Source organism: Henckelia pumila, chromosome 2 (genome assembly GCF_033568475.1).
Source record: "Henckelia pumila isolate YLH828 chromosome 2, ASM3356847v2, whole genome shotgun sequence".
Taxonomy (NCBI): Eukaryota; Viridiplantae; Streptophyta; class Magnoliopsida; order Lamiales; family Gesneriaceae; genus Henckelia; species Henckelia pumila.
Window position 1 is genome coordinate 103852257 of NC_133121.1, and position 71441 is coordinate 103923697.

General features: G+C 33.2%; 9 protein-coding genes across 9 annotated transcripts; 5 read left to right on the forward strand and 4 right to left on the reverse strand.

The window, feature by feature from the left end:
• Positions 1–4629: 4629 nt before the first annotated feature.
• Positions 4630–10621, forward strand: LOC140878063 (WEB family protein At2g40480-like). The gene is made up of 9 exons (XM_073281663.1): positions 4630–5004; positions 5644–6824; positions 8123–8344; positions 8490–8648; positions 9303–9390; positions 9487–9573; positions 9818–9862; positions 9951–10048; positions 10269–10621. Exons 1-9 carry the CDS (start codon positions 4834–4836, stop codon positions 10312–10314), a joined length of 2097 nt encoding a protein of 698 aa, XP_073137764.1. The 5' UTR covers positions 4630–4833; the 3' UTR covers positions 10315–10621.
• Positions 10622–17166: 6545 nt separating this feature from the next.
• On the forward strand, positions 17167–22818 carry LOC140882864 (uncharacterized). Its single transcript, XM_073289090.1, has 11 exons — positions 17167–17283; positions 17396–17521; positions 17889–17957; positions 18074–18178; positions 19788–19842; positions 20267–20340; positions 20641–20724; positions 20802–20942; positions 21902–21967; positions 22162–22271; positions 22487–22818. The coding sequence occupies exons 1-11, from the start codon at positions 17191–17193 to the stop codon at positions 22653–22655; spliced, it is 1092 nt and encodes a 363-aa protein (XP_073145191.1). The 5' UTR covers positions 17167–17190; the 3' UTR covers positions 22656–22818.
• Positions 22819–23452: 634 nt separating this feature from the next.
• Positions 23453–24852, reverse strand: LOC140880709 (uncharacterized). Its single transcript, XM_073285384.1, has 3 exons — positions 24070–24852; positions 23866–23929; positions 23453–23785 (listed from the first exon to the last, which is right to left on the reverse strand). Exons 1-3 carry the CDS (start codon positions 24376–24378, stop codon positions 23616–23618), a joined length of 543 nt encoding a protein of 180 aa, XP_073141485.1. The 5' UTR covers positions 24379–24852; the 3' UTR covers positions 23453–23615.
• A 141-nt stretch (positions 24853–24993) lies between these two features.
• Positions 24994–27473, reverse strand: LOC140880708 (superoxide dismutase [Mn], mitochondrial). The gene is made up of 6 exons (XM_073285383.1): positions 27074–27473; positions 26624–26670; positions 26405–26530; positions 26213–26269; positions 25678–25755; positions 24994–25292 (listed from the first exon to the last, which is right to left on the reverse strand). Exons 1-6 carry the CDS (start codon positions 27345–27347, stop codon positions 25200–25202), a joined length of 675 nt encoding a protein of 224 aa, XP_073141484.1. The 5' UTR covers positions 27348–27473; the 3' UTR covers positions 24994–25199.
• An 831-nt stretch (positions 27474–28304) lies between these two features.
• On the reverse strand, positions 28305–31336 carry LOC140879763 (uncharacterized). Its single transcript, XM_073283652.1, has 7 exons — positions 31139–31336; positions 30726–30774; positions 30552–30654; positions 30346–30441; positions 30164–30238; positions 29307–29376; positions 28305–28547 (listed from the first exon to the last, which is right to left on the reverse strand). Exons 1-7 carry the CDS (start codon positions 31304–31306, stop codon positions 28473–28475), a joined length of 636 nt encoding a protein of 211 aa, XP_073139753.1. The 5' UTR covers positions 31307–31336; the 3' UTR covers positions 28305–28472.
• A 1492-nt stretch (positions 31337–32828) lies between these two features.
• On the reverse strand, positions 32829–34251 carry LOC140879762 (expansin-A4). Its single transcript, XM_073283651.1, has 3 exons — positions 33975–34251; positions 33567–33879; positions 32829–33480 (listed from the first exon to the last, which is right to left on the reverse strand). Exons 1-3 carry the CDS (start codon positions 34117–34119, stop codon positions 33177–33179), a joined length of 762 nt encoding a protein of 253 aa, XP_073139752.1. The 5' UTR covers positions 34120–34251; the 3' UTR covers positions 32829–33176.
• A 4959-nt stretch (positions 34252–39210) lies between these two features.
• Positions 39211–40387, forward strand: LOC140884198 (uncharacterized). Its single transcript, XM_073290877.1, has one exon. It carries the CDS (start codon positions 39559–39561, stop codon positions 40276–40278), a length of 720 nt encoding a protein of 239 aa, XP_073146978.1. The 5' UTR covers positions 39211–39558; the 3' UTR covers positions 40279–40387.
• A 21562-nt stretch (positions 40388–61949) lies between these two features.
• LOC140878064 (B3 domain-containing protein Os02g0598200-like) lies at positions 61950–62922 on the forward strand. Its single transcript, XM_073281665.1, has 2 exons — positions 61950–62081; positions 62530–62922. Exons 1-2 carry the CDS (start codon positions 61950–61952, stop codon positions 62920–62922), a joined length of 525 nt encoding a protein of 174 aa, XP_073137766.1.
• Positions 62923–66777: 3855 nt separating this feature from the next.
• On the forward strand, positions 66778–69220 carry LOC140878065 (B3 domain-containing protein Os02g0598200-like). The gene is made up of 4 exons (XM_073281666.1): positions 66778–66894; positions 67343–67676; positions 68696–68758; positions 69053–69220. The coding sequence occupies exons 1-4, from the start codon at positions 66778–66780 to the stop codon at positions 69067–69069; spliced, it is 531 nt and encodes a 176-aa protein (XP_073137767.1). The 3' UTR covers positions 69070–69220.
• The last annotated feature ends 2221 nt before the right edge of the window (positions 69221–71441 follow it).

Below are 71441 nucleotides of genomic sequence, written 5' to 3' on the forward strand. Positions count from 1 at the left end.
TTTGTGAGGCCTTTTTACTTAAAATATACTAGCCTTTTGTTGCATGCATTGTGTGCTAAATAATTTATTTTTATACTAAAATTATATTTCAATTAAAATATACTATCAATTAAAATGTTTGTATTATGTATTAAATACAAAAATTGAGGAGAAAAGAAAAGAAATATTTAAATTAAAAAATAAATCATAATGGAGAAAAAATTGCGAAGTGGAGGGAACAATTTTTTTTTTCTTTTTTCAATTTATTGGCATACCAAGATATTAAATGCTCTTACATAATATATATAACGACTTATTATATGCAATGCGTGCTCTATAATTTATTTTTATAATAAAATTATATATCAATTAAAATTTCCAATTAAAATGATTGTATTAAATATTAAATAAAAAAATTGAGATGAAAGAAAATAAATATTTAAATAAATAATAATGGTGAGAAAAAAATTGAAATAGTGGAGGAACAGTTTATTTTTAATTTTTAATTTATTGGCTCATACCAAGAGACCAATAAGGTCTTGTTACTTAATATATACTAGCGTATTTGCACACACGTGTGTGACGGAAAATTTGATATTTTTATTAAAATTGATTTTGGAAAAAAAAATCTAATAAATTTATGGTAACAAAAAATGAATGTTTTTTGGGTTAAATATTAGTCACAAGTCATTGAGAAGTAGTTATATAATTTGAAATTTAAATTAAGGACATACCAAGAGACCAAGTTAGTTTCTCTAAAGTCTTTTCACTTAATAAATATATATATATATATATATATATATATATATATATATATACTAAAATTTTGTTACACGTATTGCGTGCGAGCTGGACACTTTCGATTGGATGTTGATGCTAGCTTTGACGAGGGGACTAATCGGTGTGGGATTGGAGGAGTGGTGAGGGATCAGGAGGGGCAACCTCTGGTGGCATTCGGACAGTCTATTTTGATGTCGGGATCGGTGGTCTTGGGTGAGCTTCTTTCTATCAAAGCTGGTCTAAAGTTAATAAGTGAGAGAGCAATCCAACAAGTACTGGTTTATTCGAATTTATTTTTGACAGTGCAAGCAGTCACAGAGCCAACTGGTGATTTGAGCTATGTGGGTCTTTGTGCGACGACGATTAAAGATTTAATATCAGACCTGAACATTGTTTCCTTATCTCATATTAGGAGATCGGCCAACGATGTGACCCATTTTTTAGCTAAATTTGCATTTCTTTCCCTGCACCTTTTTGTTGGGTGCCTGAGAATTTTCCGAGTTGGCTGGTTAAACTTGCAATCTCTGACATTTCTTGAGTTTAATAAAATTACTGGTTTCTTGTCAAAAAAAAAAAGAAAAAAAATCATAATTGAATGGAAAAAAATTGAGATAGTGAAGGGAACATTTTTTTTTTCAATTTATTGATATACCAAGAGATCATATGCTCTTATATATATAAGTATAAATATATAATATAGACAAATAACAGGTACCTCTGTAATTGACGAATCAATCAGGAGAATTTTCCATTTGACAAATATTGCGACGATCAATAAATGGAATTTTCCTATTGAGAAAACTAATTGTTTTCGAGTAAACAAAAATAATGCAAGTGGCTCTGTTATATTCTTGGAATCTTGAAATTATGTGTATTAGATTTTGCCACTAATTACTGAAATTTCTTTTTAACAAAAAAAAAACTGTATAAAATGGCGATTTCAAGCGATAGTTGGCTACGAATTCTACGAAGATAGCATTTGTTTCCGATGGGAAAGTTTCTGCTGCCATTTGTCGTTGTGATTGTTTTTCTTGCTTTGACTATAGGTATAAACTCGTGATATTGTTCTACTATTAATTTTGTGAGATATATATTTTATTTCAAATTTTTATTAAAATATTATTTTTTTATTGTAAATATATATAAATTTTGAGAAGAAAACATCTCGAAAAACGTATACAAAGATTTGATCCAATATTAAAAATCAAACTATGTGCAGAAAATTTGAGTCAAGCATCCGATACAAGCGTCGTCACGCCCATATGCTCGATTATGATACCCACCAATTATTGTGATGAAAACAAATCTCTATCTTGCTTCTATGATTGCACCCATAGTTCCCTACCTGGTGGTGTGAGGGCAACCCGTTGTGGTCATTATGGCACGAACGAAACATTTTATTATTGCAAATGCTATTTTGTTTGTGAGAAAATTTATTGATATTTAAACTATGTTTTCTTTATTGCATCATCACAATCTTTTTGAGAATTAATTGATAAAGATGAATGAATATATGGCGGTGTTGTGCCAATTTCTTCTTCTCATATATGTATGCAAGGATGAATTTACGAATTTTGATGGGATGATTTAGTGTATTATGGAATTTCAAATAATTAATTGGGACAATACTTGGCTCTTACAAGCCATTTTGAAAACCGGACAGGAGCGGTCGATTCGACCGATTCGACCACGAACGGTCACGAATCCTGTCCGGAGTATGCTAAAAAACCTTTTTTAAGGTTAAATCGTCTTGAACCGGTCAAATTTGATTAAAAACCGGTTGAACCGAGTATTTTAAAATTTATAATTATTAATTAAAAATTAATATATTTGGAGGTGAATGGGCGATCGATTGATGAGCTGCACACATGGAAAAAATTAATTTTCATAGATGATTCTATGTCAACATGATAATTATTAAAGCAAACCAAAATCAATGCTACATTCCCATTTTTAAGTTTTAAGAATTTAATTATTTCTTTTTATCTCTCCTCAAATTTTTTTTTTCCTATATTTAAAATTTTAATTTCATTTTTGGTATGTAGTAGATATAATAATTTGCTTTTAAAATTTTCTAAAATCACTAGTTTAATAGTATTTGAGTTTATTTTGATTTTTTTTAAAAAAAATATATAAATATATTTTATATTTTTATTATATATATATTGTTTATATTTTAAACTCTAGTAAATATATATTTATATTATACATATACATTTAAAATATTAAAATATACCAATTACTGTATCATATTGTTATTTTATATAATATAATTGTATTTTTGGTCGAATCGTTCAGTTAAACTGGTCGAACCATTTTTTATCGGTCCAATTATAAAAATACTGCTTGCAAGCGGAAATGATTGATAGGCCAGCTTTTGTTTCAAAAAAATAACTTAACATTTCATTATTACTAATCATGAAAATTAGTGAGGTTGACTCATCATCAAACGCAAAAAAATCATTAATCAAAATTATTGCTCCTTTGAATCCGTTTCATAACATGTTAATTCCCAACCAAAATGTTTACATGGAAGGAATTTTTTAAAGCTTTTTTTAAAAAATCATTTTCTTGCAAAAAAAAGCGTTAATCAAATGTCACCCAAAAAAAAAAAACGAAAAGAGAAAAAGAATAAGGAAAATTAGCTTCTCCACTTTTACCAAGATAATAATAATAATATCCCTTTCCCTCTTCGTGTCGAAATTAACATTTATAAAATTGTTTCCGAGTTCTGACTTTTTGTCAAAAGAGCACTTTACAAAGTAGGGTTAAAATTAAAATATCCTATTTATATGGATTTGGAAGTAACGTGGAGGTCGGCCTATAAAATGATTTTACTCGAAGTAGTGGCTCAACAACGAAACAGTGCCTAGAACTTGAATTTGTGTTGGAACTTTGGATGGTGGGAGAAATATAATACATTCATAAAATTGCCTTTGTTTGTGTAATACCATCTTTTAAGTTTTAATCCAATTGGTCCTGTAATCACGCAAAAGGTTTGCGCCATCAGTCGTGTCCCTAATAAAGTACTCGCAAAAGCAACTCATTTGGTGTTCCTTTTTGTGCGCCTTCGCTTTATCCATATATATCTTCTTGGTGGGATTGTGGGGATCACTCTGCTTTTTTCCAGCACGAGACTGTACACCAACCTCCTCTTCAAACAACGCAACTCTATTTGAACCATATATGACTCATGCATATTCATGAACTAAGGCTTGAGACGAGTTGCGGAACGGAACGACGACTCATAGTTAAACGATCTAGCTAGGTAACCCGAAACGCCCCATGGGGCTCGAAATTTTCTCAAAACTTTGTATAATTCACTCCACAAAGTAAACACCTTGCCTCCTTTTCCTTTATAAAGCTTAGTCCTTTTCATATTGCTCGTTTGTTCCACATGAATATCAATATATAAACACATACAATTTATCTACATATATAAAAAATGGAAGAAATATTTATCTACAATTTAAATTAGATGTGAGGTTAGGTCTATTATTTAAATTAGATGTGTCAAAATAGGTTAGGTCCGTCGGGTTGGCTTGACTTGACATATAAAATTAGTGAGTTGAGTTGACAATTTTCCAACCTGTCTAAAAGGTGCGCTGCCCCGCCCTGTCTAATGGTGGGTTGTGGGTTGGTCCGTCAAAACCCGTCAATTTACTCGTGAGTTTGTTGGTTTGAACCGTCCCCAGCTTAAAAGATGGGACAACCCGTCTCACTCCGTCTAACGATGGCTTACGACGGATTGTAGATCGACCTATTTGTTTGACATGATCTGCGTGCACATGTCACACACTTGTGTACGCTCTATTTTATCTCTTTATGGCAGCATGAAGTTCTATATACAACTTTATAACACCATTCCACCTTTTTTTTTCATCTTCTTTCTTTTACCCTCCAAACATCATCATTACAGCCACCTTCACACGACCCATTTCTTGAAATTCTGCTACTGACTTTGATAAATATTACAGTTTCCAAACCAAAATGCATAACATTCTGAATCCCAAGATAATTTCACAGTACTGAAACTTAGAGGCCTAGCTTCTTTTAGAAAGCTTTTCCCAAGTTATGGAGGAAACTTCGGAATCAGCAGCTGTGACAGAAACGAAAAAGATTGTGAGCCCACGTGTGGAGATTGACACTTCGCCGCCGTTCGAGTCGGTGAAGGAGGCGGTCAACCGGTTCGGCGGCAGCGGCCCGTGGATACCTAATCATCTTCTTCGTTTGGCTGCTGATCGTGTTAGTAATTAATCAAATACATTTTACAATTTTTTTTTATCGTTCCTATATTGTTTGTTTTATTTAAATTAGACGAAATAATTACTTTACTTAATATAATTTTTTTTGATAATTTATTTAGAAATTATCATCAGTTTGTAATATAATAGTATGGTATAATGTATGATTAATTATAAAGTTTCATCATTCAATTATTTTGTTTTGCTTTTTAAACACTTATTATGTCTAAAGATTATAAGTTTATTAATTTTGAATGAATTCTAAGAAGTTTTTAAAATATTTATCATGAATTTAACCAAAATGTGATTTAATTAAGGAACAATTATAATTTTGATCTATTTTATGTTTTCATATTTCAGTTTAATTCTGCATGTTCCCATTTTTGTTAATTTCTGTCGTTTTTCTTCGAAAATTAATGCTTACGTGATACTATGCACGTCCACTCCATATCTACACTGCGTCATTGATGTCATCAACGCTATATCTGAAAAAAATTAAAATTGTCAAAAAATTAAAGATAACGAACTAAAACAAAAATCTGAAAAATATAAAAAAGCGAAATCATAAAGCGACGAACATTCGGTACCAAAACAACAATTTTCCTCTTTAATTAAATATTTGCCGTGGTTGGAATTGCAGCAAGATTCAGAGGACTTTGATGTGCATAAAATCGAGGAACAAGCAGCGCAGCTGGAGAGAGATCTGATAATCAAAGAAGAAGAAACACTCGATGTCTTAAAACAACTCGAAGCAGCGAAAAGATTCGTCCAAGGTTTCAAACTGAATTTCATGCCTGAATTCTCTTCGTTTTTCGCCAGCCCAAATCTGAATCTGGCAAGTAATATGATCCATTATTCAAACGAAAATCTAAGTACTCTGTCTCCTGATCACCGCTCAACTGGTTCCATGTTCTTGGAGTTGGATCGAGCCAAACTCAACCTAAACAAAACATCTATCGATCTTGCTCTGATTCAAGAATCTGTGGAGTCTTTGAACAAGAAAATGAGGAAAGACAAGAGAAGGGTTAAATTAATCCAGGCACCCGATTCGAAAGGAGCCATGTTTAGCAGAAACACGATGGAGAATCACACAAATGCTGCTGTACTGGTAGTGGAACCGAAGCGGGTCGACTTCGAAACAGAGCAGTTCAAGAAAATGACAGAAGCTTCGAGGTATGAAGTCATGAAGGCGATGGCGGAGATAGAACGTACCAAGAACAGCATAAAAATGGCGGAGATGAGGCTAAATGCAGCCAAGAAAATGGAGGAAGCTGCTAAAGCGATTGAGGCCATTGCAATCTATGAAAAAAGCACTGAGATTAATTCGTCTGATCATGGCGCATTGGATCGCAGTAATGGGATCACCCTTTCGTGTGAAGAGCACCGTTTGCTTACGCGAAAAGCGCAACAAGTTGATGATCATGAGGATGCATGCAAGACCAAGTTCATTGATTCAAACACAATTCCGGTATCGGAGAAATTTGAGGAAACGAAGCAAGGAAAGCGTTACTCGAAGTTCAAGTTCAGGAATTCACGTAATTCGGGTCATGGGGAGACACGAGTTGGGCACGAGAATGGGTCGAATGGAACTACTTCTATGGGTGACATATTAGGTAGGAGAGTGATGTTGCATGATAAAATAATTGTAGGAAGCGAGCATGCTTCTTTGAGCCAGATGTTGCGGGAGCAAAGTCGAGTCATTTTGCATCCAGGCGAATCCACGGGAGACGGGAAGGTCGAAACGTCGTTCGTCGTTCAAAGGAAGAAGTTTGGGTTCATCCAAGTGCCACTCTCCATTAAGAAAACCAAGAAGAGAACTCAGCCAGCTTGAATGTGCATGTATGTATGTGATTCATATTCCATTATCAGTATTGCATGGTTTTAGTGATTTGTTTCTGATTAAGGATTGGTGTTTTTGGCTTGTCCAGTTGTTTTACTCCGTACGCATCGAAAAACAGCGATTATCAATTTTACGAGTTAAATCACAACTAGTTCAATAACAATGAAGTGATGAAGAAAAGTAAACCTAATCATAAAGTGTGTAAAATTGTACAAAATCTAATTAACAAGCACCTACAAATTTATTTGAAAACTGTGCTATTTGATTTGACAATTGACAGGATAAAAGGCAAAACATTTTTGATGATAAATTAAGCAACTGATTTGGCCCTCTTTATCATAATAATTCCTTTGTTTGGCCCCAATTCATATTACATCATCCTCTCTTTTCAAGTCCACTCCTTAAGAATCCCCAAAACACCCCCCTTCGCCACATTGGATTCGTACTCAATGGAAGGCCATTTTAGACATTTAGCTTGCGTCATTTGTTCAGAAGCCAACAGCAGCTAGACACGCGTCTGTCCAAATCATTCCCACGACTTTACGTTATCACAGATGAAATGCGCTTTTCATTCCTTAAAGTTACCGCGGGAAAATCTCTTTTTTTTTAAAAAAAAAAAAAAACTTTCTTGAAAGGTTCTTGATTTAATTAACTATCATCTATGTTCAAAATATAAATCTTGATTTTTTTTTGGTGTTATTTACAACAATCATGATTAAATACTAGTTTCATATTGAATTATAATTTTTAATGTATCTCTTGCCAAGTATAACTCCAAGCTAAAAATTGCACCGTAAGTATCCTCTTTGGGTTCATGTTATTAGTTATATTATGGCCAAGTTATTTCTCAACTCTATCCAGTATCCAGAGATAACCTAAATATATTTTTGCTTGCTATTTTAGTTAAGTTAGATATGGTAAAAAAAAAAAAAAATACTCTTAACGATTCGTTGGATCAATTTTATCATACTAAACTTATATTAGATCGGACTCATGCAAAAATATTATTTTTTATTGTACTTGAGTTAGGTCGACCAGTCTCACATATCCCATAATCTACTCTTTATAAAATTGGATATAATGAAATGGTAATTTCTAAGTGATAAGTTAAAAATTTTTATACAGTTTTTAATTTTTGAAAATAGCGATTATATATAATTTCATGTCGTACTTTAGTCGTGAAAATTACATAAAATTTAATGAATTCATTTATTATCTTTAAATCATAATTTTTTTAATACCAAAGTTCCAACACACAAACATGTCTTAGTGAATAACCTACGCTGTGGCGCACGGTAGCATCCTTCCCCGCGGAAACCAATTTCATCCCGCCTATAATTAAATTATATTTACCTTCTTCCCAAAAATGGGGCGCCATTTATGAAGAAGAAATTAAAGCTACAGGATCTTTGAAACTGTACTTTTCAACTTCAATGGCGCACCCCAGAAAAAGGATATATGGGATTCGCCGTGGCGCAGACGGCAGCGCTTTCCAAAAGTGGTTGGTTTTCTTTTTTTTTTTCAGTATTTCTCCTAACCTTTAAAAATTAAATTTGACGGTGATTTTTCAATATTTAAAGCGTTGATTTGAATGTATTTGTGCATGGAGAAAGTTTACGTGTGTGGAAATATGATGTAACTCGCAGCGAAAATTGTGGGCTTTCTGTTGCTATTGCCTTGGCTGACATGCATGACTGTGGAATCGAGAAAAATGTGCCCAAGAAACTGAAAAGTCGCTGTGAGGATGGAGATTTTATGGGGCAGAGGATTCAAGATCAACCCAGATCAGCTTTTCATTTTTTCATGTATGTTTTTACATCGATATGTGCCATCTTGTTGCGTTAATTTGATTCCTGTTTTCACTTGTGAGAATAACATTCTGAGCTCGAACTGTTGTGTGATTGTATTTAGGGCGATTGTTGATGGTAACGAATGATGTAATATGTAGAAAGAAAAAAGAAACTTTCAGAAATTGAACTTTTTTTTATATAAAAAAAATAGAGACTATAAGAAAAATTGCTATTATTTTCACTTGCCTAGACTTTTCCTGTTCGCTTTCTTGATTTGTGATTCCTAAGTTGAAACTAAGTTGTAAAATTTCCATCACATTGTGATTGACTAATATTGTCAGGTTCAACATATGAAACTTTGAAATACTCTTGCCCAAGTGCCTCTCGAAAGGCCCCCGTGAGCCTATTTCGCCCTTTTCGATCAAATTCTTGTGTTTGCCCCTGATTTCTGAAACTGTTCGTGCGCACCTTTCTGTGATAATTCTTGTTTACTGATGGACCCATAGTCATGGATAGATAATTCATAGAAATGTGATGGCTTAACACTGTATTGGAGATAAATTTAATTCAGATACAAGGGTGGCTATTACGTTGTACATCGTAACATCGGTTCATTTATCCTTCTCAATTGGCCTCATTGTTAGCTTGCATGGTTAAAACTATATATAGGGATGAATTTATGAAAGATTTTGAGGATGGAAACAAAGTTGAAATACATGAGAAAGGATATGAGAAATGGACAAATATGACAAAAAAGGTACTAGATTTGTGCGCATGTCCTTTTGGTACATCAAATTTTAGTCATACATGACAAATAGTATATTTGATCACATCTGATTTGTTGGTTTTGCAGGAGAGGCAACCTTTTGTTCTTGTGGCTGATAAACTAAACTCGGATTATGTCAAACTTTTGATCAAGGAGGAAAGCGAGATACAAGTGGTAGTGTATCGATTTTAATCGTGTCTTCTAACATCATGATTATACTTTGAATAATGGGAAAAATTCTATTGTGGTGGATGCAAGATATTTTCATGTATAATTTTTTATGACAGACAGTATGTGAGGATCAGGAAGTTGCATTTTCCTAATAAAATAATAAACAGTTAAGAATTGAAAAGGGGGCACTTTATTTTTTATTAAGGTCATAGTATGATTTGTGCTTTTGTCATTCTCATTTATGTAGGTGGATGATGAAGCGGATTCAGCTGAGGTTGGCAAATTTGATCCGGTCAGATCATTTTTCCTCCATTCTTGTCTTAACTTCGTCTCTAATTTTATTACGTCTATTGATCAAAGGTTTTTTTGTTTGATTATAGAACTACATGAACCATGAGATGTACTATGACTCTGATAGCTCTGGAGGGTCAGGATCGATACCATCCGAGACATATGGGAGCTTTGATTCGGAAGATCTGTATGCCTCTTTTCCTACCCTTTCTTTCGCATTTCTATTCACAACAAACTTGAGGTAGTCGACTATATAATGATCATGCTTGCTTACTATCCTTGTCATGTGATAAAGCATGATCTAGGCTGGATGGATTGGTCAAAGCTGTAATGTATAAGAATTTCATGAAATTCAAATGATTGCAAATGCCAATTTTAATGTGGAGACCTTCCCTCTCATGAACCAGGTTTCAAGCGCGACCTTGGCTAACTCAGCCTGAAACTATGGGCTAGAAAGTTGGCTGTTGCCAATAAACTGGAGGCAAGTCATTTTGGCTATGGTAAATAACTTTCACGCTCCGCGTCGATCCGTTTTCCATTATGTTGGAAGAATTTCATAGGGTTTTTGCCAGTTGTATAGGATCCAGCTCTGGATTTGATTGCGTGATGTTGGGATTCTTGTTTGTTTTTGGGATGTAAAATTGTGGTTTTCTTTCGGTCTTACTATGTCTCGATGTGTTCGAGTGTTGGCCAAAAATGGCAGTACATAATGTTAGACATGTAAAAACCTATTGCCTTATGAAAATATATATGAATTTCAAGATTTCCACAAGGCTGTAGCTGTAGTGCTGTACCATGCTTCCCACTAAATTAGATTGCTAATTTACTTTGAATGTTATTTTCAAGAATGCGTTACATACCAATTATAAATTTCCATCTCATATTAATTCGAAACATACGAATTTCTCGTTTATGAGAAGCCAAAATTGTAATCAAATCTTCAGAAGCTAGTGCAAGTTATATGTACATATATTTTTGGAGAAAAGTGAAATTAAATTTTGAGTATATACCCGTGAATATTAGGTGTATATGGAGACAAATTTACCAATTCTGACTTGAATTCTACGGAACTCTAAAGTAAGGAGTATGCCCACGTGGTTCAAATTACGACGTTAATTTATGACTATAAAAGGAATTTAACATAACAAATAGAGAATAATATTATATTATATACGGGATTTTTGCATTCGAACCCCATGTGAAAGTTCTAATTATCGTAAAACCCCTGTGATAAATCAATTGGCTTAATGCTCCTCGTGATTTTAAAACTTTGGCACACGGCCCCCTTCAACTGGTGGTGTGAGTACACGCGTTGTACATGCAAATTTTTATTGATTTTTGGTACTTTTTGTACATGGTCTAACTTAATTGCCCTTTATTATTCTCTCTTTTTTTTTTATTGTTTTCTCTTTATTTCACAAGTCGTTGGGTTTGTTTGGCTGTATCAGAGGGGATAATAATTGAAGGCAGCAGCAATGGAATCTCAATCTCAAAGCCGATGCAGAAAATCCATGAAGCCCAACTTGGATTTAAGGTATCCGAACACACCAACTTGTTTCTGCAAGATTTTGGCCAATATTAGGGTTGTGGTTTCTGAAAAAAAAATATCAAAAAGAACGTTGTATTACTGTTGTGCGAAGAATCATTGCGAATTTTTTCGTTAGTGTAAACCCCAAAGCTATAGCTTGCTACCAAATGGAGGTGAAGGTGAATCATTTGGTGATATATGTGTAAGTTACAGTAGCTACGATGGTGTTGAGAGGCAACATGAAGAAGCAGAAGTTCTGTCCAAGGTGCAAGCGACCAAGAACGATTCACTTTCCACTATAATTGCTTCACTTTCCACTGGATATGTTCATGTTAGTTGGGTTGCTGCGATTTTCTTCCTCTTGGTGCTCATCGTTCTCTTGGTCAAGTGAAGCGTATATTGTATTTGAATGGTGTTTGTACTTTTTTAGTTTCTGTCAACTTGAATTAGGCAAATGAATGTAATGTAGTTAATTCCTGCCATATTTTGTTGTTATGAATGAAAAAAGTTTGATTGTGGTAATCAATATTTTGTATTTTCTTTGTTAAGGTTAGCTTAATGTGGATTTGGAAATAAGATTGCAATAAACATTGTATGATCATAATAAAATGGTAACAACACAAAATGACACCAAATATAACAATCTGGATAATGGATCAAAATGATAGTCTGCAATTCATAAAGTACCAAAACATACACCAAAAACTCAAAATACAAAAAATTGCATCATGTTTGTTCAATCTCATCTTAAAAAACTAGCAACATATCCAAGACATATATAAAAAAACTAACCAGAATTCTTTCATTCCAAAAACTCTACTACCAATTATTCCAGACAAACAGGAGCATATCCACCTCTGAATTTTTCATCTTAAAGCACTTGCACTTGAGCTTGCATTTTTTCCTCCAATATGAGCTGTTGCACTAGATCTTGCACTTCTTCCTTGTGTTGAACCATGGATAGTGGCAGTTGCAGCTGCTTTAGAGATACCTTCTCCAGTTGCAGCGGCTCTTGCTCTAGCTCTTGAACTTGCACTAGCACTGGCACTGACACTAGCACTAGCACTGACACTTCCATGTAGATTGACCATTGCACTGTATTGAGTATTGACTCCTCTTCTTACCCTTGAATGACAATTTGATGCTCTGGTTGAAGATGCTTGAGGAAAGCTTTCAGCTTCCTGTGTTTCCTGCCATAAATTTTAAAAATTATATACATAAATACATGAACACAAGATCTATTGACAGATACCTGAGGATTTATATTTGGAACTTGACTTGCTGGCCTCCTTGGTGACTGTCTTGGTGCTGTAGATGACTGTGTTTCTGGGCCTTCAGTTTTTTGTCCAGCAACTCCCTATAATTGAAAGTTTGGTCAAAATGTTTGAGAAACATTGTATTGGAATATCTGAATCGATTGTTACCTTGCACATTTTTTATTTTGGATGAACTGGATTTTTACAAGTTGCTCTGTTGTGTCCAAGCGCCAATCACTTTGAACAAGTATGAGTGAGTTCCTTTCTTGTAGATATGCTACTGCCACCCTCATCTGCTTCTCTTCTTCTCATTCTTTGAGGCCTTCCTTTCTTTCTCTTATATATTGGTGCATTCAATGGTTCACCTTGTGTTTTGCACCAATCAGCTTGTCCAGGCACGACATGAATCATGTGTGAATAAATCCTCAAATATTCACTCTTCCTATAATATTTATCAACAAAATTTTCCAATTTCTATCTATTTTCACCGATGGCAGTTCATGCATGAGCGCAAGGATACCCACAAAGCTGGAACATACCATATGTAGATGTCTTCTTGTTCAAATCAACCACATATTGACTAAGTACACCTTGAGAAGACAAGCACTGGATTTGGAATTCATTTTCCCCACAGTATATTGCAAAAAAATTTCTGGAGAATTTTTTATTCTTATTGATCCTTCTCATTATATTAGGACAAATCTCACCAATATATCTCTCTATTCCAATTTTCTTATGTTGAATCCTCTTCATCATTTTATTCCTTATGCACTCCAACATTGTTATTATTGGTTTGTCCCCAGCCTCCAAGATCGAGCTATTGAATGATTCACACAAATTGTTCACTACTATATCTGACAAACAAACAGTAGGAAATGACTTTTAGCCCAATGAATCGGTGGAATATTTTGGAGCCACTCGCTGTCTCATAACTAGCATTTATCTTTGGATCAATTTCAAAAATCTTCTTCATGTGAACATCAAACTCATTTTTATTTGCGGTAGTACCAGCTTTCCAAAACAGACCCTTCAATTCTACTCCCCTGTATTTTTTTTTTGAAGTTTTGATACATGTGTCGTAAGCAATACCTATGCTGAGAATTAGGCACCAAATCCTTCAAAGCCTCAATAAGACCCTTTTTTCTATCTGAGATAAAAGTCCATATATTCTCTCCCAAACCTCCTATGTCTTCTAGCAACTCACTTAGAAACCAAGTCCAGTTTTCTCGGTTCTCTACTTGTACTATAGCCAATGCAATAGGAACCATGTTGTCATTACCATCCCTACCAACAACAGCTAATATCTGTCCACCATGTACTGTTTTCAGAAAGCAACCATCAAGTCCAATAATAGGCCTACACCCTGACAAAAAACATCCTTTCATTGCTTGCAAACTGTAATACAACTTATCAAAGGTTGGTGGCTCAAAGTCTTCTCTCTTCCTAATTATAATTTTACTGCCTGGATTATATTTCAACACTGTCTCGCAATAATCTCTAAGTAGCTGGTACTGGACACCATCAATCTCTCTTATCTTCTGAAGAGCAGCCTTCTTTGCCCTTAAAACTTTCCAATAACCAACTTCTACTGCACATTTTCTCAATATTATATTCTGTAGTTGATCGATCTTGATATCTGGATTATCTCTTACAATATTTTCAATTCTTCTGCCCAAGTACTTGTAGTTAGCAAATCTGTTGGTATGAGTTCTTGCACAAGTGTGAGCTCCTTTGATTGTTTTGATTTGGAATGTTGGACCACCTTGAACCAGTGAAGCATGAATCCTCCAATCACAACCGTGTTTACAAACACCGGTTATCCTAGTTTTCTCATTATTTTTCAACACCAACTCATAACCCATTCTAACCATGCAATCTCTAAAAACCTCCCTGAACGCTGTTGCATTCTTGAATTTCATACCAACCACAAGTTTGAAATCCTTCATATTCTGCCCCTCTTTATAAGTTGGATGCTTAGGGCCATCATTATCAGATCCATCAAGACTAATGAGGTCATCTTCCTCACCATCATCACTTGCCCAGTTAGCTGCACTATTTGAATCTTCATTCCTCTTTCTCTTCTCACAAACTTTGCTCTTACCTTTATTGTCTTTCCTAATCATACTCTCTCTCATCCCTTCTCCTACAACACCTTCTTCAGCAAAAATATCCTCTTCATCACTCCCAAGAACACCTTTCAACATTTCATCTGTTGAATCATCATCGGAACTTGACTTCTCAACTCCAACTGAATAGTTTTCATCTGAAAAATCATCAAATTCACTGCCATCACTAATCCCTTCATGAATGTCATTGTAGTGATCATCAAAGTTACGTGGCTGTTGATTGGAAGCATTGTCTCCAACATTTTCAGTAGGATTTGGTTCAGATTCAGACAAATTAGGACCAGAGCAATAAAAAGTCTCATAGACTTGCGTATTATCAGCAAGGGATTCATCATCTAAGCTAGCATTCTCAGTAGGTTTAGGGCTAGCTACAGATTCCTTGTGATATTCAATATAACCTACTGATTTTGAGTGTATAAACTCCACTGCATCAACAACATTTCCATCTGGGTCCAAAACCATATCAGGCAATGGCATTGTCTTCTCAATCCAAATAGTTACCAATTCTAATTCCTTATACCAGTCATATATATCACTGACCTCTTTATCCCCCATAATTTCTACCAGACCCTGTTCTATTACCCACCCAGGAATCCTATAATAAAATCGAACATTCAACTTGTTGCCACCACAGAGCTTATAAAGAGCAAATAAATCCTTCATATTAAACCTATCAAAGTTCACTATCTTAAACTGGTGTTTTATTCCCCCCAACATAAGAAATTCTCGGATGAACACCTTCGAATTTTTTCTTGAACACACCTCCATACCAAACGTCAAAATCGATTGCTAAATCCATGATACTAGAAAGAAGAGCATAAGTACCTGCACCTATCGATGTCTCAATTTCTCTTCAAAACTCCGCTGGTTCAAAATTAGGGTTCGCGGTCAGAGAATCGCCAGTCCTTACGTCTGTATGTTCCTTCAAGATTTTTGTTGAATACGACAACGTATTATTTGTTTATATATGAGGGTATAACAGACATTTGCTAATTGAATTTAATTAAAATAGAGAAAGGGGCACGTGTGCCAAAGTTTTAAAATCACGAGGAGCATTAAGCCAATTGATTTATCACATGGGGTTTTACGATAATTAAAACTTTCACAGGGGGTTCGAATGCAATTATCCCTATTATATACTATTATATAAAAGTTGAGACTCATTTAAAAACTACTTTGGGTGTGTTTGATGACACCAACATAAATTTACAAATTTAACCCCCAAACATGCATTGTACTTCATATAGAATATTGGGTAAAATGGTAAAAATGTAGTTACATTTCTCACTCTTACTATCAAAAACCACTTCATTACCCACTATTTTTGTCTTGCTAAAATTAAGGATTCATTCCAATCAATTTCATTGTATTTCTTTAATATCGACATATTATTTGCAAAATATTAAAATTTCATATTTATTATAATTTTAATTAGACATTAAATTATTTATGTACACACATAGCGTGTACATCGGTTGCTAGTATTATTAATAAATTTGGTTATATCATATATATTTGAATGTGATCCATTAGGGCCATTGAAGGGCCAGTTAATAAAAAAGGGCCCAACAAAAAAGGAAGCCCAGGCCGCAATGTAATAAATAATAATATATTAATATAGATAAAAATTATTTTGATACATGAACTATTGATAAAATGTCAAATTGATACATAAACTATTAAAAATGGTTTAATTGGTATATAATTAAACTCAAAAGTCAATTTTTCCCTTTACTTAAATTGTTTTTAAATTGAATATTGCTATTAAATTTATTAATTAAACTACATACATAATTTTTTCTTTTAAATTATTATATTAATTACAATTATAAATATAAATTCATATTTACTAATTACTATACTATAAAAGTAATATTATATATCATTATACAAAAAAATATTCAACGTAAAATTTATAGATTATAAATGAAAGACACATACATATATATAATTTTTAATTTGATTAATATAAATAATAATATTATAACATAGATAGACAAAAAAAAATATATCTTTTATTATATATTATTTTTAAATATATAATTTATCAATTGTTATATATATGTGTATGTGCATATTTGTATTAATTAATATTTAAAATATTTCGAATAACGATCTCTTTTCTATAATATAAAATTTAAATAAATATAAATTTATGTTTATAATTGTATTAATAAAATAATTTTTAAAAATAAATTGTGTATCTATTTTAATTTAGCAAAAATATTAGAATTTAAAATAATGTCGGTGAAGAATAAAATTAAGTTTATAAATTGATTATGTATAAATTAAATCATTTTTAATAATTCATATACCAATTCGATATTTTATAATTAATTCTTCTATCAAAATGAATTTTACTATGTTAATATATATCTCCTTTTGAACACGACTCTCGCATAGCTCGTGTCTGGTGAAAATGGAGAATGCTCTGAGCTTTGCAAGTTCCCCTCTTCCTCCTCTCTCTCCGACGCCGTTTCACCCTCGTTTCCCAGCTAAACTCAGATTATTGGTTCTCTTCTGCCCATCATTTTTTCTTGTTAATATTAATATCATTCTCTGGTTTTTGTTTTTAAACAAGTTTATTTATCGCCTTATCAACTCTTCAAAATCTTCCTGAACAGAGATTGAACCGCTCAAACTCAGAGCATGGAAATCGTGCTATGTTTGCAAGAAACGCTTTCGGGTCGGATGAAAATGGGTCGCTCAATGGTTTTTCGAGCATGCCCAACAAAATTTTTATGGATGAGGTGCTTGTTTCTTTACCCATTTTCCCTGTTATTTTTTCTATGTTTATTTATTTTTCTCCATGCTTAGTTTGTGTCAATTATAGTTTATTGCTCTTCTTTTGGTGATTTTTGGTGGGTTTTTATTCTTGCCTCTATAGAACCAGTGTTTAGTGAGTTTGGATAACTGGCTTTGTTTTGAAAAGAATTTAGCTTGTTTAAGGTATCGCAACGCTGACCACTTGATGTTTTCAGGCTCATTCAATTACAGTACTGTACTTTATGTCATATTTTTTGATTCAAGGGTATATAATCCCTAAATTTGTGTTTTGAGGAAGAAATATCAATCCATATCGCCGTGGAAATGAAGTTTTTTTTTAATATTTAGTAGGTCATTGGAGCTGAATATGGGGAAGGATTTGAAACATTTAGACCTGAAGGGCCACTTAAAGTCGATGTGGTAAGCTTTAAACCGAAAAAGAAAGTGATTATCAATATGATATGCCGCATATTTATGTTGGATGTCTTGTAGCTGATATTTGTTTACTGTTTTTTTTTTGTTTGCTGCCATCCAAGGATTTCTTGAATGATAGAATGCAAGAAGGCTTTCTGCAAAGGATCCGATACGCCATGAAACCTGATGAAGCCTATGGTCTTATATTCTCTTGGGATAATGTTGTGGTAAAGTTTCATGTTTATCACGTGGTCAAAAGTTCTTTCACTAGCTCTATCGGTTTTATTCTCTTCTTAATACCTCTGATGGAAATTTGTGGATATTTTATCATGTTCTATGCTCATATGATTAAATAATTGAATATCGTTTTTTTTATAAACAATTCCTGGTAGATAAACAGCCATGGTACCCATTTGGTTCTATGCTGATAGAGAACCTTGATAAATTTAATCACTGATTACATTTGGTTCCACTCTGATATAGAATCTTGATACATTTAATCACTCGTTTTTTTTCCAGAGGGTAAACAGCCACGTTACCCATTTGGTTCTATTCTGATAGAGAATCTCTATACATTTAAAAGTTGTATTTGTAGAAATATAATAAAGAGAGCTCGCATTCTGATACCAGATTTCTTGGTTCAGTTATAAGCCAATAAGACTTATGCCAAGAAACAATGCATGGATGGTTAAAACTGCTATTATTTTCTGGTCGTTTAGATTTCAATCACCGGCTATTTATGTATATAAAATAAATAGACATTGATGTTAATGTTGGAAATTCCTTAAAGTAAACTCGGTCAAATCATTTCTACTTACATCTTAATGTTGATCATATCAGATCTTTTCCAAAACATATTCCTTTATGCCTATCGTTTTTGAGATATAATAATGATAGCAACGATGATTCCAAAAGATATTTAGTATAATTTTGGTTAAAGCAACACTTGAAATTCTTTTATTGGAATATTACACAATTTGTGTTTATTATCTTTTCAATTTAAACTTTAACATGGCTTCATATTTCATAATCATGTGGTTGACTAATCTCTGGTGGGTTAGGGTATCAGGTTGATTTATTTAAGCTCATTTGAGTACTTCTTGTGTCCTAGATGCCACACAAGTTTGTGTTGATAAACTTTCCTTGTGGGTTTCAATATAACAACCGGCCCAAAGTAATCCGTTCAAAAAGGTAATAATCTCGGTGGGAGACTCCGGAAAGTACTGGGTTATTGACAAGAAATCAGCCCTCTTTCTTTATAAGAAGGAATTAATAAATTCAAAAAATGACTAATAGGCCACGACCTTTGTCTTGTGAAAACAGCGCCGGATACTACAACAGTAATTATAGCCCATTGTATGTGGGGAAATATATTCATGGTCTTCACTGCCGATTGCTGAATGATGTCTGTACTGTTTAAATTACTCTTTTACATAAAACTTGGAGGATGTTTAAAGCTTTGCCAAACCCATTATGGATTGCTGGTTTTCACCGATGTTTCACTCCCAGCTGATAATCTCTTTGATTGTTCTTCTAAATTCTCAATTTATCTGAAAATTTTTGCATGTGCCTTTTAAGGAGCTAGTGTTGGCAGCATTTAATACGAGGCTGTACCTGATAGGATGCAACTCCTTTTCCACCATATGACTGTGCCCCTTTGGCATCACAGAAATGAAACCTTAACTTGTAAAAGAAAATAACTAATAGCAGAGGAAAATGGCTGTTAATTCATTAGATAATTGTGTTATCCTTGTGTTGTTCTGATTGCTCAGTGCCCACACAGTTCTTCTGTATCAATTTGATCTGGCCTTCTAATTAAAAAATCTGGTTTTACAGGCAAATACTAGAGCTTTGAAGTTGGATGCCTGGGAAAAACTTGCGTATGAGGAAGGTAAGTTAACTTGTTCTGACAAAAATAATGATACCCTTGTATTTGAGTATTGGTAAGACAATAGTCGAAACCAACTAAGATACTTGTGGATCTGCACTCGCAAAATTTGAGCTAGCAAATTCAATCTAAATTTCTTTCTTTATGATGGAATTCATAAACAAATGAATTGAGAAGTTCCCTCAATGTCCTGGCATCCCAAGGTTTCAAATCAAGGCTCATGGATAAAAAATGTTCTTTGTACTAGAGCAGATAAAATATCTGTATTATTGTTATAGAGACTATTATTTTGTGGCCAATATTTTATATTAGTCACTTGCAAAGATTGACCACCCCTGTCCTGCACTCTGTCGCATAGCCATGAAGCAGAGACTCGTGATACACTTGAGATTCCTCGAAATGTGGTTGATGTATGGTTATTGTGCAGGAAAGGAAATCCCTAGAGATGACAGTGTGCAAAGAGTTTTGCATCATGCAGGTGCTGATCATGTTCTGCGCAAGGTTTGGGAATCCCTTGTTTGCTTAGTGGACTGGATATTGAAGAAGTTTTTTTCAGTTTGTATATGTATATCTAAGGTTTTTATGGATAAAATTATAATAGTATGTTCCACTTTTTGGGATATATCAACATCAAGCTTAACCCCGTATATAAGTTTTACATATTTTACTTTGTAGCTTATGTTTTGATGTCTTTGACATAACCTTCGGTCATCAACATCAAGCTTGAACTTGTATAAGCTTCACACATTTTTACCTTTTACCTTGGTAGCTTATGTTTTGATGTCTTCGTCATAACCTTAGGTTTTGCTTTGGGGGATGGCTGAGGATGATTTGGATAGACTGAAGTCGAGACTTTCGGAGTTGTACTATCACAATCTTGTCGAAGTAAGATTTTTCAGTAAATGTCATGTGAATGTTGTTTTCCTAAGTTGCAGCAACTAATATTGCAATGTTTTCTGTAGCTCTCCGAACCAATAGAAGGGCTAAAAGAGTGGCTAGATGCTATAGCTACATCTCGCATTCCATGTGCTGTTGTATCAAGTCTTGATCGCAAAAACATGGTTGATGCTCTAGACCGAATGGGATTGAAAAAGTTTTTTCAGGTTGCTCTATTTCTCTCTCTCACGCCTACAAAATTGTGGCGTTTGTTAGACACTGAGAGCTTTCTGTTCATTTTCATCTTATGGTATCTATTTTAACAATATATATTTTTGAATAAACTTCTTATTTTGTTCTGCTTTACTTTCCATGATAGTATAATTATGGTTAATTTCTGGTGTATTTCACCTTGGGATTCGTCGCAGCAAGGAGCCCAAGTGTTTTTTTGGGACCCTATCTTGATTCAAAAACTTCAGTGAAGTTTGGACTATTCATCATGCATGTACGATAGTTACTTTTTAAATTTCCAGTGAGGGAATTTCTCACATATGGCCCTGACAATCTCTTCATCCACAAGTCAACCCTCACGTTCTCTGCCTCTTTTGATATAACTTCCACTCTGACCAAACTACATCCTCTAACTCCACATGTATCATGCCTTGTAGAATTGTGCATTATTCTGCTTTTACCTGCTCTTTATGCTTCCAAGTTCAAGGAACAGAAAAAGATGACCTCATGGCCTTTCTTGAATGTGAACTTCCCCTGTTATGCACCAACTTGATTGCTTGAGTCCAGGATTTAACTACCTTTAACTGTTGTCAATACTCTATCCCGGACATATGTTCAGACTCCAATCTATCCTGAAAGGCGTTCTTAATGTGTCTGATGCCCCCGTGTGTGTGAATTTTCCCCTTTGTTTTCAATGAGGGACTTAATCTCATGTATGGGAAATGGTTGTGATTTACATCTACCAATGTATTGTGCAACCGGACTTTACTCGTGCTTGTCATTTGTGGAAATAATGCCTAGTAGAAATCAATTGATGGACAAAAAATATAGTATTGTGTCGCAGGTGTCATCAATTTAATAGAAGGAATGCTTGTGATTTGAAATGCAGTTAACAGGTGTAAACTAACCGAATCTTTATCCGAAGAAAGCTAAATTATCTCTTCTGGAGTTGCAGGCTATTGTTTCCGAGGAAGATGGTATGGAGTCCATTGCACATAGGTTCCTTTCTGCTGCTGTAAAGGTATGTTTGGCACCTACTGTTTGATGCCAATTGAAATGTAGCAGAAAGTTATGCATTCTTGATATGTGCTTCTTGGCATCGGTTCTAGTTCCATTTACCTTGGATCTTGCGTATTCTTCTTCTTCTCCACAGTCCTCACTATTACATTAAACATCCTGGAAATTTTGAAATTATGCTTGAAACTTGTTATGCAGCTTGACCGGAAACCCTCCAAGTGTGTTGTGTTTGAGGATGATCCCAGAGGAATAACTGCAGCTCACAATTGCACGATGATGGCTGTAGCTTTGATTGGTGCTCATCCAGCGTATGTGTTGTGTAAATTAGTTTCAATTTAAGTTAACGCTCGGAGATGCCAACATATGAGTTTCTGTGGATATAGTTTTTGCCACCTTTTCTTTTGTTTGCTTAGATCAGCATTCCCATGAACTTCGAAGATTTCTTCATTTCCCGCATCAAAATCATGCCAATAGATATGTACTCTTGAGACATGAAAACTTGATGTTCTGGAAAAAATTGCAGGTATGATCTGGGGCAGGCGGATTTGGCGGTTGCAAGCTTCAACGAGCTTTCTGTGATTAATCTACGGAGATTGTTTGCTCATATAGGGTCGACTTTCATGGATTTGCAAAAACAGGTGGTAGAAAAAGCTCCTTCAAAGAGAAAGCTTCATATTGACACCATCTTTTGAATTTCTAGCCTCTTTTTTTTCGACTCTGTACATGTGTAATTATGGCCTCCTTTTCTCCCATTTTTCTTTCCTTACATTTCCCTTTTTTATTTTATTTTGTAGAAATATAAACAATGTTGAATATTCTCATCTATTCTCATGCGTTCAATTAATTCTTTTGTCGATGATATAATTTTGCATTTGAATATGAATTATATGATAGAACGACACGATCAACTATAATCACGGTTTCTAAGTTTCCAATTTGGTGCAGTGTCCCGTTTGTAACGTGCGAGGTTGATATAGAGTTGGTTTTCGACAAGTACATTAAATACACCAAATATAAATTTTAAAATTGATTGAAAAAAACAAATGAGACATTTGTTTGTCTTTTTATATTTTCAAAATAAAGAGATGCGGGTTTAAAAGAAAACTAAGAAATTTTTATAAAATAGTTGTCTGAACATTTTCTAAAATTTGAGAAAACTCTTTTAAAAAATAGCATATCCATGTAAAAATGATCTCTGTGGAAACGTCTTGTCTAAACGAAATTTGAGTTTCTATTATATAGCTATGGATGTACGAAAGTTGACAAGTGATGTGGAAAATGCTAAACTTTGATCATCTCCCAATTGGGTATTTTTTTTAATCATAAACATATACTAATTACGTATTTGAATTCCTTATTCACTTGCATTTTTGGATTTGTCAGATTAATTCATACAAATGTCGTTATTTTATTGAAGATTGATATATTTAAGACCTTAAACCCTTAAAGTTAGCATCTCATTTCTCGTCGTCATAAACAAAACCCGGATATGTTAAAAACTTAAAATATGAAATTTCTCTCATCTTATTACACACGCAAGACATCATCAAAAATGCACACATATAGACAAAATCAATTTGCAGATGGTATCGTGTCTATATATCTCTAAATACCATTAAAAAAAACCCTATAACATTTAGATACATGAAATTTCATCCTGAAAAGAGTTTTGTGAAGAAGTTCCCTGAGTTGGATTTGTCCAAGCAAGCAACATGCACATACTTGCCAAATTTATCAACTTGTCTGGCTTCACCTCTAGTGTCTTTCTTGCACACTTTGCATGTCTTGTCCACCCATCCCTCTTCCACATATTTCCCTTCCACTGTTATCAGTCAAAAATTTTCAATTGAAAAGTCTAAAAAAACACACATACAGATGATTCTCTATAATGTGAAAACTTACCCTCTACATATGATTTGAAGAAATCCTTGTATGTTCCACCAATCTTCCTCCTCAGAGCTCCATACTACAACAAACCAAAAATCACTTTAAATTAATGACAATCACAAAAAGAACCCTTTTCAAGAAAAAAATAGCATCTTGAAACTTTAAAGCATAGTAAATGATTAGTTGTTTAATCAAGAAACAAGTGATCTTAGTAGTAACCTGTTCCCTTGACATCTTGTCCCCTGATTTAGTGGCCTTTCTTGCTTCATCAAGCAACTGAGCATCCTTTTCAGATCTCACCTGCGAGAAATCTAAAGCTTCTGTCACACTTTCGAAGAGGTTTTGTTTCCTCTTCCCTGGTTCTTGATTCTCATCAATATTCCCATTTTTGGCGCAAGTTATGGAGACTACTGCAAGCCTTGATTTTCTACCATGACAGTGCTGAAAGTAGCTTTGTGCAGCTGTGTTTGCTGGAGGAAGAAGAAGACCATTTTGTGAAGGCGAAAGGGGAAGAGCTTTCAGTCCCATATTTTTTCCCCTTCTTTTGAATTTTGTGAAATTTCAGAGATTCTTGAAATAACATATGAACAGGTGGGGTTTATATTGGCTATTGTTTTCTGGTCTAAGATTGCACGGCTACCACATACGATGCCTAATGGTTAAGAAGAGAAAACGTGGCCCCTTGGCTGGCTCCTACTAAATATTTCCGAGGCAAACATAAAATTGAATAAGTAACAAAATATCTTACTTTATTATCAACCCTTCAAATACCGCTATACCATATGAGGATTCTAAAATGATTACGATTTGACGACTTCAACTTGGTGTAAATTAATTTTTTAAATTCTAAAATTCACAAAACATAGAATGAGTATTTTTCTTTTCATGGTACAAAATGAACAATGTAGTTCGTGCACTCATCAGGAGATTTCCTTGATCATTCGCTAGCTTTTCGATATATTAAGGATGCGAGTAATCTTGTTAAATTGCTAATTTTCACAAAAAAAGTCTAAGATTTGTCCCCTTGCTCCCGATCCATGTATTCACCAGTATGACAGCAAATTATATGTGCGTGAGTATTTGAGACGATGTTTCTTGAAACAAACGAAAGAATAATGGTTAGCCCTCCCAAACCAGAAACCGTGAGCAATATTATTTTCACTGATTAATAAATTTCAATGACAAAAATACAGGTGATAAATGCTTCACAGACAAATCCTTTTCATGGAAGAGCATTTCCAAGCAAACGAAAAAGAGTTGGTTGTGTGTGACGACACAGATTTTATTTCCTCTCCTTACTGATACATATCTTAAAAACTGTAGCAATCCAAACAACTTCCTAATCATGATCATGGGGACTCTTTATCGTAAACTTCGCTAGCATATTTCCAGTTGATGACTTTCCATATGTTCTTTAGGTAGTCTGGTCTCACGTTTTTGTACTGCACACACATGAAACAAGAAAACAAATTAGTCATGCTAGAACTTTCTATACGATGGTCGATGAGCTCAGAGAAGCAAGGAATTAGTCCAACAGACGATAGCAGAATTAGAATTCATTCACCGCATGAATGTTGAAGACTCGTTCACTTCCATTTTCACTATGAAGCAGCATTAAAAACCTAGTGTTTTCTTTCTAAAACAATATAGGAATCAATATATCATGTCTATCTCACAAAGTCACGGGAAAAAAAGCAATTTAGTGTCTCATTTCACCTTGAGATATGCATCTGCAACAAGCTTGAAAAGACAACTGAATTTTGTGGCTTATAAAGTTGCTGTAGTAAAGCTATTAAAGAAACATGTAAATGTTGGGAGAAGTAATACCTGCAAATAGTATGCATGCTCCCATACATCAATCCCAAGCAGGGGAACCAAACTTGGTCCTTTAGTAACCAGTGGGTCCTGCAACAGAAATTGGATGACATAAAAGGATGTATTACATATGAAAAACATCTGCTTCATCTTTAGAATTTACAAGACAAATATTTAAAAAATCCAACTTAATAATCACATCCACAGTAAAAACCTGATGATGGAACTCTAAATTTTCAAAATCTTCAAAAGTGCTAGGATATCAAATCCCAAACACAACTAAGCTGATTACTGCACATTCAACATCTCGTATCATTATCAGCTTCTGTACCGGAATTAAGCTATCTTCTGATAGGAAGAGATTTTTTTGAAAGGTTGATATCAAACACAATATATAACATGATTTGCTATATTACACACAAAACTGGGATATGATCAAAGAAAAGCAGTATAATATATGGAAAAAATAATCAGTTGCTACATCAATCGTCCCACATGGCCACGTATAAAACTAAGTGTGAAAACAATGCAAATGACCCACACCCACCTGATTTGAAGTGGTTTCAATCACGAGACGCTTCAATTCTTTGTCCGCAGCAAGCCACTGAAAATACATCAATGAAATAAAATCAAGTAAATGAAAACTAACGGGAGATTAATGAAAGCTAAAGGAGGAAAAAAACGTCTATCCCAGAGACCAACATGGTCATGTACTCATATTAATATACAAAACACTCACCACCCATCCAGAACCCTGCAATGCAGCACCTTCCGCATTCATCTTTTGAATTAGAGCTTCCAACGAGCCAAAGTTACTGTCAATAGCAGAGCCTAAAGAACCCTTGGGAGGTTCACCACCACCTTCCTGCAATCAGATTTCAGCATTTAGATAAGATTTTACACATTTTTGAAAGAAGCACAATAATAAACTAAAAATCAACTCAAAGCCCAGACTTACTCGAACAGGTGCAAGGTTCTTCCAGAAGATTGAGTGATTAACGTGACCTATTAAAAAAATAGAGGAGCAGTAAAGAAGGAAATTTAAATCTATATTTAGCAGGAAAATGTATCAAGACCATCTTACTTTTTAAAACAAGGCCACTTTCTCAAAACAACAATTTGAATTTTGAGGGGAAAAAAATATCTTGCTTAGTCTGGGATGCAGCAAATTTTAAATGCCACCGGCATTACGAATTCAATTGCTAGGTTTTCAACATACCTCACTTTTATGTTACGTAGAAAATGGATAATTTTTAGTTCATATAAATTATCCAGGCCTCCAATTCCATTCCACGAAAACAAGACCACAATCATAACAAATACCCGTGGTTCATGCGCCCCACCACAACGAAAATTTTAAGTTTTTTTTTAAAAAAAAAATTACTGAATTTCAACATAAAATCAGTACCTCCGCCATTGAACTTAATGGCACTCTGCAACTTAACTACGGTGGAGGCGGACCCCTTGGAAACGGCGGCATCGAGCTGCTCGAGGGCTTTATTGTAATTCGTGATATAAGTCTGGTGGTGCTTCTGGTGGTGGAGCTGCATGATCTCGCCGCTGATGGCGGGCTCCAGCGCACCATAATCGTAGGACAGATCGGGAAGCGAAAACGTCTGCAGACCGCGAAACCCAAGAGGCGCGCCCCTTGGGGCATATCTGGTAAGGGATCGAAGCGCCATTGCTGACCAGGTGTTTGAAAGAAGTTGTGGACGGGAAATTGGACGAAATGATGCCTTTGAGCTGCAAAGAGAGGGAGCAGATTTTTATATTACAGGCTAATTGGGTTTTTTACATGCGCCGGCGGTTCAGCCGATTGGACTTTCTAGAAATGTAGCACTTCTAGTGGTGTACGTGTTCTTTTTGCGTTTAATTTAAGAATCTAATATAATATATATTAGCACACCAAACACAAAATATATATATTTTAAAATTTGAATTTATTTATAATTTTTTCTTTCATTGGGCCAATTTGATATTAGTAATTAAAAGTTAAGATAATGTGATAGTGGGATGAGGAGGTGAGAAGTTTTAGAATGATTAATTATTTTTTTGGCTCTTAATTATTGAATATGTTGAAAAATAATAAGATAAATTTGAAAATATATTAAAATGACCAAATCTAGTTTTTCTAATAAGTTTATCTATTGAATATATATATATATATATATATATATTGAGAAAATGATAGGATAAATTTGAAAATATATTAAAATGACTAAATCTAATTTCTCTAATAAGTTTATCTATGATTTCAAAAAAAAAAAAAGTTTATCTATTGAATATATATATATATATATATATACACAAACGCACTGAGTCACTGACACACATTAGTAAACATATGCTCACAATATGTGCACATAAATTAAATTTGTATCTAAAATATAGTTTTATATTTGTCCATAACAAGCTTTTATCTGAAATATAATAAAATTTAAGTAGTTTATATTTAATGTTATGTTTTTATATTATGAATTTATTATTATAATTGTATTTAGAAAGAATTACCCTAATTTTAGGGGTAAGGGTATTTTGAAACCAAAAGATAGTTTTTGCATTTGTTTCCACAGTAACTACTCGAGCTATTTTATGTTTTATTACTTTCTATGCAGTTTATGGAGACATCGAACCATTAAAAGTAGTTTTTTAAAATTTTGAATACTTTATGAATCACAAAGAATTCACATGACCTCAATCTTTCAAAATCTTCAAACAACAATTCATTCTCGACTTCACATATATATTAGTATATCATCTTCAAACTGAAGTTGTCCGCTGCAATTCTGAAAAAAATAAGACTTAGTTTAATTCCGGAGCAATTCGTTGGCTTTGTTCAACCAGACATCGTATATTTCATCCGAGAACAGCACAAAGTGAACCTGAAACAGTAGAACAAATTTTATAAGGATTAAGGTAGAATGACAGATAAAAAATGTAACGTATTCAAAAGGATAAACAGTGACAAATTGGAAATTTTAAGCTGCAAATGGAGTTACACCAAAGGTGGCCAAAAAGATATATTGGGATTATGGTGGAAAGTTCAACAATATTTGGTGCATTCAGGATTCGAGGAATGCAGTAGAGATTGCATGAGATATAATCGAAGACATGCTGTGGAAAAATCGTGATGACTACCTTTGAGAATAAGATTATGACTGGATATTTCAGATAATTGGGGCGAATAAAATTAAATTAAATAGAGCACAACAAATAATGAAGGAAATGGGAGTGTGTTATCATCTCACATCGGCTCCGACAGATATCAAGAAGTGACTGATAAATTTCATAATCTTCCTCACCTCAAATGATAGCCTTTTATGTCTTCTCAGACTTGAGGACTATCATATATCTCGTTGAGATTAACAACATAGAAAAAAGCCTAAAGATTAAGTCAACATCTTGATATTGCAACATTTATTCACATTATAGCATGGATAGGATGTTTAACTCGATGTAATTTCAACTCTCAGATTGTTGCCAGTCGACAGGTAGCTTTAACTTGAAACAAATAGAAATCAAAGAGCAATCAATTAATCGCATATCAATTTTATGCTCCGAGTCTACCTTCCGAGGTCTAGGTTTAGATCCCTTCAGGATGCAATATATTATGCCAATTTGATCGTCTAAAAAGAGGTTACCTCTTTGAAGCCATTTGCCAATTCCTTGACTGTAGAGATGGCCACAGTGGCAGCTTCTTCATAAGGATATCTGAAATGAAAGGAGTAAGGACAACAACTTAGCTAGGTGTGTGATTCCAACCTATCCATCAACGATACTAGTTCATTTGTAGTGAAGGGCAAGGCCGCAAGCGACAGAACTCAGAAGTCAGAACAGTGTATACAAGTAAAATCAGAAATTTTCAAAATCACCGAGAAAATTAGTCCGGATTTATACGTAAGCATTAAAAGTATGGGTATGAAAAAATATGGCTTGTACATAAATTGTGATTAAATATAAACCTAATGAGTAACACTCCTGTGAGACGGTCTCATCCGTGAGAAGGGTCAATCCTACCCATATTTATAATAATAAGTAATACTTTTGGCATAAAATGTAATACTTTTTAATGGATAACCCATATAAGAGATCCGTCTAAAAAAATGACCCTTGATACCGTCTCATAGGAGTTTTTGTCAAACCTAATATGCACATTAATGTTACATCATGTAAAAACTTTTCTACCAATCCTAATTTATTTTAAAAAATACTGGATTTGAATTCTCATTTTAAAAGTTTTTACAACAAAAATAAGTTCTAATTAATCTCTCAACACCATTTTGATTTTTCAAAATGAAACATTAGCCAAGCTGTGGGATATGTATAATACATGTTTTTTAAACAAGTAAAATGAGAACTGCATATAATCTCAGCACACAGAAAAAGGGAAAGTTTTCCGAATATGAGTACAAATGCATGTTAGACACATATTATAAGGATTTCTGCTGATAAAGAACTGATTATAGCTTATGAAAAGGTCATGATGCAAGAGAGTTACCCGTACACCCCACATGAAATTGCAGGAAATGCAACAACTTGAATATTGTTCTCTTTAGCAACACGTACACTGTTTCTGTTAACAAGTCCCATGGAAGCAAGGAAAATCACAACTGTTAGACTGTGATAACAAGTGAGACATCATACAAAGAAGACGCGCAGCAACCTGAACTACGTACCAACCTATATGCATTTCTTAAAGAGACTTGTGGATTTTTATCAGTTTCGTATATGGGTCCAACAGTGTGAATAACATGAGAAGCTGGTAACTGAAAGCCTCTGCACATTTCAAATTTTCAGCATCCAGATATTTCATCATATGATTTGATGAGAATAATCAGGCAATATCCAACTTAGTGTACTAAAAAGTTTTAATGAGGACAATATACGGTGTAATCCTTGCTTCGCCTGTTGGGCAGCGGACTCCGCGTCTTACTTCTGGAACATTATAGCATGCTGCTCGTAATTCTGGACCAGCAGCTCGGTGTATGGCTTCAATAAGAGAGATGAAATGAGAAAGCAAGGATCAATCCATTAAATATTAGCACTATTGAATTTATTACCTCCATCGGCACCACCACCTCCAAGCATCCGTTCATTGGCTGGATTGACCTATAGAAATACCAGTTTGCTCAAAACTCAATCTTTTATCAAGCAGACATGGTTAAAATGACAAGGGATCAAGGACTAGTTGCATGTATCATCTTCTACCATAGACGCCACTCAATGAAAAAACAATAACTAAAAATTATATCCAAAATTAAAATATTTCAGTCCAACAACTTCAATATGAATCATAAACTCAAGCAACACTGTGAAAGCATTAATAGGAAGAGATTACAGCTCCAAAATGATATCATTCACTACTAAGGTTGCGCGCTCACAAACGATATTCAATTAAAAACCTAAATCAAATATCAAATCCCTTCGCGTTCGTATAAGAGAAACAAAATTAAACAGAGAAATAGATGATTACAATGGCGTCGGAGGAACCGTCTACCGACCACCGTGTGAGGTCGCCTTTCTGGATTTTGAGAACACTCGACGCTGACAGTTGGAATTCCACTCCGCCGCTCGACATCGTCGGAAACCTAGCCGCGGCTGATATGACTGATAGTGGCCGGAGCAGGGTCTTCAGTACCATTTACGCCTTGAATTGAATTTAGTAACCGACCCGGATTTGATTTTAAAATTTGAAAATGTAAATTAATTAATAATTATAGTATTTTATAATTTTTAATTTAATATCATATCATTGATTAAAACAGAGTAATTTAAAATGAGTGAAATATACCATGAGAAAAACTAACCGTGACCATATATTTATTTAATTTGTAATATAATATAGATAAAATAAAAGTAATCCTGTGAAAAAAAGGTTTTGGTTTTTTTTTTATTTGGCCAGGAAAAAAAATGTTTGATTTGAATATATAAAATAAGTGGAAAAATTATTGTAAACTATCACTCAGTTTGCAATTATAATACCGAAATTCTCATATGGCCTCGATAATCATGTACGGGATTGCAAAAAAATTTCTCTTTTTAATAAAATTTTCTTCAAGATTCTCTTATTCAGTTATTTGATAAACAAACTATTGATTGTATGTTTTTTTTACCAGATATAAATATTCTAAATCCAAATTAGTTATTGATGGGTCCGAGTTTATTAATTTTATTAATTAAATTAACGATGCATAAAACCCAAATCTATTTATTATTGATTTAAGCTCAATTTTATCCAAGTCCGATAAGCGGGTGAGTCTATGCTGGCAGTCGGGCACTGTCCGATTTGCCAGCTTCAAGGGCCCAGATCAATGTGATCTCCCGGATGATCCGGGCCGTTGCTACCCCATCCGGGCACTACCCGGTTGGGATAGCATAAACTCCTCCCCGATAAGCACTCCTAAGCATCCATAAATAGAAGAACATTCTCCTTGTGACGCAGATGACACAAAATTATAGTTTACTGTTCCACACTTGTGAATTTCTGACATACGAAGTTTAAGCTTACGGACCCTTTGCTTAAATATTCCGCTTACAAATTAGTTGGATTTCATATTCCGATTCATGTAGTTTGAGTAGTTGTATTTTTTGGCTACATAAATTATGTAATTCGATCTCTTAATGTTAATATGAGTACGTTTGATAGAATATGCCGATGTTTTACAAAAACAAATTATTTTCATTGTGGTTTTATAATAAAATGATACGATGTATATACAAGTTGTGATATTATACAAACAAAAATAATTTTCCTTATCATAAGGACATACAGGTTAATGTTAAATAACTAAAAACAGTAAAATTAATCCAAAAACAAGAATTGCCAGCCTAGAATTCCATAATAAAAATTAGAACAAAGAAATTGAAAGGAGAATAAGCGAAAAGTTTTTATTTCTTTCTGCGGAAATTGGGTCTACTCTCCTAATTCTCACCGGCCTTCTGTTTGCTTAAAAATACTACTGGAGACATCCATGTCCACGAAAATAAATAACAAGCCGCCCCTCGTTCCAAGTTGAGGGATTACATGAACATCTAATCGATGTTCATGTGTTTATTTCTCGCCGATGCAACTCACCTGATCATCGAAGGTTTACCTAATACACATTGATGAAATTTAACGGAATTGTCATAAATAAATAAATAACAAGCCTAGGAGGAAACAAAAAAAATTATATTATTTCAATCAAATATAATTAAACAGTCCCAACTCAGTTTGGCTGAATCAGGGCATAATTACATACGCAAACTTACTTTATAGTACATGAGAAATTTCTCCATGGCTTCCACCAATACTAGCCACCAGTTTCAATAACTTGTTTCTTGAAAAACAAAACCCCCCAAAAAAAAAATATATATCCCTAAACCTTAATTCTCATACACCCATTGGGCCTAAGCGGGTGCTATCCAGGCCACCACAGCTCTCCAATTTATAGGCAAGCTTTTGATCATATACCAAATATATATATATAATAATCATACATATATATAAGTTTATATATATAAAGAATGAATCAGAATTGGCCGCCTTCGTATGTTTGGCCGAAGCCCCAGTTGGATGGCGCCGCATCGTTGCTAATGAGGGTCCGGCCATCGCTGGTGGTGATTTGGAACGAGAGGCTCTGTCCGTTGAGGTACGAGTTGCTCTGCCAGTTTTGTCCCCAGTTTCTCGACATGGGTTGCCATCCTGTCTTGGAACCTTTGATCGACACGCTCCGAACGTCGCCGGCGCCCGCCACGTTCGTCACCAGCACCAGGTTGAAGAAAGAGTGCCCGTTTATGGTGAACCTTATTCCTCCCTTCTTCACACATGGCACTCTGTATTTCAAATCAATATATATTAGTTAAAAAAGAAAAGCCGAGGAGAAAGTGCTTGTTAAAAGTTCTGACTAAATTTGAGTTACCTTCGGTAAGAAACTGGGACGATTCCAGCTCGGTAGACTCCGATTTGCAAGTAAGCGGGCTCGGCCAGATCGAAATGTTGGCGGGGGGGATTGCACCATCCGCCGTTGTCGTTGGGCAGAGAAGGGTTGGGGGGGCAGAAATTGGTGGCGGTGACGGTGATGGTTCCCGGGACGCACGACCTTCTGTCGCCTGCGCATGTCAGCTGGTAGCACGACCCGCAGCTCAAGCCATTGTTGAACAAGGCAGTGCTTAATGCTGCAGTGTTTGTGCCATAGCCTTGGCTGTACAAATTGCCATATCCACAAGCACCTCCTGCGTATATATATTATAAAGTGCGTCAAATTATAAATTGTCTAGCTAGTACTCTTTTCAAGAAAATAATCGATCGAGCCCAAAAAGTGACTTACCCATTGTGCCGGATGCGTCGCCTCCACCGTAGAAAGTGGCATGAGCATCTTCCCACCCTCCAAAAATATCACCATAAGTCCCACGCATGAATAAGCCCAAAAATGAGAAGATTATCAGACAAACCATTGGAATATTTGCAGCCATTGATCAGCAACCAATTTATAATGTAATGTATCGTTTTATATATTATTCAAGAAACAGAGAGGAAGAGAGAAATGGAGAAAAAGTGGTATATGTTTGCTTGAGTACTTGTGAGAGCTTAGTACACAATTACTTGGAACATGAGGGCTCTATTTATATAGAGAAACTTTCAAGAAATCGTAAATTTGAGGAGACAACGACTCATGTTATTCATATTAAATATTTTTTTTTATCTCTTACATATTATTCCACATATATTCGTAGATAAATTAAATGACAATAATCGGGGATTGGGAATAGGGGATATCGGGCAGGCAATTAATGTGGCGAGGTGGAAATTGACAAGTGAGCCGCAGAGCCACAATAACAGTATCAAAATAGTTCGAGTCACATAAAATGCACATGCAATTGTTCCAAAACGAAACTACCATTCGCTAATATCATAGACCCTACATGCACATGCATTTCTTTAACTCTGTTTTTTCTAAAAAAAATTTCACAACTTCTTGATTATGAGTCTTGTTATTTTACCTAAAATATTCCCTATCAGGGTATGTACAAGACCTAAAATATTGGCAGCATTTGATAATACAGGGTTTTATTTTATAATTTTCTTAACCACCGGCAAGGCTTATGGTGTAAAGACTAAAGATTTCGTATAAAAGATCGAATTCCGCGTATAATTTTTGGATTTTTTTCAGGTTCTTCCAATTTTTAATGGATTAGATACTATATGTGATTTGTGTTGCTCCTTCTGAAATTATGCGATCACATTCAAACATGTACACGAGGATCTATAGTATTATATTGCATGTTCGGTTGTGTGATTGACATATTGTCCTAATATAAATGCATGCATGTTCAAGCTATAATTGAAGATTTTTGGATGATTCACAAGTTGACAAGGAAAAAGTGGCAAAAAAAAAAGAGGTTTAGATGAACAAACTCTCTTTTTAGAAAAGGGAAAGAAAATTGAATAATATACGTAGTAATATTCAGAATTTCTTGCATTGCAATTGATTGATGTTTGTTTTGAAGTTCGTGTCACTTGGAAGAATCAAGTTAAATTTGGAAGAATTTAGAGAAAAATTTCTACTATAACTTAGCTAGGCGCACAGTTTAATACGTACATATATGGAGCGAAGCTGAGAAGATTTGGTGGAAATAGTTTTTGAATAATCTGGTCGATCGAAGGGCCTACCATGTTAGGGGCACATGCAAAGGTCCTAACCAAATGCTAACTTGTACCCCTCGCATCATTTTCATGAGTTTAATGCACAAATAAATTATAAACTTTTTTTAAAAAATATATATATATCACAAAGATTTATAGTACTAGCTGTATATGGACAGTACTTAATTAAAAACAATTATATTATATAATACGTACAGCTAGAAATTTAATAAATCATTGTCATCCAACTAAATATCGTAACAAACTAAGTATTTATGTTGAATTAAAAGAAAATGATATGACTGTATACACATATATACCTGAATCCATTGATCCATCTAGCGTAAAAGATCAAATCTTCCAAAGCATTGAGATGGTAACATATATAAGAGAAATCTATTATTCATTGTGTCTCGAGGAGTACCATGAACATATTACATATATATCACCTGAGCAGTCTTTCATCCATCACAAAAAACTTAATTGAGTTAGTTTCTACACATGAGATGGATCATAACGATTAAGATAAGATGGATCATAACGACTTATCTTAATACTTTAATTAAAAACTCATGTTTAATTAGATCACCTTTCGTGAGCCTATAAAATAGTTCCAACAAGTAAAATTAATTACAGTATATCGGAATTCGGAAGAATCAGTGGAACGTGATGATATAAAACATGCATTTATATACAGAACATGTAAATGGAGGTAATGTTATATATATGAAACAAGAAACAGAGAAGTAATTAAATGTGGATGATGGTTTGGATGTAGAAATCATATCAAAAAAAATATAGTTGTGATTGAAATTAATTACATGGAAAGTGACTGAATAAGCAAACCTGAAATAATATCCACAAAAAGGCATGTGGATTCCCTATCCAAATGTTTGGTTGTTTAGGGGCCAAAGGGTGGTGATCTTCATAAGGGTTGTCCAATGGTTCAAATTGTTTAACGAGACAAAGGGCAGTTATATTTTATGAAAATGGACCCTCTCCCACTAACCCAATTCATTCAACAATTTTTTTTTTTTCATTTTCAAGCCTCGTTTTAATGGGATGGTCACAAATTTTGGCCACATAAAAACCCCACACATCAATTTTCTTTGTTCGGGACTCAATTGTTTGCCATGTGCTCTTTTATTGTCATTTGGATGTTAAGGTATTTGATTTGACTATTTTTTTAAGGGTTTTGTTTTATTTTTTATTAAAAAAAATGGTACTTATATTGAATTAAAGACCTTATGGTTGCTCGGTGTTAACGGTTAGGATGTGACTCGATATTTATTATATTCAACACATTGAACAACAAACAAATAAATTTCCTAAACTATAATTATGTACTAACTAATATTAGAGATTATTCTACTATAATTTCTCGGTTTTTTTTGAAAACATATCCCTTCAACTTCCTTAAATTTATTTTACTCAAATTTTTTTATTATTTATTTCAATGAAAGTATTTATATATTCAATGATAAATGCATAGAACTATTGACATATTATATTGGATTTATGGTTTATATATCCTACTATTTTATTGTAATAGAAGCCCAAATCCAAGCTGTCATCAAATTAATTTGGTGAGGCCCGAGTTAAAATTACAAATATATCTTTGAATATATATTTTTTAATTAAAATACATATCTATAATACTATAACGTAATTTCATTGCCCATCTATGATCTATCACCTAAAATTACACACCTAAGTTCTTTTATTTTTTTTATATATATAGTCGTGCGTTCGTGAATAGTTATTAATTTTTTATTAACAAATTTGTGAAGAAAAAATTCATAATCACTTGTTTTTAGAGCTTGCAAATACTACCTTACTTCAAAATTGATGGGTTGTGAAGCCGTGGACCTTGGTTTCTCTATTGGGTTGGGCTCCTGAAAGTTGGACCTTTGAGTCCATAATATAAATTTTGGGCTTTGAAAGATTAATTGGAGGCCTGAGTAATAGGGCTATTAGGCCTGTTTCATTTGGTTGATGTAGGGCTTGACTAGATTAGCTCGTGCACTGTTTGTTATAGTATGTACATTTTTTTATGCGATTCAATGACTTGAAATTTTGAATATAGCCCAATAACAAAAAGTTTTAGTGGGACGGGTTTGGTTCGGATTTCAGCCCAGTTTCACTTGTACAAAGATAAATTGAGAGGCCCGAGCTAAACAAAAGTTTTATTTTTCAGTCAGGTTTCAACCTTTTATATAACTATTACTATATAGTAGTATTCCGTTGCATGTAACGTACAGTCTGGTTTTTTTAATGAAAAATAAATTATAAAATTTAAAAAAATACTGAAAAATTAGCGTTTTCCTGAACACATAATCACAAAACGTGATAAATGTATCATTCTACAAAGTGAGTGACACTTTCGTAAATAAAAAATATCGAAGGACACAAAGTGAGAGTCATTTTGGTAAATAATATAATATCTAATGATTAAAAAATAGGAAACTAATAATTTTGTTCTATTGAAAATTAAGTTAGGATTATAATGGTAATTTCAAATTAAGATTCACCAATAAATTGAAAGCTAGTTAATTATAAAGTCCCTATTACTCTGATTCACAACTGGCCGTGCAAGCAGTCATTGACTCATCTGCAGCTTGTGGATATATCGATTCGTGCGCTCAAGAGATTAAAGATATGATGGTGGAACCAATGATAAGTAGCTTAAAAACGTTCTGCCAATTATGTTGCACGTTCATTAGCACAATTTGTTATTTCTTCCCCTACACTTTTTTATTGGGCGAACGAAGAATTTTTATCTTGGTAGATCGGTTAATATTGTATCATTGACTTCTCTTTATTAATAAAAACTAGCGAGGAAGCACACGCGTTGCGTGTGTAAAATATTATATACAAATATAATGTATTGTATATTGAATAATTTTAAAGTGCTTGTTTATTCTTTTTTCTTGTTTTTTTTTCAAATATAAAAAAAATTAGTCATGAATGAAATTCAATTTTAATTAATTGAAAAAAATATGATAAAAGAATCGATGATGCGAGCAGTTGAGAAAAAAGGTGAGATAAATGAGTTGGTGAGAGAATGTAAGTGTACAAAAGGAAATTTTTTTTGAAGAAAACTGACCATGACACAAAAAACAAATAAAATAAACTACGCACACTGAATAAAAATAATAAAGATAGTAAAGATGATACGAGTTTTTCAGTCCAAAAGTTATAGTAAGATAATACATGTATTGTGTGTCTCATTGTCGAATGTCGATCCGTTAGTATATATATTGCCTGAGCGGCCTAATCTAAACGAAATGAAAAAAAAATTGAGTCGGGTCTGGAAATTGTGACCATATTTGCGTGCGTATACTTATATATAACAAACATTATCTTTAGGTACGTCTCCGTGTGTATGTATAACCACACAAAATTTTTCTGTGTTTTTTTTTATTTTATGAATATACATACTGATCGGGAATATTATTTTGATCTACATGAAAGTATAAAATAATGGTTCAAAAAAAAGTATAAAATAATATTAAAAAAATTCTAAAGAGGATGCATATCTTGTGACATGATATCGGATGATTCAAACGATTTAGTTCAATCTATCTTAAAAATGTTAATAATTTATGATTTGTCATGTCAATATTATAATATTAATTATGTATATGTGTTGAGATGTGTATTCTTAAATTATTGATTTGGATATTATTCATATGATAGAATATTCAAACTAACGAAGATAACATGATATTTATGGAATATTTGAAAAATGTTTCACGACCGTCCTATTAATAAATATTTTATAACTTTAATAATAATGAGTTGGTTTCACACTCGTTACATTTTTAATGTGCGAAATATAATATATAATATAAATAAGAAATGGTTGGTTGCCAATAGAAAACATATATACAGGCACGTGGTTTTCTCATGTCTGTGCATGAGCACCCTTCGCATACACGCGCTATGCTCACTTCTTCGCATGCCCACAAACAATCCCATTTGTTCGTGTTTTACCCAATCAACAAATCAAACCACAACCACTTGGATTCTTCTACGAAATCTCCTTCTATTTTCTTGTACGAATCAATTCAATTCCAGCCCTTTAATTGAATTCATTGCACTCCTCCCCAACAACGCTCTGAATTCTCCTTCATTCCAAGATTTCAGTTCTTGGAATCCCCCTTTGTTTTTTTTTTTTAACTCAAGAAGAATCATAATTCAAGAAAATTGTTCCAGCGTGTTTGATTGCTTTCATATCATACACAATCGCCGTCTTTACTGAATATATGGCGGCGGCGGCGGCAAATGGGATTCAACCCATAGGAAACATTCTTAATTCCTCTTTCCTTCAAGCAAATAAATCGAATCAGATATACTCTTCGAACCCCCCATGTCTTCCCACCTTCAATCGAACCCAGAAATTCCCAAAAAGGCCTTTGTCCGTATCATTCGATTTATCCAACAATTCCGCCATTGTCTCCTCTCCCGCGGACGATGTCTTAAAGGGTTCCGATGAATCACATGGTAAAGATTCACTCTCTTCAGAAAAGATCGATTCTTGGATCCAAGAATCGGTGACAGACATTGTGAAGAACTTGAAGAAAGCCCCTCTGTTGGTCCAAATACACGCGGAAAGCAACGGAGTCGGCGAGAAGAGGAGATTGAAATGTAAGATAGAAAAGGCCGTCTTCGAGAACTGGGATTTCTTGAAAAGTGAATGGGAAAACGAAGGATCGAAAATCCCTGATGCTGTCGTGTTCGTGGAAGAATTGGAGGAGGATCAAGAAAATACGAATCAAGAGTTGGGAGAGGGCGTGAATCGGGTGTGGGGAATGGTTGTGCAGGGGAAAGGGGTGGATTGTGTGCCCAGATGCTATCTGCTGAAGACCAACAGGATATGCGGCGGGTTGGGTCTGGGATTTTGCACCCATTTTTGCTTGATGAAGGTGATGGATTTTAGGGAAAGTGCTTTGGGGCAGTTCAAAGATTGTTGGTTGTTACAATAGATTAGTGATTTGTAATTTGTATTATTGGGGATTGGCTTCTTTAAATCCCTTTTCATAATTGGTTAATGATGATATATTGGTTTCCATTTATAAATGGAGTATCATAGTACGAAGCTATCCATTTTATGTACAGTGGATTGGATGGGGAAGGTTGCCAAATCATTTGGTTCGTTACTTGTAGCATCGAATTTCCGCTATGGCGCAATGCTCGAGCTATAATTGTTATTTTCCTAAAAAATAATTTATTAACTTTCTGTGTTTTAAATCTTGAACACACGTACAAACATACGTCATAACAATGGAGGTAACAATGGGCATACAACAAGAAATCCACTCTTATACATGTTTTTTAAGGTATGTGTTCTCAATATTAAAACACCGAGAGTTGCGTGTTTTCCTTTTTCCAAATAATTAATGATACTTGATCGATTTAAAAATATGATAAGACATGATGTATTCTTAACATTATTATTATTATTTTTAGGTAAAATTTGTAAATTTATTGAGAATAATCAGTCATTATATTCTTAACATTATTAATATTGTACATATGTATAAAAACATAATTTTCATTTTCATTTAGAATTCACCAGTTAGATTTAATTAGTATAGAGTATAGATTTTTAATTCAATGGTAAGATAATGATGATGAACTATGTAATATCAAGTGTTGTAAACGAACCAAACATGTTCGTGAGCTTTTTGAGTCGGCTCGATAAATTTTTGATTCGTATTCGAACTTATCGAACTCGAGCCGAATTTGAACATGTTCCAACTTTTGTTCGAGCCGAGCTCGAGCCAAAATTATTTTGTTCGTTAGTTCGCGAATAGTTCGCGAGCCTTAATATTTAATTAATATAATATAATTATATAATAAATATATATACATTTTGAACTTTTTCGAACATTTCAAGCTTTTTAAACCATAATATCCAAGCAATAGTTCACGAATATGTTCGAATAGTTCAAGCCGAACTCGAGCCAAAATGTTTTAAATTATCGAGCTTCGAATCGAGCTCGAACTCGAACTCGAACTCGAATATGCTTATATCGAGCCGAATTCGAGCCTTAAAATTTTAACATTATTCGACTCGTTTCGATTCGTTTGCATCCCTAGTCATACCAAAGATCATGTGTTGTCCCTTAATTGATCCCAAATACGAATATTTTCCAACTTTTACCCTAAAATAATATGGCTAAACTAAATACATAATACTCCCTCCGTCTCAATTATATAGTCCACGTTTCCTTTTTTATTTGTCCCAAATACATAATCATATACCATATTTAGTAATAATTTTTTACACTCATTTACTAATATACCCCTATTAACTACACATTGAAAATTGTGCAATCATTTTTTAATACATTAAATAGGGGGATAAAATAGAAAGTTTGTATAAAATTTACTTTTCAAATAATTTTTTCTTAATCTGTATGAAAAAAGTAGGACTATGTATTTGAGACGGAGGAAGTATGTGATTTGGAACTACAAAATTATAATTTGTTTTTTTTAAAAAAATATCAGATATTTTACAAATTTGAAGTTTCTAATACTCAGATCAAATTAATGCAAATCGGTTTTTTCTTTATAATAAAAAGCCCACACCTATGGATGGCAAAGGAGCGGGTTCGAGGCGGATTTGGTCGGGTCCCGGCTAAAAAAAATCCGGATCCGAACCCGCCCCGCCTCAATTTTAGACCCGCTCTGTATCAAAACCCGATGGTTCCAACCTTAGTTGGACACGTGGACCCTATTTATATTTAATTAAATACTTTAATATATTATTTTTTTTAGAAAGCTTGTAACTTTATTGAGAATAATCATTCAGTATATATACGTGGTGAGTCCGGGAGCGGGTCCTCTCAAACCCGCGAATCGCCCTAGACCCGCCATCAGACCCGTCCCACAACCCGCTTGACCGGGTTTGAACCCGCCCCAAACTAAGCGAGTTTGACACGATGCCAGATTTTAACCCGGCCCATTACTATATATCCCTACCCACACTTGGAAAAATTTGACCAAATATAGATTCGAAAACGTGTTCTTTGCAAGAATTCAAAACGAGAGAAGCGAGGAATAACAATCAAACTGTCTAAACACCGCATATGAAACGTTTTTAAGCATGGTGAAAAAGCAACATGTCATTCGACCCTACCCACAAATGATATGGGTACTTCCGGTCTCGATTATATAGACTTGTTTTTCACACAAATTAAAAAAATTATTGGAAAAAAAACAAGTTATATACAATTTTTGTAATTTAACCCTATTTAATTTATTCAAAAAATGATTGTATTTTTTCAAAACATGGTTAATATGGATATACTAGTAAAAAAATTAGAAAAAATATTGCCAAATAGGCAAATACAGTACAAGCCTATGTATTTGAGATAAACAAAAGAAATATCCATATTATTAAGACAAATATAGTATAAATTTGATAGTCTAAATAAAATGTAATCTTGAAATTTGATATAAATATGTGATCTTGATATTTAAAAGATTTTACGGTAAACGGATACAATGATATTATAAAAATTTAAGAATTTATATTGTTTCAAATTGAATAACGTTTTATATAGACAATCAAATTTCAAGATTGTATGTGTATTATTGCCACTATTGATACAATACTTAATGAGATTATAAAAATTTAAGAATTTCTTTTGTTTCAATTTTAAAATTGAATAAAATTTTATTTAGACAATCAAATTTCAAGATTACAGGTATATTATGCCTACTGTAAAACCTACCCAAACGACGATAAAAGGTCACATGTGTTTCTTCACAAATTTTATTTATAAAAATTTTCCTCAATCCATTCGGTAATATTTTACTTATAATTAAAAATTTTTGTTCTTATGCATGTTAGCATTAAGCTTTCTCCGATTTAGTATGTTTCATATCTCCTCTGGATGCATGTTTTCGGACCTCGATTCATCTCCGTCTCGTCTCAAATTTTGTTCTGCATATATTAAAAGGCAAAATTACCGAGACGAAGATGAACCAGGATTCAAAAACTCCCAAAGGAGATGTGAAACAACCTCATTTTGGAGAAAGCTTCGTCGCCGGATGTGTCTCATTTTTTCAAGCCTATGTTTGGCGAGGGCTTCTTGGAATATTTGGTAATATAAATTCATTTTAATTGTTTTGAATGTTTCAAAAAAAAATTTCCCTTTTTGGATAAATTCAAAATTTCAAATTCGTTTTGGATCTTCATTTTCAAAAGCTGGTCAATAATTTTGAGTTGTCATCCACTTGATTTATATTTCAAAATCAAAAAAAAAATTCCTTTCAATTCTCTCGAGCATATATATTTTCTTTCAGTTGAGTTCATTCTAACCTAAATGTAGTAAGCTAACGCGGAATCCAATGATCTTATATTGGTTTGAACATGTGGGATCCATTAAAGACCTCACATAATCAAATTAAAATTGGACCATTAAATGTAGTGTAAGTTGTAACTGTAAGGATACTACCAGCTTTATGCAAGCATCTAATTAACCTATTAGAGAAATTATTGATTTGTGTTTGTTGCATATAACTATGTTATATAGTTCTTGCCTCCACAAATTGCTCCAACCATGAAACACTTGGTTGGTGAAGAAAATCAACTCCAAGATTCGACTAGGAAAACATGGCTTGTTTTGATCTCATATGTCAATGGCCTCCTGGCATTTCACAAGGGGTGGGATGAATTTTTCATACAACAGCATTTATCGATCGAACAAATAGTTGTATTCGAGCACGAAGAGAGATCCTTATGCTTTAATGTGAGAATCTATGATACTGAGGCGTGTGAAAAGCTGGATTTTGATCAAGAAATTTCCGCGAAGGATGAATGTGAAGATGAAGATGAAGATGTTGGTGAAGAGTTGTCCTCCAAGTGTGACTGTGTGACGCAGGTGAGGAGGTTTCCCAAGGACTAAAAAAATTGGCATCTTGTGATGGTTAAACTGACATAAATCATCGCATATTTGAATTTAGCGATGGTAATTTATGTCGTCTAAATTATCTTTACAATGTGTTTGAAGATTTGGTTTTGGATTTGAAATAAATGAATTTTAAAATTTCATTGTGATGATGTCGATTTTTTCCTCCGGTTCGGTCTGGTAGAATGGATCCTCCAATTTCTTTATAGAGTAGGTCGGGTCGGGTATCAATGAAATCTGCGCAAGCAACAGCTAGGTCAAGGGGCGCCGAAAGTGTTTTCGGCGTGACCCCTCCGATGCCTAAGTCAGTGTCTTGAAGGCAGAGGGTATGATTAATGCGAAAACTGAGAGATATGAGTGCGTGAATGTAAAAATGAGAGTGAGTGTTGATGAATAATGAGTAGTGAATAATGAATAATGAATAATGCAACCATAACAATACCTGTATTTATAGGAAAAGAATAATAAGTTACCTAGTAGAATTATAACATGTCTTGGACTAGAACTCTTCATCCATTGGTCCCTTTGTAAGCTTATCTCTATCTCGTGAATATTTGAAAAGATCCGGGCTTATCTCATATATATTAGAGTCCTACCTGAACTCGAAAAAAGATGCATGCGGCCTATTAGGCCCAGCCCAAGTCGGCCCATAAAATACCAGCCCTGGTCATATCTGGTAGACCCATTATAAACGGGCTCAGGTTGAAATATTTTCTCGGGGTAACAATAGTACCTCCCGAACTGGTCTAAAATAAGAATGAGTTTAGACCAAGATTGTAGACCGGACCCCGAGCTCAAATAAAGAGGTGTAGATAACAATTGATTAGAACCGAGCTCGAATAAAGAGCAATAGACGACAACCTGATGAAACCGAGCTCAAATAAAGAGCAATAAACGACAATTGATGTTGACGAGCGGATCGGGCTTTTAGGATAACCACGAGTTGCGTGGGATTACATGATGCCGAGCTTGGTCGGGCTTTGGAGAATACCACTGACGTAGATTTATGACGCCACTGATGTGGACTTTTTGATGCCACTAATGTGGGCTTTTGATGCCACTGATGTGGGCTTTTGACGCCGGACCTGCCCGGGCTTTGAAACCACTGATGTGGATTTTTGATGCCACTGACGTGGGCTTTGAGTGCCAGACCTGCCTGGGCTTTGAAACCACTGATGTGGGCTTTGATGCCACTGACGTGGGCTTTGAGTGCCGGACCTGCCCGGGCTTTGAGACCACTGTTGTGGATTTTTGATGCCACTGACGTGGGCTTTGAGTGTCAGACCTGCCTGGGCTTTGAGACCACTGTTGTGGATTTTTGATGCCACTGACGTGGGCTTTGAGTGCCAGACCTGCCTGGGCTTTGAGACCACTGTCGTGGATTTTTGATGCCACTGACGTGGGCTTTGAGTGCCAGACCTGCCTGGGCTTTGAAACCACTGATGTGGGCTTTGATGCCACTAACGTGGGCTTTTTGAGACCACTGATGTGGATTTTTGATGCCACTGACGTGGGCTTTGATGCCACTAACGTGGGCTTTTTGAGACCACTGATGTGGATTTTTGATGCCACTGACGTGGGCTTTGAGTGCCAGACCTGCCTGGGCTTTGAGACCACTGTTGTGGATTTTTGATGCCACTGACGTGGGCTTTTAGTGCCAGACCTGCCTGGGCTTTGAGACCACTGTTGTGGATTTTTGATGCCACTGACGTGGGCTTTGAGTGCCAGACCTGCCTGGGCTTTGAGACCACTGTTGTGGATTTTTGATGCCACTGACGTGGGCTTTGAGTGCCGGTTCTGCCCGGGCTTTGAGACCACTCTTGTGGATTTTTGAGTGCCAAACCTGCCTGGGCTTTGTAAAGTATTGAACCATAAATTGGGCCTTATTGCTAGATTGCATGCCCGATGTGATATAATTGGGCCTTACAGCGAGATTGCATGCCCAATGTGATATAATTGGGCCTTACAGCGAGATTGCATGCCCAATGTGATATAATTGGGCCTTACAGCTAGATTGCATGTCCGATGTGATATAATTGGGCCTTACAGCGAGATTGCATGCCCAATATGATATAATTGGGCCTTACAGCTAGATTGCATGCCCGACATGATATAATTGGGCCTTATAGCGAGATGACATGCCCGCTATTACAAAAAAAGCCCAATAAAAGACAATAGAAGTCCAATATAATATTGGGTTAATGAATGACTTCACATAAAAAATTTATTATGAGATAACTCAAAATGCGTCACAACAAAAATAGTTTGCTAAAAATGAAAGCACTGAAAAAACTTATCTTTATTTCTCGAGTCACCATATAGGCTTGAATAAATTTTTTCAAGGTGTCAAGCTAAGGGTTCGTGTTAGTAAAAGTGCCATGAGTCGAGCACAAGTGTTGTCCATGTAGCCAAGTGTAACATGTGTTGAGTTACTAAACAAAATTTCTCGAACATGATGAACTCTTGATGTGAAACACAATGACAAAATCTGCGAAAGTATGATTAATTCATAAAGTAGAGCTTCATTCGTATACAGAAGACATCTGCCTCAACTAGAGCATGAAAATCTTCGGCCGGTGATAAAAATATGAAACCATGCAAAATGAGCCAAGTAATAAAATAGATCTTATCAATGACAACCTAAGTCAATTTGACATAATGGCACAGTCGCGAGATATTAAGATAACTGGTATAAATCAAAGTTCGACAAACTTATTGATACTACACGTGATTTCGGCATTGCAAACATATTTGATTACAAAAAGTTGGGATTATCTCGATTTGGCTTTGGATGACCCATCATGGCCTGAGATGATAGGTCAGAGTCCAATTCACGCGAGAGTATTTGCAATACTAGAATTCTATTTTGACTTGAATATTGATCTAAATATTACTTCAAAATGAAATCATATAAATCAATTGTTGCATAGTGGCCTTCGAATTCAAACAATCATGCGCACATGAAATGAGATTCAAAGATTTAATATGTCAAATTTGTTGGAACCTAGGTGGCAATCCATGTATCGAATATTTTTAATCATAATGGGCCAAAAATCCTAACCCCATGAGAAGATTAGCAACATCTACTTTCGTTTTTACAGATATAAAATAACAAAGGGGTGGGGACCTTGGACACTCAGTCAATTCGATGTTTTCAAATAAAAATAGTGTTGATCCCTCTCCTAATTACACATAAAGGATCTTCATAATATTTGATATAATTTAACGTTAGAAAATAAAAAACTTATCTTGCCAAGTATGAAGATGCGAGTGACTTTGGGGTTGCACTGCTGGAAAATTATTGCATATCTAATTTTGGCGAATCTACAGACTCGTCTCCTTGAAGTTATGTCTTCAAGCAGTTGGTGGGAGTGAAATTTCAGATTTGAATGTTTTCTTCATGTGAGGAGTAGGAGACTTTGTAAATATATTCTCGAAGGCTCGCAACAATAGGGGCATTAGAACAATGGTGGGTGCTTGATTTGGAGACGCGAGTTTGCAAGCCTATGCGTCTGATTATCATAGAAGCCGACAACTGTCAGGGCAGCCAGCCTTTGATAGGTTTCGGTGGGGCGACGGTGATCGAACATGGGTTTGGCAATAGACGAGTGAAATTCTGCGGCCTTTTGCTGGGATTATGCTATAGGGACTTTCGTTTTGGGTCTTTCGTGGGAGGTGTGGGTGATGAGTGCATAAGCGGAAGGGGAATAGATGGCGGATCGATGACAGTGTTGTCGAGAAAGTTTAAGATAATCGGAATATTTTTCTGATAATAATGTTGACCTCCACCGTACATTAACCAAAACTTTGGGGCAAATTTCAAAACTCTTTTTCCTTCTATTTTCAACCGTATAGAGAATATGGGAATAGATGTCGTTCCCACAGACGGCGCCAATTGATGATGTCGATTTTTTCCTCCGGTTCGGTCTGGTAGAATGGATCCTCCAATTTCTTTATAGAGTAGATCGGGTCGGGTATCAATGAAATCTGCGCAAGCAACAGCTAGGTCAAGGGGCGCCGAAAGTGTTTTCGGCGTGACCCCTTCGATGCCTAAGTCAGTGTCTTGAAGGCAGAGGGTATGATTAATGCGAAAACTGAGAGATATGAGTGCGTGAATGTAAAAATGAGAGTGAGTGTTGATGAATAATGAGTAGTGAATAATGAATAATGAATAATGCAACCATAACAATACCTGTATTTATAGAAAAAGAATAATAAGTTACCTAGTAGAATTATAACATGTCTTGGACTAGAACTCTTCATCCATTGGTCCCTTTGTAAGTTTATCTCTATCTCGTGAATATTTGAAAAGATCCGGGCTTATCTCATATATATTAGAGTCCTACCTGAACTCGAAAAAGATGCATGCGGCCTATTAGGCCCAGCCCAAGTCGGCCCATAAAATACCAGCCCTGGTCATATCTAGTAGACCCATTATAAACGGGCTTAGGTTGAAATATTTTCTCGGGGTAACACATTGGTATTTGAAAAAAAATTAAAATATAATTTGGAATTGAATTTGGCAATTTATATTTTATATTTTAAAATTTTGGATTCCTTATTAATTTTTTTAACAATAATATTTATATCAATGCTCGTATTGTTATAGATAATTTGTTGTAGATGATAATTGAGATTAGGTTTAATTATCATGTTATCTACTATTCAAATATGTAAATACACTCTATAAATAGAAGCCTCCAATAGTGAATAAAGCACTCCTATTCATTCTCTCAACTCCATATTCTTTATAATTTTAACATGTTATCAGCACGAGTGCTCTTTGAGATTAATGATGAAATATCACGATGAATGCCTCGCAGGCAGTGATACAACACATACCATCCTTCAAAATAAAAGATACTTTTTGGAATTAACATTAGCTGAAAATAATGTTATAACAATATCAGGTGCATCAAAAATTATTGAAGGCTATGGAAAGGCAAAAATCATTTTACCAAATGATACAAGCCTATACATTGAAAATGCACTATATGCTAGCAAATCCAGCAGAAATTTGCTTAGCTTTAAAGATATCCGTCGAAATGGATATCATATTAAAACATTAAATGAGAATAATGTTGAATACCTTGGTATTACATCTATTATATCTGGCCAGAAGCAGATAAAATAAAAGTTATGTGCACTCCCTTCTGGGATGTATTTTACCACAATAAAACAGTTGAAGCAAACACTTGCACAAACCAAAAGTTTATCGACCAACAAAGCTTCAAACTATGGCATGATCGGCTTGGTCACCCTGGGGCAACAATGATGCGCAAAATAATAATGAACTCACATGGACACCCTTTAAAGAACCAGAAGATTCTTTTGCATAATGATTATTCATGTGTTGCTTGTTCACAAGACAAACTAATTATAAGACCTTCCCCTACAAAGGTTGATGTTGAAATTCCAACCTTCTTGGAAAGAATCCATGGGGATATTTGTGGGCCTATACACCCACCATGTGGATCATTTCGCTATTTCATGATATTGATTGATGCGTCTACTAGATGGTCACATGTGAGTTTGCTTTCAACTCGAAATATAGCATTTGCTAGATTACTTGCGCATATTATTAAATTACGAGCTCAATTCCCAGATTATTCAATCAAGAAAATTTGTCTTGATAATGCTGCTGAGTTTAAATCGCAGGCATTTGATGAATATTGTATATCAATAAGGATTACAGTTGAGCATTTAGTTGCCCATGTTCATACACAAAATGGCTTAGCAGAGACATTTATTAAACGGTTGCAGTTAATTGCTAGACCATTACTAATGAGAACGAAACTTTCATCTTCTGCGTAGGGCCATGCCATAATACATGCTGCATCATTGGTTCGCATAAGACCAACTAATTATCACCAGTACTTACCCTTACAACTTGCTTACGGTCGAGAACCTGATGTTTCTCACATTCGAGTATTTGGTTGTTCAGTTCAAGTCCCTCTCCCACCCACACAACGAACCAAAATGGGTCCATAACGTAGAATTGAGATTTATGTGGGATTTGATTCACCATCTATTATTAGATATTTGGAACCTTTGGCTGGTGATCTTTTTACTGCGAGATTTGCAGATTGCCATTTTGATGAGTCAGAGTTTCCAAATTTAGGAGTAGTAAAGTTGTATCCTGAAGAACAACGAAAAATTAGTTGGAATGAGAAAATACTATCTCATTATGATCCTCGAAATAATCAAAGTGAGCAAGAAGTTGAAAGAATCATTTACTTGAAAAGAATTGCGAATCAATTGCCCGATGCTTTTGTCAATACAAAGAATGTGACAAAGTCACATATACACGCAGAGAATAACCCTGTGAAAATTGATGTCCCTGTAGGACCAACTAATATTCAACCTGCAAATAAATCTAAAATACGCCAGAAGCGTGGTCAACCATGTGAAGCCCCTATCCCACATGGAAAAAATCAAGGATTTAAAATGGGCTACAATGGACTTCTATAGCAACTTGGGTTAATCATTTTCGTAAAGCGAGGATGAATACGAAGTAGTTGCTATAGAGGCCCATTGTGCAGTCGCGCAGGCGCGGGCCTGGGCCCGGGGTATGACAGAATGGTATCAGAGATGGTCACCAGCCGGCAGACCTCGGGAAATAAGTGCTATGTGGGACAAAGTGCTACGTGCGTGGGAGCCACCTCTTGAACCTGCGGGGCAAAGTGCTACATGACGGGAGCCACCTCTTAAACCCGTAGGAGCCACCTCTAGATTCCCAGTGCTGGTGGATCAAGAGGTCAGGTCGCGACGAGGATGTCGCGTTCTGAAGGAGGGGTGATTGTGAAACCCATATCCCACATGGAAAAATCAAGGATTTAAAATGGGATACAATGGACTTCTATAGCAACTTGGGTTAATCATTTTCATAAAAAAAGGACGAATACGAAGCAGTTGCTATAGGGGCCCATTGTGTAGTCGCACAAGCGCGAGCCTGGGTCCGGGGCGTGACAAACCAATTGGTTCAAAGGACACTGTACCTCGAAAAAGAAAGGTACAAGATAAAGAAAATCCAAAATCTCCCGAAAAAGAAATTCCGGATGATATTGTAAGAGAAATCAATGAACATGGTATAGGAAATATTCCTGAAGAATTGCAACTTGGTGAAAATAATGAGATTTCAACAAATTACATATCATCTCGAAAATTGTGGGATCGAAATAATACAATTATTGATAATGTCCTTGTGTTAAATATGGCCTTTGAAATTATGCATAATGGGGATTTAGAACCACAATCGGTTAATGATTGTCAAAAGAGAAATGATTGGCCAAAATGGAAAGAGGCCATACAAGCTGAATTAGATTCACTAAAAAGACGTAAAGTGTTTGGACCCGTAGTTCGAACCCCTGAAAATATAATCCCAGTAGGATACAGGTGGGTTTTTGTGCGAAAGAGGAATGCAAATGACGATATTGTAAGATACAAAGCTCGACTCGTAGCCCAAGGTTTCTCGCAGAGACCTGGAATTGACTATGAGGAAACATATTTGTCTGTGATGGATGCCACAACTTTTCGATTCTTGATCAGTTTAGCAGTATCAGAAAATCTTGATATGCAACTAATGGATGTAGTAACTGCTTATCTTTATGGTTCACTTGATAGTGATATATATATGAAAGTCCCTGAAGGACTCAAACTATCAAGAGAAAATAATGCAACTCCCAAGACTATGTTATCAATAAAGCTGCATAAATCCTTGTATGGATTAAAGCAATCTGGACGCATGTGGTACAATTGTCTTAGTGAATATTTGTTAAAAGAAGGGTATACAAATAATGCTATTTGTCCATGTGTATTTATAAAAAAACAGATAAGGGTTTTGCAATTGTGGCGGTATATGTTGATGATCTAAATCTTATTGGCACTCCAGAAGAGCTTGCTAAAACTGCCAATTGCTTGAAAAATGAGTTCGAGATGAAAGACTTGGGAAGGACAAAATTTTGTCTTGGACTACAGATTGAACATTTACAAGATGAGATATTTGTTCATCAATCATCATATATAGAGAAGGTATTAAAACATTTTTATATGGATAAGGCACATCCATTAGCATCACCAATGGTTGTTCGATCAGTTGATGCTAACAAAGATCCTTTTCGACCGCTTGAAGATGGAGAAAAGATCATAGGTCCAGAAGTACCATATCTAAGTGCGATTGGAGCATTGTCATATCTCGCAAATTATACTCATCATGATATAGCATTTTCTGTTAATCTTCTAGCGAGATATAGCTCATGTCCAACCCGAAGACATTGAAATGGTGTAAAACACATTTTTCGTTATCTTCGTGATACAACTGATATGAGATTATTTTATTCAACAAAATCAAAGTCTTCTTTAGTTGGATATGCAGATGCAGGTTATCTTTTCGATCCACATAAAGCTAAATCCCAGACAGGGTACGTGTTTACACGAGGAAACACTGCCATATCATGGAGGTCGGTGAAACAATCCCTAACAGCAACATCTTCAAATCACTCTGAGAATATGGCAATGCATGAAGCAAGTAGAAAATGTGTATGGTTGAGATCTATGACGCAACACATCCAAGAATCATGCGGGTTGCCAACAACCAAAGATAGCCCAACAGTTATATTCGAAGACAATACTGCATGCATTGCACAATTAAAAGGAGGCTACATCAAAGGGGATAGAACAAAACATATCTCACCGAAGTTCTTCTACACACACGAGCTTCAAGAAAAAGGTGATATTGATATCCATAAGATTTGTTCAAGTGATAATGTAGCTGACCTATTTACAAAGGCACTGCCGACATCAACTTTCAAGAAATTATGGCACAAATATGGATTCATCAGTTAAAGGATCTTAGATGATTGAGTTCAGGGGGAGCATCTATTGTTGTACTCTTTTTCCTTCGTTCAGGTTTTTTCCATTGGGTTTTTTTGACAAGGTTTTAATGAGGCAGCACTCAAGACCCCATATTTCTCTGTAGCGATTTGTTAATTTAATAATGATCTAAGGGGAGTGTTATAGATAATTTATTGTAGATGATCATTGAAATTAGGTTTATCATATTATCTACTATTCAAATCTGTAAATACACTCTATAAATATAGTCCTCCAATAGTGAATAAAGCACTCCTATTCATTCTCTCAACTCCATATTCTTTATAATTTTAACACGTATAAATTTTCCAAGAACAACTGATTATTTTTTAACATGTAAAAAACTATAAATTTTATCATTATCAAATTAAAATAAAGTTATCAATTTTGATAAATTTTGTTGTTTAGTATTAAAAAAAAATTAAAGAGAAAGAAATAATTTATAGAATTTGATAAATATAAAAAAAATTTATTAGTATATGATCGTGTAAATGGATATTACAGATTTTTTTTTGAATGGAATAGATATTACATATTTTGGATAAACTTTATTTTGTAAAATTTTTAAAGAAGATTTTGAACATATGAGTAAGTTATATATTTTAATACTAAAATAAAATAAATTAATTTCTTTTAAACTCAAATCCCATTAAATTTTATTATTTTGGTGCTCACAATTTTTAATTGAAAAAACCATAAATACATTATAACGCAGGCTTCTGGTTTCGACAGAAAGCCGAGAAAGCAAAATTATCAAAAGAAGACTATAAAGGCACATTAATAAAACTTTAACCATTTAAAACTCGTAATAAAAAATGATTTGTATACTAACCTTTAACCAAATTTAAATAAGAGTACAAATTAAAGGTTTAATATATATAGGATTTACCTTGATTTATACAAAAAAAAAGCATTATATGAAAGTCATGACTTATGATCGCATGAATATTGCTACAATTATTGAATATATATATATATATCTAAAAATAATAATAATAATAATGATAATGATAACGATAATGATAATGATAATAATAAAGTTTGTTGGTGTTGGATATTGGCCTCGAAAATGGTAACACCAAGAACTTCTGCAAAATTTCGATGTTCAAATTGGCAAATTTGAATTAATATAGCAGCAAAAGAAGTTGAAAACATCATACTCCCTCCATCCCATATATATTGTCCTATTTGGATTTTCACATAGATTAAGAAAAATGTACGTATTGAGAAAACAAATTCTATATAAACTTCCTATTTTATCCCTATTCAATATATTAAAAAATGATTGCACAATTTTCAAGGTGTAGTTAATAGGGGTATATTAGTAAAGAAGCGTAAAAAAATATTACTAAATATGGTATATGACTATATATTTGGGACAAACAAAAAAGGGAACGTGGACAATATAATTGGGACGAAGGTAGTATAACATAATAATCAAGTAAAATTTTCTGAATATTTGATCAGTAGATAAAAAATTTAAGAAAACAGGGTTCATGTAATTATTACTATAAATTAATTCATCTAAGAAGAAAACGAAAGAAACAAAAAGACCGAATTACCTAAATATAAATAAAAAAATCCCAAAAATCTTCAATAAGCGGTGAGAGATCTTGAGCAAAATTTTCCCTCTGAAAGTATTGATTATTGCAAGGATGTATAAAAGAATAAAAAGTTGAGACTGAAAAACAAATCAATCTGATTCTTTCGGTTTAAATTTCATAGTTCATTGCCCATTTAATGCACTTCACCGCTCCAAATTCTTTAGCCATTATTTGGAACTTCCTATAACATAGGAAGTTCCAAATTGTGTTGGGTCGATAAAAATGAACAATGAGAGATCGAACCTTATCATCTCATAATTTCTTCTATATTTGGATGTAAAAAAACTCAATTTAATTGTCACGGTCATCTGACTCATCTCGCTTCCTTTGTGTAGTAGAATCATTCAATTGAAGATTAAAATTTAAAATTTAAAACATGAGGGAATGAAGAGGATCTGAAAAGTGGGCAGGGAGAAACCACTTGGAAAAAGTTAAGAAATGGGAGTCGAAAGAAAAAAATGTTCAGCCCACGTCAATGAAAATGGTGGAAATTAAAGCGTAGAATTTTTTAAAAAAAGGTTTTTATGTTTTTTAATTAGTTCAAAAATGTGTTATTAAAAAATGTGTTATTAAATTTATAGTATAATCTTTGTTGGTATTTGTTATTAACGTATGAGAGCAAAAGCAATAAAAAGGGTATGATAGTACATTTGATTGAGGCTTCACCAATTAATTGGCAAGCAGTTTTTATAACACCCTCTACTATAATAATATAGTAGAGAAGTAGAGATACATCACATGTGATTTAGAACCATAGAATTATAATTAGTTTTTTTTTTAAAAAAATTATCAAAGATTTTACAAATTTGAAATTTCTAACACTCGAATCAAATTAATTCAACTCAGTTTTTTCTTCATAAAAAGCCCACACTTGGAAAATTTTGACCAAATACAATTTCGAAAATGTGTTCTTTGCAAGAATTCAAAACGAGAGAAGCGAGGAATAACAACCAAACACCGCATATGAAACATTTTTAAGCATGGTGAAAAAACAACACGTTATTCGATTCGACTCGACCCAATAATGACAAGTACTCCCAATCTCGATTATATCGATTCGTTTTTCACTCAAATTAAAAAAATAAAAAAACAATTATATACATTTTTTTTTATTTTAACCTTATTTAGTTTATTCAAAAATGATTGTATTTTTTTTCAAAACATGGTTAAAATAGATATATTAGTAAAAAAAATTAGATAAGATATTGCCAAATAGGCTAATACAGTACAAGCCTATGTATTTAAGATGATAAACAAAAAACAAATCCATATAATTGTGACAAAGATAGTATAATTTTGATAGTCTAAATAAATGTAATCTTGAAATTTGATATAAAGATGTATTAATCTTGAAATTTGATATAAAGATGTGATCCTGAAATTTGAAAGATTTTACGTTAAAGGGGTCAAATGAATATACAATATTCAATGAGATTATAAAATTTTAAGAATTTATGTTGTTTCAAATTGAATAAAGTTGTATATAGACAATATATAATTGCCACTATTGGTACAATACTTAATTTTTATTCAATTTCCTAATTGACTAAAATTTTATTTAGCCAATCAAATTTCAATATTACAGGTATATTATGTCTACTGTGAGACCTACACAAATGACGATAAAAGGGTCACATGATGTGTTTCTTCATGAATTTCATTTATAAAAAATTTCCTCAATCCATTCAGTAATATTATACTTTAATTCAAAATTTTTGTTCTTAGGCATGTTAGGATTAAGCTTTCTCCGATTCAGGTTGTCTCATATCTCCTCTGGAAGCATGTTTTCGGACCCCGATTCATCTCCATCTCGTCTCAAATTTTGTTATGCATATATTAAAAGGCAAAATACTGAGACAAAGTACTTTTGGTTATCCCTTTAAGTTCTGTAATATTTGTTCTTGTTTGATTTATGCATGTTAGCCTTAACTGTTGTCTCGGTAATTTTGCCTTTTAATATATGAAGGACAAAATTTGAGACGAGGCGGAGATGAATCGGGATCCGAAAACATGCATCCAGAGGATATATGAGACAACCTGAATCGGAGAAATCTTAATGCTAACATGCGCATAAGAACAAAAATTTTGAATTAAAGTATAACATTATCGAATGGATTGAGAAAAATTTTTATAAATGAAATTCGTGATGCGTGTGAAACGCTGGATTTTGATAAAGAAATTTGCGAGACCGATGAAGATGTTGGTGAAGAGATGCCATCCAAGAGTGACACAGGTGATAAGGTTTCTCAAGCATTAAAAAAATCGTTGTTTTGTGACGGTTAAAACGTCTTAAAACCGTCGCATATTTGAATTTAACAATGGTAATTCATGTCGTCTAAATTATCTTTACAATGTGTTTGAAGATTGGATTTGGATTTGAAATAAATAGATTTTAGAATTTCATTAGTGTTTGACAAAAATTTAAAATATGATTGAAATTTAATTTGACAAATTTATATTTTATATTAAAAAAATTTGTATTCCTTATTAAATTTATTTTTATAACAATAAATACTTGTATAAATTTTCCATGAACAACTGATTATTTTTTAACACGTAAAAAACTATAAATTTATCATTATGAAATTAAAATAAAGTTATCAATTTTGAAAACATAGGTTTTTGAGTGTTAAAAAATAATTTTGTAAAGAGAAATAAATAATTTATAGAATTTGATAAATATAAAAATATTTTTTATTAGTATATGATCATGTGAATAGATGTTACAAATTTTTTTTTGAATGGATATTATTACAGATTTTGGATAAACTTCATGTTGTAAAATTTTTAAAGAAGATTTTAAACATATGAGTAAGCAATATAATTTAATACTAAAATAAATTTATTGCTTTTAAACTCTAATCTCATGAAAATTTACCATTTTTATAATGATTTAATTAAAATTAACATTCAAATATGAATCTTATTTTAAAATTTCGTTTTTCTAAACACTAAAATAGTATATAGAAATCCTAATCCCACCAAATTCCATCCAAATTCTTGCAGCTACCAAACAAACTGTTACGGTTAGTGACATTTGCGATCCAACATTACAGTTCCATTAACCCGTCGTGACTGGTGGCGATTTAAGTTCTAATGAACTTGGCGACAGCCATACAACCAACTGGCGCTACTATATGTCAACAGTTTCGATGTTGATGCGTTAGTTTATTTAGCGACGCTTTTAACGAGAAGCGTTGGTTGAAATTCTGGTATTTTGTCGATCCTCAACACATGACGTCAATTTTCATTAAAATGTCAATTGAGGGGGTGGTTCGATCCTACAGTGAGGTACCGTTTGGTACATGAGATGAAAGTGGGATGAGACACAAATTTTTAGTCATCTCATGTTTCTCTCATTTTTTTGTTAACCCAATGATATCTCATGGCTCGATATAACATTAAATGTAGGCTTGATGACAAATACCTCTTAACCTATGATATTAGTGGAGGATGAGTGTCATATAAATGAAATTGTGTGAAATTGACAATGATAATTAAGAGAATAAACACAATAATCCTACAAAATAAAAAACATACAAAACAACATATTATTCATATCTATGTCTTGCTTATCCACATCTCATCATGTTTTTATTCATCTATCGTACATCTCATCCATGATACCAAACGGTATCTGAGGGTATTACCCCCACTGTAAGTGTGTGGCCAATAATTGACCACACATCAAAAATCATGTGGGTCCCACATCAATCATGTGGGACCCACATAATTTTGGGCCAATGAATGGCCACCAGCTGCTAAGGGGGTAATACCCCTATGTAGCTTCGAACCACCCCAATTGAGGACTGAGGTACAAGAAAGAAATATTTTAAATCCTCGACCTTTTGCGTCATTCTATAATCATTCTTGAAAAAAAAAACCAAGTTGGGCCTTTTGCTATTTGTTTTCGCTTGTGCCTTAACAATTTTGCTTTATCCTAACCACCGATTTGATTTTTCCTGTGCAGAAATACGTAAGAAATAATAATCCCATAAAGAATTTTGGTGAGCAGTGAGTACTACTGGATCATTATTTGGCTTTCTTCTTCAAGACTTGGGACCATTCATATCTCATATATATGCTATACAATTGTCACCAAATTTCTCGTGGACGTACGTCATTGCTAAACGTATAATGCTCGTAATATGGAATTTCTTGTTGTATGTCCATTGATATCTCTATTGTTAATACATAATAACACTCAGAGATACATAATTTATAAATTATCTGATAGTTTATTCGACTAGTATTTTATGCTATCTCTATTGTTTTTGGCCCACCAATCATGCCCAACTCCGTGTCCACCATGTACAATAAGTGAGTTGACCAATACAATAGGTGAGTTGACTTGTACATAGTGGGCACGGAGTTGTGCATGATTGATGGACAACATAACAAAACTCTAAAAATAAGGAATAATGTCCCTTAATTGATCCCACATACGACAATTTTCTAATTCTTACCCTAAAATAATATGGCTCAACAATTAAAATAAATACATAATATGTGATTTAAAACCATAGAATTCTAAATTACTTTTTTAAAAATATTATCAGATATTTTACAAATTTGAAATCTCTAATACTCAAATCAAATTCATCTAACTCAGTTTTTTCTTCATAAACAACCCACACTTGGAAACTTTTGACCAAACACAATTTCAAAAACGTGTTCTTTGCAAGAATTTAAAACAAGAGAAGCGAGGAGTACCAACTACACAACGTTTTAAAAATCGTGAGAAACACGTTTTATTCCCCCTACCCGATAATGATAAAGGGTACTGATCACCTATCTCGATTATATACACTTGTTTTTTTTCACATATATTAAAAAATTCATTGATAAACAAATTTCACACATATTAAAAAATTCATTTGAGAAACAAATTATATACAGATTATATAGACTTGCTTATTTTGACCCTATTTAATTTATTCAAGATATGATTGTATTTTTTCAAGACATAGTTAATTGAAATATATTAGTAAAAAAAAAAAATTGTTAGACATAATACAAGTCTATATAGTTGAGAAAAAAAAAACATGGTCTATATAATTTAAACATGTGATGTATATATTTTGATGGTTTAAATAAAAAAAAGTGATATTTATACTCCAATTTTTGTTAAATATACTCCATCTTTAGTTTTAATAGTATATATTGACAATGATACCCTTTTATTGGTTATTTTACTTTGATTAAATTTGTTAACGATGATCTTAATTTCAAAAATAAGTTACTTAAAAAACATTAAATATATAAAATATTGTGATGCAATAATTGTCCCTGCTTGGTTGAGCGATTAAACCATGATGTTTGGACTGCTGTGCGATTTAAAAGATTTCAGTTGCACCATTAACAGTAGCTATAACTTTTGATAAAGCGGTAAGCGTTCGATTCTATAATTGGTATCAGAGCCAAGGTCATGGGTTTGATATCCATTTATTGCAAGAAGTGCAATTATTGACAGAGAGATTATTAGGGTGCAATAATTTTTCCTGCTTGGTTGAGTGATCGAATCATGAATGCGATTTAAAATATTTGAGTTGCACCATTCACCAGCTGTAGATTTGGTAAGCGGAAAGCGCTCAGTCCTACATAATATATGTAAAAATTTTAAAAAAAATAAGTATTCATTAAAATTAATCGTTACTTTTGTTTTTGTTTTTTTAATCGATTCGTTATTTTTTTAAATTTTACTTCATCCGTTCCAATTATATAGTCCATGTTTTTTTTGTCCCGAATATATAGTCATATACCATATTTAGTAATATATTTTTACACTCTTTTACTCATATATCTCTATTAATTACACTTTAAAAATTGTGCAATCATTTTTTAATACATTAAATAGGGATAAAATAAGAAATTTGTATAAAATTTGTTTTTTCAATGATTTTTTTTAATTTGTGTGAAAGAAAATAGGACTATATAATCCGGACAAAGGGATTAATATTTTACTTATTTTTAATTTTCCCAATCAAGTGATATTTCATTCGCATATTATAATATATTATTCCATAAATTCTTATATTTTTATTATAATTTAAATTTTCAAGTAAACACATTATCTTATTAAAATACATTTGTATTTTAAAACTAAATACAAATTTATAAAAATATATATATTAAAATCATACAATTTATCATTAGACCTTTTACACCACAATATTTTAAATTATTTGTAAAAATAATTAACTAATAATTTGAAAACCCCGGCTAAAGATTTCGGAATAAAATATGAAATATTATCTAATATTAACATTAAAACTTTTCTGTACTTATATTTTTATGTATATATATATGATAGAAAATTATGGTAAATAATTAAAAAAATTAATTCTTAAAGATGGAAATATAATGCAATTCTTCTTTTAGAGATAAATCAATTCCATCATTTATACATATACTTGAAATAGAATATAAGGAAAGAGTATCATTGGCAATTTATGGGAAAATATGAACCTACCCCATGGGTATTACCCCAAGGAACAGGTGTATGTATTTTATTTGTTCAAATCATGTGGGCCACATATAATTCAGCGTGACCCACATGATTTAAACCAACCAGTGATTGCCACCTACCCCATGGGGTAGGATCTAACCTACCCAATTTATGTTATAAAAATTAAAGATGGAGTGCATTTAACAAATATTAGATTGTAAATATCAATGCTCCTAAATAAAATGTAATCTTGAAATTTAATGTAACGAGATAATCTTGATATTTACAAGATTTTATTGTAAAGGGGTCAAAATAATATACAATACTCAATGAGATTATAAATTTTTTAGATTTTATGTTGTTTCAAATTGAATAAAGTGTTATATAGACAATCTTATTTCAAGATTATATATATATTATGGCCACTACTGGTACAATACTTAATGAGATTATAAAAATTTAAGAATTTATGTTGTTTCAAATTGAATAAAATTTATTTAGACAATCAGATTTCAAGATTACATGCATATTACACCTACTGTGGGACCTACCCAAATAACGATAAAAGGGGTCACAGCCTCACAGGTTTCTTCACGAGTTTCATAAATAAAAATAAAAATTTTCCTCAATCCATTCGGTAATATTTTACTTATAATTCAAAATTTTTGTTCTAGGGATTGATTTTTCTCTAGAAACTACGAAGTACATTTTGGTATCCCTTTAATTTCTCTAGTATTTGTTCTTGTTTGATTTATGCATGTTAGTGTCTTTGTAACTTTGCCTTTTAATATATGCAGAACAGAATTTGAGACATGACGGAGATGAATCAGGGTCCGAAAACATCTCGAGAAAATATGAAAGAACCTGTATCGGAGAACGCTTCGTCGCCCGATGTTTTTCGTTTTTTCAAGCCTATGTTTGGCGAGGGCTTCTCGGAATATTTGGTAATATAATTATATAAATTTATTTTTATTGTTTTGAATGTTTCAATTTTTTTATTTTTTTCCTTTTTGATAAATTCAAATTTTCAAATTGGGTTGGATCTTCATTTTCAAAAGCTGGTCAATAATTTTGAGTTGTCATTTACTTAATTTATATTTTAAAATCAATTTTTTTTTCCTTTCAATTCCTTCCATGAAAACATAGTTTTGTTCTGTTGAGTTCATGCTAACATAAAAGTTAGAACGATAATACAGAATCCAATGGTCTTATAATGGTTTGGAAATGTGGGGTTCATTAAAAAAAATACATCACATAGCCAAATTAAAATTGGACTATTAAATGTAATAGTGTAAGTCGTAAGGATACTATCTTTATACTAGCATCTTATTAACCCGTTAGAGAAATTATTGATTTCTGTTTGCTGCATATATAATTATGTTATATATATAGTTCTTGCCTCCACAAATTGCTCCAACAATGAAACACTTGGTTGGTGAAGAAACTCTACTCCAAGATTCGACTGGGAAAACATGGCCTGTTTCAATCTCATATGTCGATGGCCTCCTTGCATTCCACAAGGGGTGGGATGAATTTTTCATACAACACCATTTATCGATCGGACAAATAGTGGTATTCGAGCTCGAAGAGGGCTCATTATGCTTTAATGTGAGAATCTACGACACTGATGCGTGTGAAACGCTGGATTTTGATCAAGAAATTTGTGAGACGGATGGAGATGAAGATAAAGATGAAGATGTTGGTGAAGAGTTGTCGTCCAATTGTGACACAGGTGAGGAGGTTTCCCAAGCACTAAAAAAATCGCCATCTAATTGTGACGGTTAATATTGCATAAAACTATCGCAAATTTGAATTTATCGATGGCAATTTATGTTGTTTAAATTATATTTACAATCATGTTTTTGAAGGTTTGGTTTTGGATTTGAAATAAATGGGTTTTAGAATTTCATTAGTGTTGAAAAAAAAATTAAAATACGATTTGGATTTTAATTTGACAAATTTATATTTTATATTAAAAAAATTTGTATTCCTAGCTTATTAAATATTTTTAACAATAAATACTCGTATAATAAAACTATAAATTTTATCATTATGAAATTAAAATAAAGTTATCAATTTTGATAACTTAGGTTTTTGAGTATTAAAAAATAACTTTTTTAAAGAGAAAGAAATAATTTATAGAATTTGATTAATATAAAAATATCTTTTATTAGTATATGATCGTGTGAATAGATATTACATATATATATTTTTAATGGAATATATATTACAGATTTTGGATAAACTTTACGTTGTAAAATTTTTAAAGAAAATTTTAAACATGAGTAAGTAATATAATTTAATACTAAAAATAAATTTCTTGCTTTTAAACTCAAATCTTATGAAAATTTACCATTTTTGTAACGATTTAATTGAAATCGACATTCAAATATCAATCTTATTTTAAAATATTATTTTTTGTCACTAAAATAGTATTTAGAAATCCAAATCCTTGCAGCTACCAAACACCCTGTTACGGTTGGTAACGTTTACGACACAACATTAGCGACGGTTCCATTAATCCGTCGTGACTGGTAGCGGTTTAATTTCTACTGAACTTGCCGACGGTCATACAACCAACCGTCGCTATTATATGTCGACAGTTTCGTTGATTATGCGTTAGTTTATTTAGCGATGCTTTTATAGAGAAGCGTTGGTTGTATTTGATGATAATTTATTTTAATCGTTATTTAAGTTAGCGAAATAAAAATTAAATTTTTTTCTCAATATAGTATTTACATGTTATTTTAGGAAGAGACGTGAATATTTTAACATATATATTTACATAATGAAACTACAGGAAACAATGAAGAAAATACTGCAAATTCTCCTGTTGCCAATGAAACTGAAATTCTCTTTCCCGGTGCATTTATTATTGAAATAATATCAACTTTTTTTTCTTCTTATATGGTGTGAAATTATGGTATTTGGTCGATCCTCAACACATGACGTAAAATTTCATTAAAATGTCAATTGAGATACAAGAAGAATTATTTTAAATCCTCAACCTTTTTGCGTCATTCTACAATCATTCTGAAATAAATTTTTCTAAGTCGGGCCTTTTGCTATTTGTTTCACTTGTGCCATAACAATTTTACTTTATCCTAACCACCGATTTGATTTTGCTTGTGCAGAAATACGTAAGAAATAATTATTGAATGAAGAATATTGGTGAGCAGTATTGGATCATTTGGCTTTCGGCTTCAAGACTTGGGACCATACATATTTCAGATTAACTAATTAATGGTGTTTGTTATTCTGCATTTGAATTTTACAAGACATATATACTTTCAGCTTCCTTTTCTTGCTTGGTTTTGTACATGTCGGATTATTTTGTAACGCGATCAAATCCATTAGAGGAGATTAAAATGTAAGATAGAAAATGCCTTATTCGAGAACTGGGATTTCTTGAAATGTGAATGTGAAAACGAAGGATCCAAAATCTCTGATGGCTGATATATGCTGTTGTGAATTAGTGATATATTTGTATGTATATCGGGGATTGGCTTCTTCAAATCCCATTTGATAATTGGTTATGATGATATATTGGTTTTCACTTTCCATTTATAAATGTTAGTTTTGATCTAATGCACCTTAATGTGTAGGATTTTCGGGAGTGTGTGTTAAAAACCACTAAAACACACACTCACGAAAATTCTGCACACTAGGATGCGTGAGATCAAAATTATTAGAAATGTTGTATATATTAATATCATATGCTATATATACAAAGGTATCATATATCTTATTGACGTGATTCGAGTAGGTATGAAAGTATCCATTTTACGTACAATGGATTGGATGGGGGAGAGTGTCACCAAATCATTTGGTTCGTTATTTGTAGCATCGAATTTCTCGTGGACGTATTTGCTTACTATGGCGTAATGCTCGAGATACAAACTGTCTTACTCGCAATATGGAATTTCTTGTTGTATGTCCATTGATATCTCCATTGTTATGGCATAATAATACTCGAGATACATAATTTATAAATTATCCAATAGTTTAGACTAGTATTTTATGCTATCTTTTTGTGTCATGGCTTATTGCTTACATCCTACTTATGTGAATTTTCGATGTTATAAAAATCTCTTCATAAGAAAATAATCTATTAATTTTTTGTGTTTCAGAACTTGAGCACATACATAAATTTATGCACACTTATCGATCCTTGTTTTCAAGAATATGTATTCTCAATATTTAAAAACACGTGAAATAGTATATTTTTTACAAATAATTAATGAAACGTAAGACATGATAATTATAGATAAATTACAAATAATTTAATCATTTTATATTTTTAGCGTTATTAATTTTATATAGATAAGGTCATAATTATAATTTTCAAATATTAGACTTCACATCATTCAATTTAATTAGTATATATAGAGTGGTAGATTTTTAATTCAAACTAGTCGCATCCACACACGCAATGCGTGTAGGTTTAAAACATGAATATTTATAATTGTTGTTGTTGTTGTAATATTTTTATTTTTAATATATTTAAATTTTAAATTAAAATAGAGACACGAAAAATGAAGAAAATCACGGACATTTGAAGTTTAAAATATGTAAATTTGAAATCTCTGATACTCAGATCAAATTAATCCAACTCAGTTTTTTCTTTTAAACAGCCGACACTTTGGAAAATTTTGGCCAAATACAATTTCCAAACGTGTTCTTTGCAAGAATTTAAAACAAGAGAATCGAGGAGTACCAACTACAGTGGCGTATGAAACGTTTTAAGCATAGTAAGAAACATGTTTTATTCCACCCTACCCGATAATGATAAAGGGTAGTCATTTGTCTCGATTATATAGACTTGTTTTTTCACACATATTAACAAATTCATTTGAGAAACAAATTATATAGAATCGTTTATTTTAACCCTATTTAATTTATTCAAGATATGACTGTATTTTTTCAAGACATAGTTAATTGAAATATATTAATAAAAAAATAAAAAAATATTATTAAATATAGTAGAAGCCTATACATTTGAGGCAAAAAAAAACTGGTCTATATAATTGAAACATATTATGTATATATTTTTATGGTCTAAATAAAATATAATCTTGAAATTTAATGTAACGAGATAATCTTGATATTTACAAGATTTTATGGTAAAAGGGTCAAAATAATATACTATTTCAATGAGATTATAAAGTTTTTAGATTTTATGTTGTTTCATATTGAATAAAGTTTTATATAGACAATCAAATTTCAAGATTACATGTATATTATGGCCACTACTGGTACAATACTTAATGAGATTATAAAAATTTAAGAATTTTTGTTGTTTCAAATTGAATAAAATTTTATTTAGACAATCAGATTACAAGATTACATGCATATTACACCTACTGTGGGACCTACCCAAATGACTATAAAAGGGCCACATGTTTCTTCATGAGTTTCATGAATAAAAATTTTCCTCAATCCATTCGGTAATGTTTTACTTATAATTCAAAATTTTTGTCCTAGGGATTTATTTTTCTCTAGAAACTACAAAGTACATTTTGTTATCCCTTTAATTTCTCTAGTATTTGTTCTTGTTTATTTATGCATGTTAATTTTAATTTGTGTCCTAGTAACTTTGCTCTTTAATATTTGCAGAACAATATTTGAGACGTGACGAATATGAATCAAGATCCGAAAACATCTACAGGAAATATAAAACAATCGGAAAACGCTTCGTCGCCCGATGTCTCTCGTTTTTTCAAGCCTATGTTTGGCGAGGGCTTCTCGGAATATTTGGTAATATAAATTCATTTTTAATGTTTTGAATGTTTCAAGTTTTTTTTTTCTTTTCCTTTTTGGATAAATACAATTTTTCAAATTGGGTTTGTATCTTCATTTTCAAAATCAGATCAATAATTTTGAGCTGTCATTTACTAGATTTATATTTCAAAACCAATTTTTTCCCCTTTCAACTCTCTCGAAAAAAACATAGTTTCTTTCCAGTTGAGTTCATGCTAACATAAAAGTAGCTAACATAAAAGTAGTACGTTAATGCGGAATCCAATGGTCTATTACTGATTTGGGCATGTGGGATATGAACCATAGAGCCAAATTAAAATTGAACCATTAAATGTATGTAAATCATAACTGTAAAAATACTATTCTTGTGCTAATATCTCATCACCGGTTAGTTCCATAAGGAAATCATTGATTTGAGATAATTGCATATAATTATGTTATATAGTTCTTGCCTCCCCAAATTGCTCCAACAATGAAACACTTGGTTGGTGAAGAAACTCGACTCCAAGATTCGACAGGAAAAACATGGCCTGTTTCGATCTCATATGTCAATGGTCTCCTGGCATTCCACAAGGGGTGGAATGAATTTTTCATACAACACCATTTATCCATCGGACAAATAGTGGTATTCGAGCATGAAGAGGGATCGTTATGCTTTAATGTGAGAATCTACGACACTGATGCATGTGAAACGCTGGATTTTGATCAAGAAATTTGTGAGACCGATGAAAATGAAGATGAAGATGTTGGTGAAGAGATGTCATCCAATTGTGACACAGGTGAGGAGGTTTCTCAACCACTAAAAAACCGGCATCTTCTGACGATTAAAACGCCATAAAACAGTCGCATATTTGAATTTACTGATGGTAATTTATGTCGTTTAAATTATTTTTGCAATGTGTTTGAAGATTTGGATTTGAAATAAATGGATTTTAGAATTTCTTTGGTGCTTGGCAAAAATTTGAAATATGATTTGGAATTAATTTGACAAATTAAAAATAATTTTATTTTATATTAAAAAATTTTGTATTCCTTATTTGAATTTTTTTTAAAATAATAATACGTATATCACTACTCGTAACAACTGATTATTTTTGAACATGTAAAACTATAAATTTAATCATTATGAAATTAAATAAAGTTACAGATTTTGATAACTTAGGTTTTTTATTATTAAAAAATAGTTTTTTTAAGAGAAAGAAATAATTTATAGAATTTATTAAATATAAAAATATTTTTTATTAGAATATGATCGTGTCGTGTGACTAGATTACAGATTTTGGATAAAATTTATTTTTTAAATCTTTTAAACTCAAATCTCATTAAAATTTTACCATTTTTTGTAAGGATTTAATTGAAATCACATAAAATCGCATTCAAATATCAATCATATTTTAAAATCTCGTTTTCTTAAAAACTAAAATAGTATTTGGAAATCTATATCCCACCAAATTCCATCCAATTCTTCTATCAAACACACCGTAATACATTTTTTTTATTTATAGAGAATATATCATCGTATATCAGAAACACTATTACGGTTGGTAACGTTTGCGACGCAACATTAGCGACGGTTCTATCAACACGGCGGTTTAATTTCTGCTGAGCTTGACGACACGTCATACAACCGACCGTCGCTACATGTCGTGTCAGTTTCGATGTCGATGTGGTTGTTTATTTAGCGACGCTTTTAAAGAGAAGCGTCGTCAGTTGTATTTGTTGATTTTATTTTAATCGTTATTTAAGTTAGCAGACAGAGACGTAAATATTCTAACATATTTACATGATTAAACTGTAGGAAAAAATGAAGAGAAGACTGCAAATTCTCCTCTTGCCAATGAAGTTGAAATTCTCTTTCCTGGTGCGTTTATTGGTGAAATGATATCAACTTTTTCTCTTCTTATATGATGTGAAATTCTGGTATTTGGTTGTTCCTCCACACAGGACATCAATTTTCTTTAAAATGTCAATTGAGGTACAAGAAAGAATTATTTTAAATCCTCGACCTTTTGCGTCATTTTACGTACAATCATTCTGAAATAAAATTTTCCAAGTCGGGCCTTTTGCTATTTGTTTTGCCTTTTGCTATTTGTTTCGACTTGTGTCATAACAATTTTGCTTTATCCTAACCACCGATTTTATTTTTCCTGTGCAGAAATACGTAAGAAATAATTATTGAACGAAGAATATTGGTGAGCAGGACTGGATCATTTGGATTTTGGATTTCGGCTTCAAGACTAGGGACCATACATATTTCAGATTAACTAGTGCTGTTTGTTATTCTGCATTTGAATTTTACAAGACATATATACTTTCAGCTTCCTTTTCTTGCTTGGTTTTCTACATGTCGGGTTATTTGGAACGCAATCAAATCAATCCGAATTTTAGAACATACCATCACATACAGATTTAAATTCAATCTTGAATTCGATTCAAAACGTTCGAATCGCTTATCCAAATTTGAGTTTTGATCCCTATGTTCGAGCTTAAACAAGCTAAAACTATTATTAGTTTTGATCTAGTGTTCTGCTCATCATCTATTCCTACTTGCAACTTCCTTCTTTATCAGAACATAGGTTCGGGAGAAATTTAGCATGATACCCCGAATGTTGTATCTAACAGTTGATATTTAATAATAGACCTCATATGCATTGATAAATGTTTATTGTTAGATATATAACACGTTGATTTATTAATCATCATTACTTTGTCCAATGTTTGGCTCAAGTTCTTTCAAAGATTAGTGACATACACCATTATCTAATACAAGTATATGGATTTAAAATCCTTATATTATTAATCTATCATGATCCAATCCATGAACCAAGCGGTGCTTTAAGGTACTACTCTGAGAGTAGCATCTCATTACCTCATATTTAGGCACACTAGAGCGAAGGCACTATAAATAGACTTCATCTTGAAAGAGTAACTGATACCAATAACCCAAGGGTCACAACTACTATATATGTAGTTTACTGAATCAGAATGGTTTCTACAAGTTACAGCCCCTTTGTGATATACATATATGTCTGTTTTTTAACGACCTCGACTCTACAGCCAGTTGGGCTTAGTCTTGCCAGGCAATGGATTCTCAGCAACTTTGGCGAGCGAGCGGTACTGCAGTTTCACACTTTCTGCATTATCCAAAGTCTTCACTACGTACCTGTCGGTTTCAAAGTAGACAATGTCTAAAATTAGCTTTTCAAACTCAAATGAGGTAAATGGAACGGACAGAGAGTAAAATGTGCTTTTCCAAATCAAACGAAGTAAAACAATTGACTCTGAATGACACGAGAGAAATCTTCCACAGAAACAAAACTTTTTCAAAAAAACAAAACAAAACAAATTTCTTTTTACCCGACCCAACTGAAAAAACAGGCATACCACGTACATCAAATTTCTTTCTTAAAAACTAAAATAGTATTTGGAAATCTATATCCCACCAAATTCCATCCAATTCTTCTATCAAACACACCGTAATACATTTTTTTTATTTATAGAGAATATATCATCGTATATCAGAAACACTATTACGGTTGGTAACGTTTGCGACGCAACATTAGCGACGGTTCTATCAACACGGCGGTTTAATTTCTGCTGAGCTTGACGACACGTCATACAACCGACCGTCGCTACATGTCGTGTCAGTTTCGATGTCGATGTGGTTGTTTATTTAGCGACGCTTTTAAAGAGAAGCGTCGTCAGTTGTATTTGTTGATTTTATTTTAATCGTTATTTAAGTTAGCAGACAGAGACGTAAATATTCTAACATATTTACATGATTAAACTGTAGGAAAAAATGAAGAGAAGACTGCAAATTCTCCTCTTGCCAATGAAGTTGAAATTCTCTTTCCTGGTGCGTTTATTGGTGAAATGATATCAACTTTTTCTCTTCTTATATGATGTGAAATTCTGGTATTTGGTTGTTCCTCCACACAGGACATCAATTTTCTTTAAAATGTCAATTGAGGTACAAGAAAGAATTATTTTAAATCCTCGACCTTTTGCGTCATTTTACGTACAATCATTCTGAAATAAAATTTTCCAAGTCGGGCCTTTTGCTATTTGTTTTGCCTTTTGCTATTTGTTTCGACTTGTGTCATAACAATTTTGCTTTATCCTAACCACCGATTTTATTTTGCCTGTGCAGAAATACGTAAGAAATAATTATTGAACGAAGAATATTGGTGAGCAGGACTGGATCATTTGGATTTTGGATTTCGGCTTCAAGACTAGGGACCATACATATTTCAGATTAACTAGTGCTGTTTGTTATTCTGCATTTGAATTTTACAAGACATATATACTTTCAGCTTCCTTTTCTTGCTTGGTTTTCTACATGTCGGGTTATTTGGAACGCAATCAAATCAATCCGAATTTTAGAACATACCATCACATACAGATTTAAATTCAATCTTGAATTCGATTCAGAACGTTCGAATCGCTTATCCAAATTTGAGTTTTGATCCCTATGTTCGAGCTTAAACAAGCTAAAACTATTATTAGTTTTGATCTAGTGTTCTGCTCATCATCTATTCCTACTT

Bases quoted from the DNA above. Each gene is read 5' to 3' on its own strand.
- LOC140878063 (XM_073281663.1), top strand. From the start codon at position 4,834: ATGGAGGAAACTTCGGAATCAGCAGCTGTGACAGAAACGAAAAAGATT. The intron at 5,005-5,643 runs GTTAGTAATTAA...TTGGAATTGCAG, and splicing joins TTCGTTTGGCTGCTGATCGT to CAAGATTCAGAGGACTTTGA. The intron at 6,825-8,122 runs GCCAGCTTGAAT...TAGTGAATAACC, and splicing joins AAAACCAAGAAGAGAACTCA to TACGCTGTGGCGCACGGTAG.
- LOC140882864 (XM_073289090.1), top strand. From the start codon at position 17,191: ATGGAGAATGCTCTGAGCTTTGCAAGTTCCCCTCTTCCTCCTCTCTCT. The intron at 18,179-19,787 runs GTAAAGTTTCAT...CTGGTTTTACAG, and splicing joins TCTCTTGGGATAATGTTGTG to GCAAATACTAGAGCTTTGAA. The intron at 20,341-20,640 runs GTTTGGGAATCC...TCATAACCTTAG, and splicing joins CTGATCATGTTCTGCGCAAG to GTTTTGCTTTGGGGGATGGC.
- LOC140880709 (XM_073285384.1), bottom strand. From the start codon at position 24,378: ATGGGACTGAAAGCTCTTCCCCTTTCGCCTTCACAAAATGGTCTTCTT. The intron at 23,930-24,069 runs GTTACTACTAAG...GGTTTGTTGTAG, and splicing joins ACAAGATGTCAAGGGAACAG to TATGGAGCTCTGAGGAGGAA. The intron at 23,786-23,865 runs GTAAGTTTTCAC...GACTGATAACAG, and splicing joins CTTCAAATCATATGTAGAGG to TGGAAGGGAAATATGTGGAA.
- LOC140880708 (XM_073285383.1), bottom strand. From the start codon at position 27,347: ATGGCGCTTCGATCCCTTACCAGATATGCCCCAAGGGGCGCGCCTCTT. The intron at 26,270-26,404 runs GTGAGTGTTTTG...ATGTATTTTCAG, and splicing joins TGCAGGGTTCTGGATGGGTG to TGGCTTGCTGCGGACAAAGA. The intron at 25,293-25,677 runs GTATTACTTCTC...ATGTGTGTGCAG, and splicing joins AGCATGCATACTATTTGCAG to TACAAAAACGTGAGACCAGA.
- LOC140879763 (XM_073283652.1), bottom strand. From the start codon at position 31,306: ATGGTACTGAAGACCCTGCTCCGGCCACTATCAGTCATATCAGCCGCG. The intron at 30,655-30,725 runs GTAATAAATTCA...CTCTTATTGAAG, and splicing joins AGGTGGTGGTGCCGATGGAG to CCATACACCGAGCTGCTGGT. The intron at 30,442-30,551 runs GTATATTGTCCT...TGAAATGTGCAG, and splicing joins GGCGAAGCAAGGATTACACC to AGGCTTTCAGTTACCAGCTT.
- LOC140879762 (XM_073283651.1), bottom strand. From the start codon at position 34,119: ATGGCTGCAAATATTCCAATGGTTTGTCTGATAATCTTCTCATTTTTG. The intron at 33,880-33,974 runs GTAAGTCACTTT...ATATATACGCAG, and splicing joins CGACGCATCCGGCACAATGG to GAGGTGCTTGTGGATATGGC. The intron at 33,481-33,566 runs GTAACTCAAATT...TTTGAAATACAG, and splicing joins GTCCCAGTTTCTTACCGAAG to AGTGCCATGTGTGAAGAAGG.
- LOC140884198 (XM_073290877.1), top strand. From the start codon at position 39,559: ATGGCGGCGGCGGCGGCAAATGGGATTCAACCCATAGGAAACATTCTT.
- LOC140878064 (XM_073281665.1), top strand. From the start codon at position 61,950: ATGACGGAGATGAATCAGGGTCCGAAAACATCTCGAGAAAATATGAAA. The intron at 62,082-62,529 runs GTAATATAATTA...TTATATATATAG, and splicing joins AGGGCTTCTCGGAATATTTG to TTCTTGCCTCCACAAATTGC.
- LOC140878065 (XM_073281666.1), top strand. From the start codon at position 66,778: ATGAATCAAGATCCGAAAACATCTACAGGAAATATAAAACAATCGGAA. The intron at 66,895-67,342 runs GTAATATAAATT...TATGTTATATAG, and splicing joins AGGGCTTCTCGGAATATTTG to TTCTTGCCTCCCCAAATTGC. The intron at 67,677-68,695 runs GTGAGGAGGTTT...ATTAAACTGTAG, and splicing joins GTCATCCAATTGTGACACAG to GAAAAAATGAAGAGAAGACT.